General features: G+C 46.2%; 2 protein-coding genes across 3 annotated transcripts; both read left to right on the top strand.

Annotated features, from left to right (window-relative positions):
- Positions 1–13,335: 13,335 nt before the first annotated feature.
- Positions 13,336–21,554, top strand: PRRT4 (proline rich transmembrane protein 4). Of its 2 annotated transcripts, none has more exons than XM_088832493.1 (4): positions 13,336–14,017; positions 14,104–14,208; positions 14,969–15,088; positions 20,327–21,554. In XM_088832493.1, exons 1-4 carry the CDS (start codon positions 13,366–13,368, stop codon positions 20,860–20,862), a joined length of 1,413 nt encoding a protein of 470 aa, XP_088688619.1. In that variant the 5' UTR covers positions 13,336–13,365; the 3' UTR covers positions 20,863–21,554. The 2 variants fall into 2 exon arrangements, with proteins under 2 accessions (XP_088688619.1, XP_055276247.1); XM_055420272.2 differs by having other exon boundaries at positions 19,066–21,554.
- A 4,563-nt stretch (positions 21,555–26,117) lies between these two features.
- On the top strand, positions 26,118–60,720 carry RBM28 (RNA binding motif protein 28). The gene is made up of 19 exons (XM_055421221.2): positions 26,118–26,337; positions 30,047–30,205; positions 30,498–30,592; positions 30,997–31,072; positions 31,486–31,578; positions 32,511–32,582; positions 33,178–33,337; positions 33,505–33,647; positions 38,312–38,384; positions 40,800–40,909; positions 43,587–43,660; positions 44,672–44,807; positions 45,822–45,886; positions 47,902–48,060; positions 51,083–51,232; positions 51,548–51,622; positions 54,046–54,302; positions 54,867–54,966; positions 58,874–60,720. Exons 1-19 carry the CDS (start codon positions 26,220–26,222, stop codon positions 59,006–59,008), a joined length of 2,250 nt encoding a protein of 749 aa, XP_055277196.2. The 5' UTR covers positions 26,118–26,219; the 3' UTR covers positions 59,009–60,720.
- The last annotated feature ends 4,207 nt before the right edge of the window (positions 60,721–64,927 follow it).

Below are 64,927 nucleotides of genomic sequence, written 5' to 3'. Positions count from 1 at the left end.
AGCTAAAGCCACAAAGAGATGAAATGCAGGGACTCGCTGGGGAGGCTCTCTGTCAACCTGCCCCAGCTCCTTCACCCTGGGGCCAGCTTGGTTCCTGGAGCCTCCTTCCTCTTACCACGCTGCTTCTCATTTGCCCCTATTTGTCTTCATCTCCCTTGGAGAAAGCAGACAATCAGCTGCAGGCACTGGCCTTCTGGGTGCTGGGGAGGTGTTCTGACCTTCTGAACTGAGGAGCCCCCGCCCCAGGCCTGAAACCTGACTTTTCTCGATGGTTCCTGCTGTGGCCCCTCCACCCTTCTGCCTCTGAGGGTCAAAGCAAACTCCACTCCCAGGTGGTTGGCTCATGGCTGCCAGGGGCATCCCTGGAATGTGACCTCGTCCTCTCTGTCTGCAGAGAAGGGATAGAAAGTCTCAGAGCAAGGTTCAGAGAGAGCGTTAGAGAACAGCCGGTTCAGGAAGGCTGGACAGGGCAGTGTCTGGGGGAAGATGTTAGCCAGGCCACTGGGAGGAGCTGAGAGGGGTCCTAGTATGGGACTCAGGGAGAGTGTAGATTCTTGGGTGATGGGGGTGTTGAAGCACTCGCCTGGGTGATGCGTGTTGTACTGAATGTGAAAAGCTCTATTTTTCTGGTTAAAAAGTAATGTTTGGACAAATCACTGAGTTTTCACTGAGGGAAAGTATTTGCAAAAGATGTATCTGATAATGCAGGGCAAAGGCTAATAGAGTTTTGCCAAGAGAACGCACTGGTCATAGCAAACACCCTCTTCCAACAACACAAGAGAAGACTCTACACATGGACATCACCAGATGGTCAACACCGAAATCAGATTGATTATATTCTTTGCAGCCAAAGATGGAGTATACAGTTAGCAAAAACAAGACCAGGAGTTGACTGTGGCTCAGATCATGAACTCCTTATTGCCAAATTCAGACTTAAACTAAAGAAAGTAGGGAAAACCACTAGACCATTCAGATATGACCTAAATCAAATCCCTATGATTATACAGTGGAAGTGAGAAATACATTTAAGGGACTAGATCTGATAGATAGATTGCCTGATGAACTATGGACGGAGGTTTGTGACATTGTACAGGAGACAGGGACCAAGACCATCCCCATGGAAAAGAAATGCAAAAAAGCAAAATGGCTGTCTGAGGAGGCCTTACAAATAGCTGTGAAAAGAAGAGAAGCGAAAAGCAAAGGAGAAAAGGAAAGATATAAGCAACTGAATGCAGAGTTCCAAAGAATAGCTAGGAGAGACAAGAAAGCCTTCCTCAGCAATCAATGCAAAGAAATAGAGGAAAACAACAGAATAGGAAAAACAAGTGATCTCTTCAAGAAAATTAGAGATACCAAGGGAACATTTCAGGACAGAAATGGTATGGACCTAACAGAACAGAAGATATTAAGAAGAGGTGGCAAGAATACACAGAAGAACTGTACAAAAAAGATCTTCATGACCAAGATAATCATGATGGCGTGATCACTCACCTAGAGCCAGACATCTTGGAATGTGAAGTCAAGTGGGCCTTAGAGAGCATCACTACGAACAAAGCTAGTGGAGGTGATGGAATTCTGGTTGAGCTATTTCAAATCCTGAAAGGTGATGCTGTGAAAGTGCTGCACTCAATATGCCAGCAAATTTGGAAAACTCAGCAGTGGCCACAGGACTGGAAAAGATCAGTCTTCATTCCAATCCCAAAGAAAAGCAATGCCAAAGAATGCTCAAACTAGCGCACAATTGCACTCATCTCACATGCTAGTAAAGTCATGCTCAAAATTCTCCAAGCCAGGCTTCAGCAATATGTGAACTGTGAACTTCCAGATGTTCAAGCAGGTTTTAGAAAAGGCAGAGGCACCAGAGATCAAATTGCCAACATCCGCTGGATCATGGAGAAAGCAAGATAGTTCCAGAAAAACATCTATTTCTGCTTCATTGACTATGCCAAAGCCTTTGACTGTGTGGATCACAATAAACTGTGGAAAATTCTGAAAGAGATGGGAATACCAGACCACCTGACCTGCCTCTTGAGAAATCTACATGCAGGTCAGGAAGCAACAGTTAGAACTGGACATGGAACAACAGACTGGTTCCAAATAGGAAAAGGAGTATGTCAAGTTTGTATATTGTCACCCTGCTTATTTAACTTATATGCAGAGTACATCACGAGAAACGCTGGGCTGGAAGAAGCACAAGCTGGAGTCAAGATTGCCGGGAGAAATAACAATAACCTCAGATATGCAGATGACACCACCCTTATGGCAGAAAGTGAAGAGGAACTAAGAAGTCTCTTGATGAAAGTGAAAGAGGAGAGTGAAAAGGTTGGCTTGAAGCTCAACATTCAGAAAACGAAGATCATGGCATCTGGTCCCATCACTTCATGGGAAATAGATGGGGAAACAGTGGAAACAGTCTCAGACTTTATTTTTGGGGGCTCCAAAATCACTGCAGATGCTGATTGCAGCCATGAAATTAAAAGACGCTTACTCCTTGGAAGGAAAGTTATGACCAACCTAGATAATATATTAAAAAGCAGAGACATTACTTTGCCAACCAAGGTCCGTCTAGTCAAGGCTATGGTTTTTCCCGTGGTCATGTATGTATGTGAGAGTTGGACTGTGAAGAAAGCTGATCGCCAAAGAATTGATGCTTTTGAACTGTGGTGTTGAAGAAGACTCTTGAGAGTCCCTTGGACTGCAAGGAGATCCAACCAGTCCATTCTAAAGGAGATCAATCCTGGGTGTTCATTGGGAAGACTGATGCTAAAGCTGAAACTGCAATACTTTGGCCACCTCATGCGACGAGTTGACTCACTGGAAAAGAGTCTGATGCTGGGAGGGATTGGGGTCAGGTGGAGAAGGGGACGACAGAGAATGAGATGGCTGGATGGCATCTCCGACTCGATGGACATGAGTTTGAGTGAACTCCGGGAGTTGGTGATGGACAGGGAGGCCTGGCATGCTGTGATTCATGGGGTTGCAGAGAGTCGGACACGACTGAGCGACTGAAGTGGACTGAACTGTATCTGATAAAGGACTATCATCCAAAATATACAAAGAATTCTTAAAACTCAACAAGAAAAGGAAACAGCTCAGTTTTAAAATGAGCAAAAGAGTTGAAAGACTTCTTACCGAAGAAGGTGGAAAATAAGCAAAGGAAAAGGTGCTCAACATCCTATGTTATCAGGGAATTCCAAACTAAAAAAGCAATGAGATTCTGTTACACATTTGTTAGAAGGGCTAAAATCTGAAACACTGACTTCACCAAATGTTATTGAGCATGTGGAGAAATAGGAACTCTCATTCACTGCTGGTGGGAAGGCAAAGTGGGGAGACTGGTTGCTTCAAAACACTTTCTTACCATATGATCTAACCATTGTGTTCCTCGGTATTTACCCAAATTAATTGAAAACATATGCCTATACCAAAACCTGCCCATGAATGTTTGTGGCAGCTCTATCATAACTGCCAAAACTTGGGAGGTAACTGAGATGTTCTTTAGTACGTGCTGCTGCTGCTGCTGCTAAGTCACTTCAGTTGTGTCCGACTCTGTGTGACATGGGTAAGTAAATGTGGTAATGTGAGAGTGGATAACTAAACTGTGGTTCATCCAGACAACGGGATATCCTTCAGCACTAGAAAGAAAAGCTATTGAGCCATGAGACAAGGAGGAAACTTAGACACATAATTCTCAATGAAGGAAACTAGTTTGAAAAGGCTACATACTATATGATTTCAACCAAATGACATTTTTGAAAAGGCAAAACATATTTTGGCCACCTGATGCGAAGAACTGACTCATTTGAAAAGATCCTGTTGCTGGGAAAGATTAAAGGTGGGAGGAGAAGGGGATGACAAATGATGAGATGGTTGGATGGCATCACAGACTCAATGCACATGAGTTTGGATAAACTCAGGAGTTGGTGATAGACAGGGAGGCCTGGCGTGCTGCAGTCCACGGGGTCACAAAGAGTCAGACACGAATGAGGGAGTGAACTAAACTGAACGGAGACAGTGAAAGGATTAGTCGTTGCCGGGGGCTGGGGAACAGAAAGCAGTAATTTAGGTGAGACAGTGATGGTGACAGAGGGTGGTAAGGGGTGACTGAGAAGGCTTTTGGAGATAAAGCTGCCTGGGTTTGCTGATGAATTAGATGCAAGGGTGAGAGCAAGAGGGGAGTCAGGAAAAACAGTTAGATTTTTGGTTAGTCAACTGAGGAGGGAAAAGTAGCAGCATTAGATAAAATAGGAAAGAATGAGGGAGACTGAAGGGAAAGTTCTTTCGGTGGAGAGGTTGGCTGGTGTTTTGTGGGAAATGACTGGGGAAAGAGCTGTGTTTTGGACATGACAAGAAGCATCTCTTAGTTGAGCAGAGATGTCAGGTAGGTGGTTAGACAATAGGAGTCTGGAGCCCAGAAGTCGGAGTTGGTATTTAAAGCCAAGTTACCGGATGAGATTGCCTAAGCAAGACTGTATACCATATGTGGAGGAGGCTGAGCAGCAGAGGAGGGTAGCCGGGCAGGCACAGTGTCTCCAGAGCCAAGAGGAGTGAGTGACAGAGGAAAAAGTGATGGAGGGTGTCTACTGTTTCAGGGAAGTCAAGAAAGAAGATTCAGGTCCACTGCACTTGGTCTTGGCAGGAGCTGTTTCAGGAGTGCAGTGGGATGGAGGCTGTGCTGGAGCAGGAGGTAAGAAAGTAGAGATGATGGGGCAGACAGCTGGAGAAGTCCTGCCGTGAGGAGCAAAGCAGTAGACCAGTTGCTTGGCTAGTGCTTCTTACCACTGCTTTCCCCTACCTGTTGATTCTTGTGCTCTGTTGAGTTACATTAAAAAAAAAAAAATCATTGTGTATCGCTTATATGTGGAATCTTAAAAAGTTCAACAGGGATTTCCCTAGTGGTCCAGTGATTAAGTGGGTTTGATCCCTAGTGAGGGAGTGAAGATCCCAGCTACTGCTAGGCCAAAAAACCAAAACATAAGACAGAAATACTTGAGGTCTATTGTAACAAATTCAATAAAGACTTTAAAAATGGTCCATATAAAATGTTCTTTAAAAAAATAAGTAAAAATTAAACTTGGATGTGTGGAGCAGTCTTTTGGACTCTGTGGGAGAGGGCGAGGGTGGGATAATTTGGGAGAATGGATTGAAACATGTATATTATCATACGTGAAACGAATCTGACGTGGTTGGGGGCTCCCCACCTCAACACTCTGTGGATTTAAGAGGCCATTCCTTCCGGAAGTGTATAAATTAGCCTGGGATAGAACCTGCACGCTGAATTTACTAATTAAGCAATGAGAAACCAGAATTATAAAGCTGGCATAGAAATACAAGACACTATTCTTAAGTAATCTTTTAAAACTTTGAATAGAGTTACAGATTTTGCCATTTGTTATAAATTGGTATCTGTAATTTAACCAGAACCATGAGAAAGTTGGTATTGTGTGAATTCTGAGGCACTTTCGACATGTTGTAGGAGTGATGTGGACTTTCTTGAGTTTTACACATTCATAAGTGAATGGTCTGTATCTCGTGCCTTTGTTGGTTTTCTGTGAGCTGTAGTTTCTGGGATGTGAGCAGCTCTCATTCCTGTAACTCTTGTAACTCAGTCAGTCATTCGTGTGCGTCCTTCATGAGGATCCAGTGCGGCTGTGGTGCTGTTATCCCTCTGATAGGAACTCTAACTCAGTGTAAAGCCCCAAAGATCTGTTACAATAAATAAATAAATAAATAAAAGTTACTGATTGAAGAAAAAAAAAGTAAAAATTAAAAGTACAACAGACCAGTGAATATAGCGTGTGGAATTTACGAAGTACAACAAACTGGTGAATATAACATAGAAGACGCAGACTTTCAGATATAGAGAACAAACTAGTGGTTATCAGTTGGGGTGCAATATAGCGGTGGGGAGTGGGAGGTTCAAAGTACTGGGTGTGAGGTAGGCTCAAGGATGTAGTGTACAGCATGGGAAATACAGCCATTATTTTGTAATAACTGTAAATGGAAAGTAACCTTTAAAATTAGATAAAAATAAATCATCATAGCTTTGTAATATAGTTTAATATTTATATAAATGGATATATACCACCCGAGGAGCAAGTTTTTGCCATACATCCCATTTGCCTCTCTTCTGTCCCCAAAAGTTAAGTATTTTTGCCTGTTATTCTCACAGCTGAGCTATAGAATAACTATTTCAAAATTTTAAAAAATCTCATTGATATTTTAATTGGAATAGTACTCAATATATGAGTCAAGTTGGAAAGAATTAATGATCTTATAAAATAGTGCGAAGTTCTACTCAGAAATGAGATTTGTTTCTCCACTGATCGAGTCCTTTTTCAATTTTTTCAGTTTTACTGAGGTACAAATTGACACATAAAATTGTAAGGAAAGCATTCATGTGACGATCTGGTGCGTGCACACATTGCTGAAGGATTCTTTACAGTCTCTTATAGTCCTCGTACAGTTCTGTAGTTTTCTTCACCTAGGTTTCTTTCATTTCCTGTTAAGTTTATTTCTTTCCTTAATGCATTTTGCTTATATCAAATGGGATATTTCTCCCAAATCTTGTATAGAAAAACTATTGATGGGGATATTTAGCTTTAACCTAATCATAGTTTTTTCTAATGGTTTTCAAGGTGTTTCACAGTGTAGTGCTATTTTGGCTTCTCATTTACTCTTTTCCAATATTTCATACTTATGTTTCTTCTTCTTCCTTCTATTCCTCTTCACCTGCCTCCTCCTTTTCCTTCTCACCTTTTTATATCTCAATTTGGCTACAAACTGCAGAACAAAGTTCGTGTTGGAGAAAGCATTGATAGAAGAATCTCTACTTCTAATTTTAATGAGAATTCCTCCTATGTTTGACTGTTAAATATGGGGTTAGCTGTTCTTTTGAAATATAATTTTTATCAATAAAGGTGATATCCTCCCATTATTCTTTTTTTGAATATCTTTTGAACATCTAGTAAAATGAGAAAAAATATTTTTCTTAGTGGGCTTGTTGATATATTATTGAGTGCATTTAAATTTTTATTGAAAAAGGTATTGGTATCACGCATTCAAAAGAGTTATAAACTTATATGTAAAACAGAAAAAAAAGTATATATGATATTACAAAAATAATACTAAAATGGACACTCATATATCCGCCACATAAGGTAAGAAATAGAATATGGCCAACATCTCATCTTTTATTTTATTTTTTGGCCACACAGTGAGGCATGTGGGATCTTAGTTCCCTGACCAGGGATCAAACCCATGCTCCCTGCAATGGAAGTGTGGAATCTTAACCATTGGACCACCAAGGAAGTCCCTCCCTTCCTTTGGGAGGAAGGGAGCATCTTAGAAGCCCCCTGAGTTCCCTTCATCCAGTCTTAACCACTCCCTGGTTATGGCCTCCCCTCCCCTAGGAAATGAGTCTCTTGATGTTTAGGCTAATCCCTTCCTTGCTTTCGTTTATGGTTTCACCGCATCTGTGTATTTTCCTAAATAGGGCTGAGAAGGAAACATAATCCTAACTGTGAAAGTAAAGGCCAATTTTGCACTCTTCCAGGATGAGAGATGCTGAACAGAGCTTCTGGGTTTTGGTGTGACTTTGGCTTCCCTGAGAGTTTACAAGACCCTTTGCTGGCAATAACTGTGGACCACATCTCGAGGGAGTCCTGAAAAACTCAGAGCTCACTGCGGTGAGAGCTGTAGCTGTGAACTAGACCTCAGACATCTGGATGGAATATGATCAGGGCAGGAGGCTGCTCTGTGCTCTCTGCTGCTGCTGCTTCTTCTTTTTAAAAACTTTTTATTTTATGTTGGAGTATATCTGATTCACAGTGTCATGATAGATTCAGGTGCACAGCACAGCGACTCAGCCATACATATATGTGTATCCATTCTCCCCCCAACTCCCCTCCCATCCAGGCTGCCACACAACAGCGGTGCCCTCTGCTCTGAGCTCACTCCCATCTTCTCTCAGGAGCAGGTCACGGTGGGACACTTCCTCAGCAGGTGTGGAAGGGTGAACAGCAGCTTCACTGTACTTAGTCAAGACAAGGCAAGTACAAATACCTACTGGGGCAGGCTCCCAGACATTCTGAGCTGAGAGTCTAAAGATGGAGCAAGGGCCTGGTGTCGAGGATCTTGGTGACAACTGTCAACGTGTCCATCTCTTGAGTCAGTCACGCTGCTCTGATCTGAACCCATGTCCCTTTACATGAGGCACACAGCCGATGCCCTGGAATCCCCCTTCACCATCTTCCCAGGAGATCCCTTTGCCTCTCGCCTGTGATGGATTTCCTATGCTTTCCAGAAAACCTGCATGAAAGATAAACTTTTTGAAATCTCGTGTTTCTGAAAAATCTATATATTCTTTTTACTTGATTGATAACTTGAATGAATCCAAATCCAAAGCCTTTCTTGTATGTAATCCTTTGTATATTACTTTTTTTCCCCCTTTTTAAAGTTTCTTGACTCTTCTCTTTAATTTGCCTGGGTATGAGTTTATTTTCATCCAACCAACCCTTATAATCCAGTAACTCATATCCTTCTGTTCTGGAAAATTTCCTCAAATTAGTTCATTGATGATTTCCTCCCTTTCATTTTTCTCTTTTTAGAATTTATTTTATTTCTATTATCCTGAAAGTGTCCTTTAAAGGGCTTAGCAATAAGAACGTACTGTGTAGCGCAGGGAACTCTACTCAACCCTCTCTAATGGCATATTTGGGAAAATAATCTTAGAAAGAATAGACATATGTATATGTATAACTGATTCACTTTGCTGTACACCTGAAGCTATAATAACACATTGTAAATCAGCTATATTCCAATTTTTAAAATGCTCTCATCTTTCCTCTCCTACGTTCCTACATTTTCTATCTCTTTGTATGTTTGTTTTACTTTCCAGGGAGATTCAATCAGCTTTACCTGCCTGTCTTTCTTTGATGTTTTTGCTTCTGCTGTCATGATTTTATTTCTCAAGACATAATTGTTGCTTTTGCTATTCTCTGGATGTTTCTTTGTATAGCACCTTGTTCTTGTTTCATGGATGCAGATCTTATCTCTTGAAGGATACTGTGGTCTTTTTGACCCTCTCTTCTCTCTGGGTAATCTGTTTCCTCGAAGTTACTTTCTCTGATTGTTTTGTTACTCTCTTCTGCATTTGAAAATTCCCTAGCTGTCTGGCAATCTTTGGCTATGATTAAGATTGTGGGGATGGGAGGGAGGCTAGTCAGAAACTCTGAGCTCAGAGAGAGGCTGGGTTTGTCACTGCAGCGTGGGCTAGCTGGGCTGTTTCTTATGTCAGTAACTTTAGGTCTTTTCTCTTTGGTGAAATACCCCAGAGTAGTGTCATCCAGTTTCCTGTCTGGGTCCTACTCCCAGCACTTGGGGAGCCTGATGGTGGCAGAAAGCTCAGCATCTCTGCATTCCACCATTCCATGTGGCAATGTCAACTGATCCTTTGGATTTCAGTATTTTTCAGTGTGGTATCTCCATTCACAACTGTGCTCCAACCCAGACACCCTCTCTCTTATCTTTGGAAGAAAACTCCCCAGACTCTGGCTGGGATATGAGAGGGGCTGTTGCCCAGGAGTTTGGAGCTGGGGGAGAGATGGAGGGATCTAACTGCCCATTTTGGTCCTTATCTTAGCAACCTCGTCCACCTTTCACTTCTGGGAATCCATAGGTACCACGGAGAGGTTCTCCATGCCTCTGAGAATCTTGCAATGCAGATCCAGTTAGTTCTCAGTTCCCACTGACATGACTTTCCTAGGTGCCGATAAGTCAGTGTTGGTCTGCCATGCTGCTTCAGAAATTTTATGGCTATTGTCTTTTTCCATGTTTTTGCTATCCTTGTAGGTTTATCTCCTGATTTAAAAAACCTCTTTATTGAAGTTTTAGTGGGGTTTTGGGAAGGAGTGAAAGTAGATGTACACATTCAATTACCATCTTAACCCAGAACCCTAACTTCCCTTTTCAATATGTTTTTAAAAAGATAATTCCTGGGAACCACCTTCCTTGGTCATGGAAGGCTGTTATTTTAATGTACTGGGGTATGTTTATTTCTGTCTTTCCATTTAGAAGTCTTTCCGTGAACACGATTAGCAGGAAATGAGCCTTTCTATAAGGAGGATTAAAGCAAAATGTCTCTAGTGGGATAACTTTTATTAAGTATATGAGAGAAGCCCAGAGGCTGGATCTCAGTATGCAGTCTCCAGGTGCCCCTAAATGACAAGGGGCGGGGGGGTTTCCCTACTAGAGGAAGGACCCTATAGCGATCCCTGAGGGTGCAGCCAGAGAATGCCCTTGGCAATGTTTTGTTTAGAGACTCAGAATAAATCCCAGATTTCATCAGTGATGTGCCCTGGAAGGGTGGGGGGTGTTCAGTCAGTGGCCTGATTTTATCTTACATCAACTGGGGGGATTCTGTGATAAGAATGTGAGCCCTGGATGACTTTCTGAAATGCTACCCATTGCCCATTTGGGCCTATTTGTTATTCACTTTGATAATACAAGGTGAGCATGCCCCTAGGCTAAGTGCTATGCTGGCCATAGCTGAGACAGACCTGCCCTAGGTAACTCTTTAAGCACCCACTCCCCAACCTTACAGAGCAGCAAGTTAGGGGGATCAGGGTAACATCCAAGGCTGTAATCTGGTGACACATTTTCTCTCAATGTGGCTTGTGATGAGGGCTGTGTGGAGATGCCTAAGCACCCAGCATGGTAGGATGTCTGGGTTTTTCCAGGACAGCTTAATATGGTGCAGAGAACCCACTGTGTTTTATGTTCTCCTGATACTTTCAAACAGGAACATTTTGGGGATTTAGAGATTCAAGTCTGCATAAACCAGCCAGTACTACTTTAATCAGTCACTGCGACAGAACCACAGGGTCCCTGAAGTGTCCACAGTTAACTGTCCTGCTCTTGAATAATCTTCCACACTGGCCTGGGTGCTCTTTTATTACTGGGCTAACACTCTTTGACTTCACTGTTCTCCTCTTGCCTGTTATTAGAAACAAGTTGTGAACCACTTCTCACAAGGTAAGAGACGCTTCTGAAACTCTTTGAGTATTTTTTCTTTTTTTTTTTTGAGAACTCAGTCTTAGCAAAAAGAAATGTTACACACGGATTGAGCCTTGGCTGTTCACCTATGAAATGTTGGAGGCACTTCCAACTATTGAAAGCCACCACATGATGGAGAAGACAGCAGAGAGACTGAGTTTAGGTTGCCAGGCTGTGCCATCTTGGACAAATTCCTGAGTTATCCCCGCCCCAAGCCTTAATTTACCTATCTGTGAAATGGGTACACCCACAGAGTTGTTGTCAGGGACTAATGAAACAAGGGGTGTGGACGTGCTTATTACACTTTCCACTCACGGCTTAATAAACATAGTGGTTCTTCTTGCCCGGGTGCCACCCTGGGCAGGCTGCCGTGTGTGTACACACGCGCGTGTGTGCACACGAGTGTGCATGCGGTGCTCTGGCCCTCGGTGTTTCCCGGGGAGGGCATGCGAGTGGACGTGTGTGATGGGCCGCCCTGGGAGCGTGCGGCTGCCGGCACCAGGCTGGGAGCGCGGCACCGGCGCCCGCCCGGGCCGGCGGGCAGCGCTGAGTGAGTGAGCGCGCGTGGGACGCAGGCACAGAGGCGGCGGCTCGGGGCTGCGGTGCGCGCCCGCCTGCCGGCCGGGTGGGGGGCGGGCCGCGGGCCGGGGGGGAGGGGAGAGGGCGGGCGCGCGGGGCGGGAGCGCAGGAGGCGGGGAGGGCGGGCGGAGCGCGGCTGCCGCGGAGCCCGGCGCGGGCGGCTCTGCCGGGGAGCGAGGCTCGCAGCCAGGAGGCGGCGCGGCGGGTGGGAGCGCGGAGCCCGAGCCGGGCCGGGCCGCCCGCCTGGGGCCAGCGCTGCGGGCCGGGGCCGGGCCGCGCCAGACTGGGGGCCGCGCGTCGGCGAAGCCGCCGAGACCCGGACGAGCCGAGGGGGCGTCGGGCGCTGGGAGCACCGGCCAGACTCGGTGGAGCGTCGCCCAGCCGGGCGCCTGGGTCGCCAGGACCGCCCCTTTTGGGGGGACTTGACCGAGGAGACCCGCCCGCGGGAGAGGAGCAGGTCTGCTGTCTGGGCAGGGGGAGAGGGAGGTGTGTGTGTGTGTGTGTGTGCGCGCGCGCGTGTGCCTGTAGGGGTGGGTGTGTAGGAATGTGCATGTGGAGGGGGGATGATGGTGTGTGATGTGTATCTGTATTCTGACTGTGCGAATGTGTGTGTAGGGGTGTGTGTGCCTCTGTGTCTGTATACTGTGTGTCTGTGAGGTAGGGGTGTGTGTGTGTGTGAGCCAGAGCAGGCTGGAAGCTCACAGAGCTTGGATCTGAACCCATGTAGGAGGGAGGGGGCTTGGCAGGACTGAACGTGTGTGTGTTTGTGTGTGTGTTCACTTAGGCGCAGGGATGTGTGAAGGGTGAGTAGGTGAGTGTGGGTCAGGGTGCTAGGTGTGGCCGTGTGTGTACAGTGGTGGGTACACATGTGTGCCCCCTGGCTTCCCCTCCCCTTCCCCTTCCAGCTGTGTGTGCCTGGGGTGGGTCAGGCGTGTACTGCAGCCAGCCCTTGGTCCAGCTTGCCTGCCTGGCCATCTTCCCCCCAGGAAGCCAGAGATGGCCAGGCCATCCCTCCCCCCAGTACTTCTAGGGTTAAGGGATGGAGAGCAAGCCAAATCCCAGGCAAGAGGGAAAAGGCTGAAGGGGCAGGGCTTCTGCCAGCCCAGGGCACCCTGCTTCCCTGGCCAGAGCCACCTTCTCCACCTCTGCCATCATTCACCCTGTGCTTTATCCCTCCAGGGCTCCCTGGGTCTGGGTGAGAGTGAGGCTGGAGCAGGGGTGGGAATAGCGGGACACTCATCTGTGAGGGGAGTTTGTTCACAGTTCTGTTACCAGAAGGGTGCTCGGCATGCAGCAGGCCTCAACAGATACTGTCGGGCAAAAGGAGGAAAGAGGGAAGAAAGGAAGGGAGGGGATCAGAGTCTGGGAGTCAAGTCCACACGCTCTGTTATCAGTCAAGGGTGAGGGCAGCTGGATGCAGTCAGACCCCGGTCCTCAGACTGAGCAGGTGGGGGTGGGGGGTGGGCACTTAGGGAGAAGGAGCCTTGGCTGGAAGGGAAGGGGAACTGCAGGGAGAGACTGGTGCTGGGGCCTGAATGTTCAGCAAGAAGCTGGCCACTCTCCTTGGGCAGAAACCTTTGTGTCTTGCCCCCACCTCCTGCTTCTCCTGGATCCGCAGCCTCTCTTGGAGGCATTAGATTCCAACCCGCCAGGGCTCATAGCGCCTCTCCTCTCTCCAGGACCTTCGTGCGCAAAGGTGTGGAAGACCCAAGCTCACGGCCCCACCAGGCCATGGCAGGGTACGGCTATCTGGGGCTGGGGCTGTTCTGCTGGGTCCTGCTTGCTGTTCCTGCGGGCCCCCAGCCTGCCTCCTCTGTCCCAGGGGCCCCTCTCACCACTTTGACCCCCCCGCCCCAGAGTGAGGCCTCTATGCTGTCTCTCAACCTGGGACTTAACTTCAAATTCCACCTTCGGGGACCAGCTGCTGTCTGGGGGAACCCTGTCACGGAGACCCAGGCACTGTCTCCCAGGCCGAGCCGGGAGCCCAAGGAAGAGGCGGCCAATGGGCTGAGGACTGACCCACTTTGGGAACTGCTGGTGAGCTCTCTTGGAAACTCCCCCCCAGAGTGGGGCTCTGCAGAAGGCAGTTCTACTCCGTGGGCCTCTTCCCCAGCTCTGGAGTCCGCATCCCTCCTCTCGGGGCCTGCTGATGGGCCCACTGCGCCCTATCGGCCCGGGATGGGCACTGTGACCTGGGACACTGCTCTGACAGCCACAGCGCCTCCATCCAGTGCGCCCAGGCTCCGCCAGAGCGAGCTGGAGCTGAAGTTTGATGTGGCGCTGAGAGCAGGCGCAGCCCCCACGCTTGGGCATCGATCGCTGCCCCTGTTGCCCAGTCTGCGGGCCAGCCTGGCAGAGATTGCTGGGCGCCTGGGACCCTTTGGTGAGTACCCACCCCCTCCCAAGGAGAGCCGCTGCTGGGCCATCTGGCAGGTAGGAGGAAGCTTCAGCATGGGGCTCCTTTTGCAGGGTTCTTTGGCACTACAGTGTCCCCACTCCGGAACTTATCAGGCCCAAGCCCCCCAGGCCCAATTACATCCCCAGGCTCTGCCTCTGGAGTTTCAGATTCTCCAGGTGAGTGTCTATTTTACTGCAACAAACGTTTATAGAACACCTCTAAATGACAGTGCCTCCTTTTTTTCTCTGACTTAAGGGGAGCCTGCATCCCTTCTCCCAGGCCCTGGGATACAGCCACTGCTCCCATGGGGAAATGCCCTTTTTATCATACAAAGTCTGGTTTGGCCCTTGTAGTTTAGCTTCTGGTATACACGTGGCTGGGCTTTCCTGGTAGCTCAGCTGGTAAAGAATCTACCTATGATGCAGGAGATGCTGGTTTGATTCCTGGGTTGGGAAGATCCCCCTGGAGGAGGGCATGGCAACCCATTCCAGTATTCTTGCCTGGAGAGTCCCCGTGAACAGAGGAGCCTGGTGGGCTACAATCCATGGGGTTGCAAAGAGTCGGACATGACTGAGCGGTGAAGCACAGCATAGCACATACGTGTGGCTGGGCTTTCTAGGTGGCGCTGGTGGTAAAGAACCCTGCTGCCAATGCAGGAGGCATAAGAGACAGGGTAAGCCTGGGTGGAGAAGACCCCCTGGGGAAAGAAATGACAACCCACTCCGGTATTCTTGCCTGGAGGAGCCTGGCGGGCTACGGTCCCTAGGGTTGCGAAGAGTGAGACATGACTGAAGCCACTTAGCACACACATATGCATACATGTGGCTCCAATTCCTGGGACAGTGTCCCCTTTTGGTCAAGTTCTGAGAAAGGACTTGATTTTTTCCAAAGTTCCAGAGGCCAATGCCTGGCTGGCACTGTGTGCTCCCTTTGCAGGATTCTTTGGCACCACTCTGTCCCCGCCACCATCCCCCCAGGAAAGAAAGCTCCCAAGTCCAAGGCCACTGGACCCAGCTGCTTCTCTAAGCTCTGCATTAATTGCAACAGCATCACTAGGTAAGTGTCCAATTCATTTGAACTTGACCATTATTTATGGACACATACTATGTGCGAGCCATGCACTGACATTCTGCGATCCTTTTATTTGATGGTCATCATGATCATGCTCACTATTCTCTTCATCATCACCATGGAGATGTATATTAATGGTCTGGGAGCAAGTGTTGCTGAGGATGGTCCCACAGAGTTAAATAGCAGTCCTCTGGGAGTTTTGTAATCATAGGCAGAGCAGGATGTAGACAAATGTATCAGGGCAAACAGACTCAGGAACTCCTTCATGATTTCCACAGCCTCAGTACTAACCCTGCCCTCCACTTCAGTCTGCCTGGCCTGCCTCCCACCCTCCCACTCTGAGCTTGGGGCTCTCTCCTCTGCCGTCTGATCTGACATGACATGCTGTCACATATGGGCAGAGCAGGGCCCCTCATTGGGAAGACAATGAAGAGAAGACCCTGAGCAGACAGATGCCATCCTTGTCAAGGGAGCCTTTCAGAACATGCGTAGAGACAAGCTGGTGGTGCAGAGGAAAGACCAGGGGCTGTGGGATTTTGAGACCTGACTTTGAATCCCAATCTGCTTCCTAACTGGCCAGTGGCCCCATCCTTCCCCCTCCTCAGTGATGGCTGGACAGGCTATTTAAGTTCTCTTTGAGTCTTAATTTTCTCATATATCTAGGGTTTAGTAATGCCTATTTTGCTGTTATAAAGCTTCCTTGTAATGTAAATTTCGGGCATGAGGCTGGTCTTGAAGTATTAGCTCATTAAATAGTGTCTGTTAACGTGGTCCCCCCCCCCCCATCATGTTCCAAATACACTTCCGGGTGTACCTCTCAGACACTGCAACTGTGGCCCCAAAATGTGATGGGACAACACATACTGTAAAAGGCAGAGGACACGCGGCTTGGGGAGGGGTTCTGGTAGGTGAAGCCAAGGGAACCATGCAAAGGGCTAACTGTGACTGGGAATGCTGTGAGCCACCCCACACCAGGAACTGGTGCAGCAAAGGAAACCACTGGTCCCCAAACTTCTTCCAGCTCTAGACTTAACACAGCACCTGACTGTCGCTCACTCCCTAGCGGTCCCAGCACTCCCGGGCATGTGGGTGGGAAGCCTGCCGTCTCTTCCCCATCCAGCCCAGTGAGCAGCAGTGGCAGGCTCTGCTGTGGAGCTGGGGGGAGGCTCTGTGGCCTCAAGGGAAGGAGGCTGGCTGGCGGTCTGTCAGCCTTGGTGACAGCGCTGGCCAGGCAGGTTTAATGAGTCTGGACAGTATCAGAGGCAGCCTGGCTGGCTGGTGGCCCACCCTCCTTCCCCCTCCTCAATGATGGTTGCAGGAAGTCAGTCTCTTCCTGCTGTTCCTCCTGGATAAACCCCAGAGGGCTCCAGGCCTCCTGGAGAAAAGGCCAAAGGGTTTTTGTTCACTCCAGTACCTTCTGAGGGGAGTAGTGCCAAGTAGTTAGGGGATAAGGGAATCTCTCTGTATCTTCTCTAGGAACTTTCTAACCTAGGTACAGTTAACCTTTGGCCCTAGGGCTTCTCTTCTCTAGTTCCTCTTTGGACCTGAAAGAGGAATGTGAAAAAGCTGGCTTAAAACTCAACATTCAGAAAATTAAGATCATGGCATCCAGTCCCATCACTTCATGGCAAATAAATGGGGAAAAAGTGGAAGCAGTGACAGACTTTATTTTCTTGGGCTCCAAAATCACTGTGGATGGTGACTGCAGCCATGAAATGAAAAGATGCTTGCTCCTTGGAAGAAAAGCTATGACAAACCTAGGCAGCGTATTAAAAAGCAGAGACATTACTTTGCCAACAAAGGCCTGTATAGTCAAAGCTGTGGTTTTTCCAGTAGTCATGTAAGGGCATCTGAGGAGACCAAAACATGAGGGGTGAGGGAGAGTGTGTGTGTATTTATTTGATCCCACTGCTGTCAGACTGGCTCTGCCCCACCCCACCCCACCAGCAAACCGTCAGTTCCAGCTGAATGATTCTTCATTTAATTCACTGCTGTGTCTTCAGTAGGTGTTTGGGGATGGTCAGTCTATCCAAACGTTCTTCAAACAGGGTTCACAGAGTGGCACAATGTGTTGATGTTCACTGATCTGGCTAATTGTTGACTTTATAAGGGACAACGGCCTTTTGTTAGTTAAATCAAGAATGAGTTTGAGGCCCCAGAAATGGTTACATGCACACGGACACACACCAATGACTGATGGGTGATGAACATTAGCCCATAACGATGAGACCAACAGTGGTTGTATATCGAATGCTGATTATGCACCAGGCTCTCCAAAGAGCTTTGCACACATTGGCCATTTATCCTCATCACAGCCCTGCGCTCTTCCCCATTTCGGGCTCGAGGCATGTGATGGGACAGGAACCAGGGAACATGCTGCCACTGAGCAGGCAGCCTGCTGTAAATATATAATGTTTTGGCAGTTCCCTCTCTTCCCTTTCCGGTTGCCCAGTTCTACCTCTCCCTCCCTTCTCTCCGGGACTGCTTTCGGGCTCTCTCACTCCTTTCCCTTGTTCTCAGGACTGCTCAGTTTTCCATGTCCTCAGCTCAAGCTGGCAGTGCCTGGGGTGGGGTGGGAGGTGTTCCTGGGGCCTTCCTGTTCTGTCCCACCGAGGCAGGGCTGAGTATGGCCAAGCGGCTGGGGCGGGTCTGCTTGTCAAGAGATCCTCCTTGCCTCATTCTACACCTGTCTCCTGTGCACCTCCCCATCCCCAGCTGGCTCCCCCATCCTTCGCCACGATCTTTCTGCCTCCATTCCTGCCTGCAGCTGTGCCTCTGCCCAGCCTGCTAGGTGGGGGAGGGAGGTTTAGCCGGAAGCGTCTTCCCTTGCTGACTGGCCAGGAGGAAAACCCTGAGTCTAGCTCTCTCTCACTCCTCTCTTGTTCCAGGAGAGTGGCATGGGGAATTTTAGTCCTCACACTCTCTTACCTGACTTTCCTTTCCCCAAGGGCTGTGTGGGGCTGGAAGCCCAAGTTAGCCCGAGCCCCCCAGAGCACCTGAGGGGCTCACTCGCTAAGATGGCATTTTAACCCACTATGATCCCCACAACTGTTCCTTCCTGGGAGTTCAAGGGTAGTCTGGAGACCTAGGGAAGTGTTCTCAATGTCATCTGCTGTAAAAGGGGTGAAAACCAAAGGAGTATTAAGGGCCTCAGACTGATGGCTTGTAGTTGAATCAGGATGGGGACCATGGCCATTGGTAGGCTGAGGGTTGGAGGCAGGAAGGCCAGTGACTAGGAAAGATTGCTGGCGACAGGAGGGTTGTATCACTTCCTCTGCTCTGTGTGTGCACGTGCACACATGCACGCATGGTGGCCTTGCCTGAATAGACTGGGAGAAGGGGGACGCTATTGAAAAAAGGCTGGAGAAGCTCCTTCTAGCACCTTCTAGGTATGAGATGGGAGTCAGGGGTGCAGAACAAGAGATAAGCAAAGTAGTATTATGAGGTTGCTGTGCTATCAAGAAGAAGGGCTCAAACTGGTGCTCAGATCTGGATTTTAGATGCAGCTCTGCTAATGTGTAACCTTGGACAAGTCACTTAGCCTCTCGGCGCAGCCTCAATATCTTCACTTGGCATGTATTCAATGAGTATCTGCTGAACACCGACTCTGTGCCAGGACATTTTAGGGAGGAGCATTCAGATGTGAGCAAAGCAAACAAAAATCCTGTTCTCATGACTCCTCCTTCCTAGCAGGAGGGTTCAGTTAGAGGGGTCTTCTATAGCTCCCTCCACCTGGATAGGATGACGGGGTGGGGTTGGGGTGGGGGGGATGAGAGCTGAAACTCTGGAGGAGTTTGGTATGGGAGGGGCCGGCGAGGGGCGGCCAGGTCCGTGAGTCTCCTATTTATGACAAGCCCTTCCTGGATGTCAGGAGGACTCCCATTGGCATACAGGCTACTGGCTGTACGGTGGGTAAGGGGAGGGTTGCACGAATGCCTCAGACGACCATTCTTTGCCCACAGAGTCCACCACCCCCACCTCTGGCCTGGACGACCCCTCTCCTGCCAGCCTTGGGAATCTTTCGGTGCAGCCAGAGTGTGGGCCAGGGTCCTGCAGTATCAGAGAGCTGCCTGAACGTGAGGGGCAGCCGCCTGCGGCCCCCCTGCCCCTCTTCTTCCTGACGCTGGAGGCCGACTGGGCAGAGGCCAAGGCTCGCTGGGGTCTGGCCTGGGAGGCCCACGTGTACGGGGTAGGCGCGCTCTTCGGCCTGGTGGCCCTGCTGGCGCTGCTGGCGCTGGCCCTCCTGCCCTGGCGCTGCCCGCCCGGCGCCCCCTGCCTGGCGCTGCTGGACATGCTCCTGCTCTCGGCTGGGACCACGCGGGCCTTCCCGCTCTTCTACGACGCCTACGGGCACCGCGACCGGCTGCCGGCGCTGGCCTGGCTGCTGCTGCAGGACCTCCCGCTGCCCTGCCTGGCCGCCGGCCTGGGCCTGGCCTGCCTGCTGCTGGCCCGGCCGCGCCGGCCGCGCTGCCCCGCCGGCCTGGCCGCGCTGCTGCTCCTGGGGTTGGGGCTGGCGGCCGCCGCCGCCCTCGGGAGCGCGGCGCACCGCCCTCTGCGGGCTCTGCGGCTTGCCTCCCGCGGGCTGCACGCCTTCCTCGCCGCCCTCCTTTCCGGGCTCCTGCTGGCTCTCTCCTGCTGGGGGGGCCGGCGGCGGCGGGCCGGAGCGCCCCTGGGAGGGGCCGGCTTGAAGGGCGCCACGCCTCTCCCGCAGGCACGCAGCCCCTTCGGCCCGCGCGAGTCCTGGCGGCGCGCGGCGCGCACGGCCCCGGTGGCGGGCACCTTCGGGCTGCTGAGCGGAGCTCTGCAGGGCTACGAGGTGCTGCACGCCCTGGGCTACGGCGGCCAACCCGGCCTGGCGGGGCCCTGGCCCTGGTGGGCCTTCCAGCTCGGCCTGCGCCTCGGCGAGGTGGGCGTCGCGCTCCCGTTGGCGCTGCTGGGCCTCTACCCGGCGCTCTGCAGTCCCCGCGTGCCGCCGCGCTGCTGGGCCAAGCTCTTCCGCCTGTCCCCCGGCCACGCCGCCCCGCTGCTGCCCGGAGGCTGGGTCACCGGGGCCCCGGACAAGAAGCCGCTGGGGAGCGCCATCGCGCGTGGCGACGCGGAACTGCTGCAGCTGTGCGCCCTGGCCGGCCCGGGCCCCGACCTCCTCCTCCAGGGAGGAGGCTGCCGGAGCTTCGACGGCGCTGCCGCCCACCCGGCGCCTTCGCCTGCCTCGTCTCCCTGCAGCGATGACACCGTGGACTTCCGCCCACCCTCCCCCATCAACCTGCGGCGCAGCATCGAGGAGGCCCTCTGCAGCGAAGCCCTGCTGGCGCCCGGCCTCTTCCAGGTCCCGGCCTTCGGGGAAGCTCTGCCTAGCCTCGGCGTCTACCGCACCGCCTCGCTGGGGGCTCAGACCGGGGCCGGGCCCATTGGGAGGTCTGGGGAGGCCCCTGGCTCCCCGGCGCCCGGAGAGCTCCCCTCTCCCGGGACCTGGCCCGCGGGCAGCAGCGCCTCCTCCGGCTCGCTGTGCGGACTCTCGCGGGACAGCTCGTCGGTGCTCCTGTGCTCCAGCCCGGACAGGGCCCCGCGCTGTCCGCTGGTCTGCGTCCTCAGCCCCCCGCGGCCCTCAGGAAGCAGCCCCAGCCTCCCGGCCTCAGGATCCTACCAGGCCCTGTCCCCACCCTCCCGCGACTCCCCAGAACCTGCTCCTGAGCTGCAGGTCGAAGAGGCCTTGCTGCAGGAGCAATTCCTGGACGCCTGCCGACAGATTGACGAGCTGAGCATGGGCAGCGACACCATAGACCTATGAAGAGGTGGCCCCCCAGCCACCCCCGATCGCACACCCACTTCTGGCGCCTGTTCTGCCCCCCCATCTCCCCATCTGAGACCTGCACACTGTAACCCTTCCCCAATCCTGCCTGGCTCAGATACCTCTCCCGGCTTCCTTTCCCATCCAGAGATCCCTGGATGGGTGGGTCAGCAGCCAGGCTCTGTTGATGGGGAACTAGTGCCACCTTCTCTGGAGCCCCAGGGCGTTGATGCCCTCAGCTGCAATTCTAGGCTGGCAGGGGTCGCACTGTCCTTGGCATTCACCAGCAATAAAGCTCCAAGGTGCTCCACTCCAGACCACCACTTCCCACTCGTGCTGAGTGAGAGGGGCTGTCCTTAGAAGACCTCAGGACCCACCTCTGTCCCCAGACCCACCTCTGCTATGCCCAGGAATCCCATCCCTGCTGAGTGAGACTCCCATGTCCTCCACATGATCCTTCCCCGTAGAAGGGTCCATGGCCCATCTAGGAGACTCTGCAGCAGTTGGGTGGGAGGTGAGTGCTTTCAGAGTTAATTTATCAATAAAATATTTTCAGAGGAGAAAGGTCTGACCTTCTTGGAAAAGCCTAGATGAGGCAACAGCAGCAGTGGTTCTGCGAGAACAGGAAGGGAAGCAGTGTTTGGGTGGGGTGGGTGCATCTCAGACCCTAGTGACTCCTGACCAAAACGAGTCTTGTCCTCCACATGACCTTTCCCCATAGATGGCTCCGTGGCCCATTGGGATGAACGAAGGTCCTGGGGGTGGCCCCTTGAAGATCCTTCTGACTCCCCAGGAAGTGGCTTTTCAGAGATGGAACACAACCCTGAGAGGTGTGCAGTAGTTGGTGGAAACGTCTGTATTCCTAGGGACCTGGCTTCATATCCTGGGGGACAACTGGTTAGGGACTGCTGCTGCTGCTAAGTCGCTTCAGTCATGTCCGACTCTCTGCGACCCCATAGACGGCAGCTTACCAGGCTCCCCCGTCCCTGGGATTCTCCAGGCAAGAACGCTGGAGTGGGTTGCCATTTCCTTCTCCAATGCATGAAAATGAAAAGTGAAAGTGAAGTTGCTCAGTCGTGTCTGACTCTTAGCGACCCAATGGGCGGCAGCCCACCAGGCTCCTCCATCCATGGGATTTTCTAGGCAAGAGTACTGGAGTAGGGTTGCCATTGCCTTCTCCAGGTTAGGGAATAGTTAGTGGCAAAGTCCTTCATGGAAACGTTGATACGCATCTCAAGAACATGATCACTTTGAGCTGGGATTCCCAGCAATCTCCCTGCCACATATCCAGAGGAATTCACAGAGGTCTTTTGGATTCACAGAAGAAATTGCTTGCTCCATCTACCAACAGGACCTCTTCAAGTCTGCACTCACAACCCTCTTCCCTTGAGAACATTCATCTCCCACAGGTGCAGAGCCTCCCTGGGGAAAGCCTGTCTTCCCCAAGCCCCAGCACCATCCTACCCACCAAAGCAGAACTCACAGTGGAGAGACCCATGAATACATCCAGCCACCAGGCACTCTGTAATCCCTCCCTTGTCCAGGGCATTTGGCTCTGAGCTCTGTAGTGTGCATTTGTCATTTGGCTCAAATGCAGTAAGTTCAGAGTGGCACTAAAACAGAGTTGTAGATTTTAGAATTTTCTGGCAGTGTTTTGGCAGATGTCCTGCACATCACAGGGAGGCCCACAGGGGCACACATGCTAGGCTTGAAGTGGAAAAACAGGAATAGGAATGGTTTTTCTTCCAACTCTGCCCATCCACTCATGAGGATTTGAGAAGGGAAGCAAGGGAGCCAAGAGGGAAGCAGGCTGGGAGGGGGTGGGGCGCTCACCAGACCAGGTCTAGTGCTCTAGTGGAAGAATTACAGCACTGCTCAGCTCGCCCCTGAAGCTCTGTCTTTGCTGAAAGGAGCATCCAGGGCTTGGAACCTCAGAAGGATAAGGGGAGTAAGTGAGGTTCATAGCAGGGAAGAAAATGAGAGGAGGATAGGGCAGGCACCACTGAGGGATGGGACCCGAGTGGTTCTGACTGTGTCTTCTCCATCACCTGGCTCAGCTTGGCTCAGAAATTCCTGCTGCATCGTCACTCTGGGCTGAGGCCCAGAGAACTGCCAACCTCCTAATTACAGGCATTTCTCACTGGTGTCGTAGTGGCTGTAGCGGCCCCAGCCTCAGAGCTGCTTTGTGTCGTGGAAGGAGTGCTTGCTGTTCTGAGAAATTGTTTCTTTTCTTCCCCACGTACACCTCCATCTACCTCTGCTCACACTCAACTCCTCTCTGCTGTCTCTTCCTCACTGTAATGCTTGCCAACTGCTCTCACTCACTCTTTGCACCATGGGTCCTTGAGTTCAGGTACACACCTCCCAGCAAAGCAGTCCAAGACCCACGTACCTCCAGTCACTCTGTCTCTCTCTCACACACACACAAACATACACACAGGCTCCTTTTCTGTCTGGACATTCTGAATGGGTCTGGTGAGTTGGGGGTGGTGTGGGGGAATAGAGCTTGGTGTCCGTCAACTCCATCACTTTTTTGATTTTCCTCAGTGAGAATCCCCTAAGCCCTTTGACTTGATCAAGAGGCTGAGGCTTTGGTGAGACAACCCTTCCCTTTTATCTCATGCCTCAGCCCTTCCTAACCCAAAGCAGTTTCCTAGAAGAGCCTGGGTAGACCAGGATGTAATATATACACCCTCAGTTCAAGTTCTTAGTGCTATAGGAGACTGAGAGACAAACTCATCTTCATTCGTTCAATCTCTTTAAAACATTTTATGGGTTCTTACAATGTGCTAGATGCTGCGAGTAAAAAGGTGACCTAGGTGGACAACAGTCCTGAACTCGTGAAGCTGAAGCTCTTTGGGGGAAAGCAGACATTAAAGAGCACATCATATAAGTAATTCCAATAACACATATAATTAAATACAGGGATGAAAAGTGCTAAGAATGAGAAGTACACAGTATTATAAGAATGTTTAGCTTGCAAGCGTGAATGGAGCCAAAAGGATGCGGCTTGGGCAAGGCTGGCTGAGTACAGCCCTCTCCTACTTCCTTTCCAGGCTCCTGCAAGTGATGGATGAGAGAGAGTCCAGCGGTTTATTTCCCCTGGAAGCCACACTGCTGATGTGGTGCAGGGTACCACGACTCCTGCTATTTAATAAAGAACCCTGCATGTGTCCTGGACAGATGAATGAGAAAATATTCCTGATTGAAGAACCGCATGGCTTTCCTGATATGAGTGGAAAGGAGGGGATGGGGCTGAGGCTAAGGCTGGGAGACTGAGATGGGGAGCCAGGTCTGAAAGTTGGGAAGAGCACAAAGGGTCGGCTGCACTGTTTTCCTTCTCTAGAGGCATGGAGCTCCTCTGCACTGTGGGTGGCTGCTGCCCTCTGATGGGCACACGACCACAGTTTCTTTTTGTTCTGTAGGGAAGGTTCCAACTTAACACTGTAGGGCCTGTCCCAAAGGGATGCTGGAGCAGCCTTCTCAGGATTCTTTCCCCAGTTCACACTGCAGCCAGGACTGGGAAGGTGTCCCCACAGCTAGCGCCCTGACGCTTGTAATTTAGACTTTGGGTATGAAATTTTGATTTCTAAGGTGGTGAGGGGGCAGGAGAGGAGGAGAAAATAAAGGAGAAATGTGGAATTCCAAATCAACTTTATTCAAAGGGTCCATTTTCCTTTGTCTATTTGTCTCTCTTTATCCTGGATGGAATTAACCCATGCCCTTATAAATCTGTTTCATATTTCAATACTTCCTCCGCTGAGTTATGTGTTTAAATATAACTGTGGCATTTTCTTTTAAGCAAAAAATACTTGGAGTTAGGGTTTCATAAATCTAATGTTAAACATTTTCCCTTTCCCCCCATTGCTATCAACCGGCTATCCACCAATCCAAAATGTGTGGAAAATAGATGGGGTTTGAGGAGAAAGGGAAACCCTTTTCACTGTACCTTTTGTACTTTTTGAATGTTCTGCCTGCCCTGTGTTCAGGTTATACCATTTAAAAGTAATTACTAAAAAATCACATTGGGTACTTTTGTTCTGTACAGGCGTTCTTCAGGGTGCTGCAGTCTTGCACACAGGTCAGTTTCTGAGCCCAATGGGATAGCAAACACTGTCTGTGTTCCAGGATCCAGGAGCACCCAGATCTCCTGGCCAGTGAGATGACACAGCCTTGGGTCCATCTAATAAGCTGACCTGAGGACAGCTGTCTCTGGGAAAACCTGGGTTCTAGGTCTGTGTAAGCTGGATGTATTGCTTGTTCTGGGTGTGTTCTCTTGTGATCTTGCATGGTGCAGGCTTTGATTTACTTGTAAGTTTTTTTTGTACTATCTCCACAAAACTATTCTCCATGAAGGCAGGAGCCCTGTCTTTTTTTAGCTTATCAATTTTATCTTTAGTGCCTGGCACATAGTAGGAGCTCAGTAAATATTTTTTGAAAGAATGATATGTATGACCTGTGCCTATTTGACGGAGAAGGCACTGGAGACCCACTCCAGTACTCTTGCCTGGAAAATCCAATGGACGGAGGAGTCTAGTAGGCTGCAGTCCATGGGGTCGCTAAGAGTCGGACACGACTGAACAACTTCATTTTCCCTTTTCCCTTTCATGCATTGGAGAAGGAAATGGCAACCCACTCCAGTGTTCTTGCCTGGAGAATCCCAGGGACGGCGGAGCCTGGTGGGCTGCCATCTATGGAATCGCACAGAGTCGAACACGACTGAAGCGACTTAGCAGCAGCAGCAGCAGCTATAATTTGTCAGCGAAGTGTTAAAGGCACAGATACAATTATCTGTTAAAGTGTGACAGATGTCTTATTCTCTGAGAACTGGAGATTTGTTCGAATGATATATGTGATTACTTGTGTTGACTTGCATTATGGCTGTTTTATGCACGTAATCTGGGTGCTCCTGGATCTTGGAACATAGGCACTTTAGAAAATATTTATTAAATATCCACCATATGTCAGATCCTGGGTTAGACCCAGAGCAAAAACAGCTTCTCCGGCCTGCCCTGCTGAATCTGGTATCGATCCCCAGCAGGTTAGATTGTAATAAGCCTAGAAACAGCGAAGCCAAATTTCCCTACAGAGGCGGGGGCGGTACTTGGGTTAGGGGGTGGAGCCGCGCTCAAGAAGCTCCGCCCTCAGGCGGCACGATTTTTCTTCCCTTCCGGAATGATTTTTCCCTTTCTACTACGTCTTCCTCCGGACTCTTTTGAGTGACGCGCACTTCCGGAGTCTCCCGGCAACTTTAGTAAGCGTGGTCCGCTTACTAAAGCCAGTTGCTTGACTCGCGTGTGCGACCTTGCGCGCCTGTTTCTCGGCATCATGGCCGGACTGACCCTGTTTGTGGGCCGCCTCCCGCCCTCGGCTCGCAGCGAGCAACTGGAGGAGCTATTCAGTCAGGTGGGGCCGGTCAAGCAGTGCTTCGTGGTGACTGAAAAAGGTAGGGGGCGGGGCGATCGAGAACAGAGTTGGGGTTCCTGGGAGCCGGATGGAGGCAGAGGACGTTCTCCCAGCCTTAAGTGAGCCCTTAAATGAAAGGCCTTGGAAGTTGAATTTCTTTTCCAAACGGACTCTACTCTAGATCAATCCATAGGAGCCGTTTCTGAAAGTCAAGTCAGCCCCTTAAGTTTATGTAGGCTTCCTGTTTATTATGCGCGCTCACATACAAGATCTCAGTTATTAGTGAATAACTTAATAAATGTGATGGACTGCGTGATGGACAGGGAGGCCTGGCGTGCTGCAGTCCATGGGGTTACAAAGAGTCAGACACAACTGGGCGACTGAACTGATCTTAATAAAACACCACTAAGACTTACTGAGAAGCAGCTGATTGCCAGGTGTGGTGCTTGAGTTTCATCTGTTACCTCCTTTAATTTCCCTGTCAGTCTTTTTGGGTGGAGAGTAAACTCCATTTTACAGATGAGAAATCTAGGGCTTAAGGAAATTTAGTAACTTCAGGTTAAGTTCGTACTGCTAGTAAGCAGTGGATTCAGAATTTGATCACCAGACCCCGAGCTCTTAACCAGTATGTTATTCATTCACCCGTTTATGTATTCCGTAAATATTAATTGAATGTTTACTAGGTTCCAGGCAACTGTTGTAGGTCCTTGGGATACAGTAGTGCACAGACCAAAAGCCTTGCTCTGTGTTCTGGATGTGGAAGACAGCCAATGAGCAAAATATATAGTGATGATGGTGATAAATATTGAGGAGAAAAATAAGCCAGGGAGAAAAGATAGGGAGTCTCTCGTAGGTGTGTGTGGTGGTGGTGGGGAAGCTATAGAGGAGTGAAGAATAGATAGTGGGAACCTTACTGATGTGAGAGAGTGAACTTGGGTTTCTCAGTGCGAGGAACAGCTTAGGCAGAGGGAGCTCAAGGATACTGAAGAGGAGTGCGTGTAGTATATTGGAGGAATATAGACGAGACCAGGGTTACTGGAATGCACGGAGTGAAGGAAAGAGAGTTAGCAGATGCCAGCTGGTCCTTCCAGATCATGTAGGACCTTACAGTCAAAAGGACTTTGACTTTTACTGTGAGATAGGAAACCACTGATTTTGAGCCGGGAGCAGTGCATATGATCTGCCTTGCATTTTGAAAGATTCTCTGAGGCTGCCATGCTGAGAATAGGCTGTTAAGAATAGGACAGGAGCCAGGAGACCAGTTATTAGGCTCTTGTGGTAATCCAGGTGAAAGGTCATGGGGTTGGACCAGGTGCTCTAGGAGCGAGGAGGGTAAAACATGATTGGAATATGGATCAGATTTGGGGTCTGAGAAAAAAAGTGTCAAGTCTGACTCCAAGGGTTTTGACTTGAGTCACGGGAGGTATTTACTGACTTGTGGAATACTGCCATATGCCTCTCATTCTATTTGATATTCATGGCATCGCTATGAAGGAGGGTTAGCATGTGTTAGAATGAGTAAGAATTGTAAGGGTTTTAATTGTAGAGGCATTTCTTCTTACCTAGACTGTATTACATGACACCTGATGTTGCCCAGAACACAGATTTAGCTTCCTTCCCAGACATCAGTCTGTTGCTGCAGGTGGCTGCCTTCTTGCCTTTCAGGCTAGCAGCTGGATTGAAGTAATATCTTGGGTACCCCTCTTGTCCCCCATGGTACCAGAGTGTGTGAGTAGGCAGGCTAACAGTGCGGTAATAATCACTCCATCGTTGTCTTCTCTTTTGTTAGCAACAGAAATTAGATTTAAGATCATTGACATGGCTCTGATTGCTGTACACACAGCTGGGGCCTTTGTCATTGTAAGTATAGATATGGGTGAATGAGAGTGCTGTACAGCAGAGTTTCTTTAACGGCAGATCATTGTCCATTTGTGGGTCTTGAGTGGTTCATGACTGGAGTTTTTTTTTTTTTTAATGAAATAGGAGTATATCTATGTATGGTAAAGGAGAAGTTTTCATAAGACTTTTCTTTTCCAGTATATAAACAGCTGGGTCCACTGTAAATTACATTTGGTACTGTGGGTCATCAAACCAGTCTGAGAAACACTGCTCTACAATGGTTCGTTGCGTTCCAGGGAAGAGCAGGCCTTTGAATAGGAATTCTTCTTTGGGTCCTCAGAATATAGGCTACGTGTAACCTTACCTGTAACTATCTATGTACATAGTCAGCATCTTTAACAAAAGCTCCTATTCCCTTTAAACAGCAACAACAACAAAAAACTGCTTTCCTGTCTAGACAGCCAAATGTATTGAGTACTCTACTCAATCAAAGAATGGGAGGGAGGGGGTAGTGGATGAGGTCTTACCAGTAGTGGTGACTTGAACTTGCCACTTACCCTCTTTAAGATGGGAATAATTTCACAGGATTATTGTAATTGTTTATAACGGACGGTGTTTTTATGAGCACATAAGCTTTTATTTTGTCAGCAAACTCCTTCACGTTTCAGCTGCTTTTTATTTTTGGTTGTACTGATCAGGAAGGGCCCTGATTTTTCTTGTTCTTGTTTTTTGAAAGGTGAGTGGACAGGCTTTTGTGAGAAGGGGTTTCAAGGATAAAGAAATATAGTATGCTTTCCTAGTGCCAGGTGTCAACTTTTACCAGTTTATGTGGCTCAGTGTCCTGTGTTAGAAGGCTTGCACCCTAAAGCAGGTTAGGGTGTAGTTGTAAAGGAGAGCGTGTGGAGTTTTGTTTCTTTTTTGGGTAGTAGGCAGACTGCTTGGTCTGTCTTTTTCTTTTTTGATGCAGTAAATTACTTAAAATTTTACTGCACAAAAATATTAAACTAAAAAAAAAAGCATACCAGAAAGGGCAAAGGTGGGTTACAGTTGATATTTGCAACTGTTCGTCTTCAACAATTCCTTTGGAAAAAAGCGATGGTAATATTGGCTTTTCCCTTCTTGGTATGTTTGACAAAATGAGATAAAAGATTTACAGCTGCTTTGAAAGTGAAAGTGAAGTCACTCAGTGGTGTCCAACTCTTTGCGACCCCGTGGACTGTAGCCTACCAGGCTCCTCCGTCCATGGGATTCTCCAGGCAAGAATACTGGAGTGGGTTGCCATTTCCTTCTCCAGGGGATCTCCCCAACCCAGGGATCGAACCCAGGTCTCCTGCATTGCAGGCAGACGCTTTAACCTCTGAGCCACAGCTGCTTTGGAAAGGTTTAATTTGATATTGATTTCTAAGGCTTGGTAATAACAGTAATAGTATCTGCAGGCTCCTGAAGCAGTGTTTATTGTTTGAGGTTCTTTTCTCAGGGCCCCTAGCATTCATTTCTGATCTGTCCTTTTTTCTGAGGAGGGGTAACTGAATTATTTCATTGTAGTTTTTGAAGCTACCATCCTTATCTTTCCTACCTTCTCTGGTGATGTTTTGTTCTGTGTGATGTTGAGTTCTTCTTTGGAGGTGTAATACATATTATGGGTCCTCCATATTCTTGAGATTGCCAGGAAAGATGGAAGAAAGGGAACTAACAGCCAAGACACCATATTAGAAGAGGAAGCCTAACTCTTTTTGAGGAAAAAGGAGATGGGGGAGCTCTCGTGTTAATCTTGTCTCTTTCCCTCTTGAGAACTTTGGCCAACTGATAACTGGCTGGCCTGGTTGTATATCTGTCAGTTTAGGGCTGTGAGAATTTACTGGTTTAGAGATCTTGGCTTACTGTTAATCCCTCCCCCCATATTGTTCCAGGGAGTAAGGCATGTCGAGGCTTCGGCTATGTCACTTTTTCTATGCTGGAGGATGTTCAGAGGGCCCTCAAGGAGATTACCACCTTTGAAGGCTGCAAGATCAACGTGACCATTGCCAAGAAAAAACTGAGAAATAAGTCCAAGGAAAAGGGGAAAACTGGTGAGTTTCTAGTAACTGAAAGGAGTTTTCCCCCAGGATTGAGGGGACAGTGGATTGGCTGGGGGTAGCATCTAGACCTAAAAGCTTCCTGAATTTTCTTTTGATGTCCAGAATCATCCAGTGTGTTTTGTTACTCATTTTAGTCTTTTGTTTACTTATGAGTTTGGAAAACCTGGTTGCTGGGCATTGCCATACTTAACCCTGTGATAAATGCCTTCTGTTGCTAGTACTTTGCTGTGATATTCTGGGCTGAGAGGATCACAGACTTACTTCATTGCCTTTTATTTTTCAGAAAATTCAGAGTCCTCAAAGAAGGAGCTGAAGCCTAAAAAAGCCAAAGTGGCAGATAAGAAAGCCAGATTAATTATTCGAAACCTGAGCTTTAAGGTAAGAGAGAGAAAACTAACAGTGAGTGTTCTGAAAGCTCTTGGAGCCAAGGCCTGCTAGTTGCTTGAACTCCTCATTCCTCCTGGGAATGAACTTTAGCAGCATTGAATTCAGAAAATGGGCCTGTATAAACAATAACTTATTGAGGACAGAGCATGAAGATGTCTTCCTTTTGCAGCAACTACTGCTGAGATTGGGAGAGGACAAGCTCTCTCATGTCTGTCCTTTTTGCCTTTTACATACAAAGCAAGATGTCCTCTATTTGGGAATGTCTGATGTCCTAGTCTTAAAATTTTAAAAGGAGTAAAAATACTCAAGCCCTTCCCAGTGAACTGATTTAATAGTTGATGTTTTATATTTATTTGCCGTGATAACATCTCTTTTTTTCTCACTTTCTGCTTCAGTGCTCAGAAGATGACTTAAAGACAGTATTTTCTCAGTTTGGAACTATCCTGGAAGTAAATATCCCCAGGAAACCAGGTACCTGCCAACCTTTATTTTGTGTGGATTAGATTATTTTACATAATGGTGTTTTTCCATGTCACCTTTCAACTAGGCACTATTTGAAATAGAAATATAAGGTTCGGGTTGTACTTTCCAAGCCCCAGATGATATGATACACATAAAGTATAGTGCTTGACACAGAACAATGTTTATTCCCCAGATGGTGTTTTTAGTTAGATCAGAACTCCTTTTAGAAGACGAGTTAAATGCATTGCTCTCGTGAGCCTGTCACGCTAACGTCAGCAGGATAAAGGCTCTTGCTTTGGGCAGGGGGCTGACTGGCTGGCAGGATTCGAGCCTTCTCACCAGTCCAGGTTGCTGTATAGTCCTTCTTAGTGTCTGTTGGTTCCTCCTGCTACCTCTAATTTCTTTGTTATGTTTGCACACAGATGGAAAGATGCGTGGTTTTGCTTTTGTTCAGTTTAAAAACCTCCTAGAAGCAGGAAAGGCTCTCAGAGGCATGAACATGAAAGAGATAAAAGGTAAGTTTTCTGTGCCCATACCATTGACTCATTTCTGGTGTTCATGCAGATTAACACAGTAACCCGCTTTCTACATTTCCGAAAGGTGTTTGCCTTGTTGAGAGTCTCACTGCTAATATAGAAGCTGCTTTGGTGAACTGTTCCTAGGACTTGATCTTAGGGTTAAACTCGACAGGACCTTCTCAGTCTTCTCTTTTCTTTTTTTGGTGATGAGTGTGCTTTAAATCTCTTAATGAAAAACCATCGCTGAAATAATCATTGATGTACAGGCAGATTGCTGTCTAGGGGATGTGGGATTAGCACATTCTTCGCTCTTGATTATGATCCATATTCAGCATATGTGGGCTCCTAAACTGACCTTGAGGTTACTCTGGGTATTAATTTACCAGGTACTATGCTGGGAAAGGTTGGGGGCGGGAGGAGAAGGGGACGACGGAGAATGAGATGGCTGGATGGCATCACCGACTCTGTGGACATGAGTTTGAGTGAACTCCGGGAGTTGGTGATGGACAGGGAGGCCTGGCGTGCTGTGATTCATGGGGTCGCGGAGAGTCGGACACGACTGAGCGACTGAACTGAACTGATGCCTAAAGAAGGGATTGGAGACTTCCTAACTTCTGAATAACGTGCAGATAACTGGAAACTTGATCTAACTGGAAGCACCGTACTAACGCTTTATTTTTTTTTAGTCTATCTTATCCCAGGTGTAGTGACTGTGTAGAGAGGCAAAACTTCTGTTCATAAAAAAGGTTAAAGGTTAAAAGAATAGACACCTACCAGGAGTTTTGTTTTAGGACCAACAGCCTCTGAATCTGCAGTTTATCTGCCTCCTTTGGTTCCATTACTGTCTTTGATGACCAGGAAGTTGTTTATAGGAAATAGAAATGTTAAAGAGAAGAACGCCTTTCTGATGCTACTTTTGTGTCTGACAGGGCGGACGGTGGCTGTGGATTGGGCTGTGGCAAAGGATAAATATAAAAATACACAGTCTACTTCTGTCCCAGGTAAGATGCAGTGGTGTTGAGTAGGAGGGGTTGGTGATCTGGTCCCAAAACAGGACCTTTTGAGTCTCAGCTCACTCCTCGATGTGGATGTGAGTAGCGGAGCCCAAGTTCATTGTCCCTACTACTTGCTGTCCTTTCCCAGCTTTCATAATACGGAGTGATGGAACATTATAAATAGGGAAGCTTAAGACTTGAGTTTTATTTAGAAAACAGTTGGCTTTTAAGCCACCAGGAGCTCAGAGAACAGAACTATCAGAGGTTAAAGCTCATGGCTGGGCTCCAGAGTGTTTCCTGTGCTGGCCGTGGCACACAGCAGTGGACTGTTTGCAGAGACTCAGTTGCTGAGCCAGGTTAACCTTAGGGCTTCTGGTGAATGGAACAGCCTCCAAGGAAACCTCAGGGATGAGGGGTTCTTGTTGTTTGTTTTTTGCTTTTTTTTTTTCCTCATACTTTCTCCTGTTGGGTAGAGTAAGAAAAATATATGAGCATCTGTAAGACCACAGGAACCAGTAATTTGGGGTGTTAGGTACTCTTGTTTAAATGACCTTGTTTTGGATACTCGATGAATTCCTAACTTTCTTTATCGTCTATGAAGGTGAGGAGAAGAGGCCTGAACCTGAACATCAGGAACTGGGTCAAGAGAATAGCAGGGAAGAAGAGGATATGGAGGAGGAGAATGAGAGTGATTATGATGATGACGAGGAGGAGGAGGATAAAGAATCAAAGCTGCCCAAGCCTGTACAGATTCAGAAGAGGTAAGTGGCTCAGTGTGTTCTGAGACAACAGAGGAAGATTTAGGACTGTCCCTAAGAGGAAGAAGGTATCTTTCCCTGGCCCCAACATTGGATAATTGGCATGAGTGGTGAAGTTGGATAGGGCCCCCTCTCAGCCCAGACCTCAGTTCTGATCTGTGCCGTTGCAGGGCAGTCAGGAGGCCAGCACCTGCAGAAAGCAGTGATGAGGAGCATTCTGATGACGACAGAGACCTGGAGGAAAGAGATAGTATTGATGGTGGAGAGGGCCTGGCTCAGAGTGATACCAGCAGTGAAGAACAAGAGGAGGAAGGTTTGCCTGGACTTTTTGTAGACACCTTTAAATTTAAAATAGTTTACTGAGAAATGGGCATCAGTGCCACTCAGGCCTCTTTTTAAATAGGACCTTAGGATGTCCTGTCAAACTTGTGTTTAAATGCTGAAAGTGAAACCTTTATATTCCTTTCTTCTAAAGATATTTTTGTTTTTTAAATGAGTTTGGAGTGGTTTTGAGGATTAAGATTCTTAGGGAATTTAAAACCTAGCCTACTGCTGAGGTATTGCCTCTCTCTCTCTCTGAATTATCCATGTTGAATGAATAACTGGATAAACAGGATATTGCATTCTGCCACCAAAGTAGGTCCTCTTTCATTAATTTAATTATTTTATTTTTGTACTAAAATTACATTCTATTAAATGTGACAAATTCATTTTTCCTTCCCTGCTGTATTTTTCCATTCTGGCTGTTGTCTGTAAACAATAAATTATATGAAGTAGATTTGAAAACCCACAGCGGGTGTTTTTTCCCCTCAGTGATTAAGAGGTATTATTGGAAGTGTCTACAGTGTTAGCAGTGGAGAAGGAAATGGCACCCCATTCCAGTATTCTTGCCTGGGAAATCCCATGGACAGAGGAGCCTGGCAGGCTACAGCTCTTGCGGTCGCAAAAGAGTCAGACACAACATAGTTACTAAAACAACAACAACAGTGTTAGCAGACCCCAGAAACTCAGCTTAGTATCTGCTACTCAAAATCAGAGGTACTTGAATCACTGACACCTTCCAAGATGGAGACTAACAGCAGCAATAAAGTAATCTGTTATTATAGCAACAAACTACTGAATTCAGAAATTTTTATCTGGAAAAGCTCAGTTCTTTTTAGCAGTCATCTCTGCCTTTTATCACATGGGCTTAGGAGTCAAATCACGTGGGTTCAAGTCCTGACTTTTTTATTTCCAGCTGTATGGGTCTGGTCAAGTCCTTGCCTCTGGTGTCCTCGTTACTTCATCTGCGATTGGATATTAGAGGTCCTCATCTCCTGACATTTAGACGAGTACCTTCCCTACAGTAGACTCTCAATGGTATTAGTTGCCTTTGTTGCTGCTGTCTTCTTTTTATGGCCCCCTCCTCCAACAGTCTTCTAAAAGATATGTGAGTCTCATCAAGTTAGACGTGAGATGGCTGCTGATAGAATCTTTTGGCTTTAGCGGTAACTAGGCAATGGCACCCCACTCCAGTACTCTTGCCTGGAAAATCCCATGGATGAAGGAGCCTGGTAGGCTGCAGTCCGTGGGGTCACTAAGGGTCGGACACGACTGAGTGACTTCACTTTCACTTTTCACTTTCACACATTGGGGAAGGAAATGGCAACCCACTCCAGTGTTCCTGCCTGGAGAATCCCAGGGACGGGGGAGCCTGGTTGGCTGCCATCTATGGGATCACACAGAGTCGGACACGACTGAAGTGACGTAGCAGCAGCAGCAGGATAGATGTAGAGGCAGTTTTTGAGTTCTGCTCACTAGAATGTAATCTTGGCATTCCACTACTCCATTTAGTTCAGCAAAACAAGTCCCCTCTCCTCTTCATTCACTTAAAAGAAACACTTATGGAATACCTACTAATGTTAAATTTTGAACTAAAAAAAAAAAAATCCTTGTTCTCCTGGAAGTTTTGATCTGGCTCCATGACTTTCAGTCCCAAAGAATTGGCAAGAAAACAAGCAAAGACCAACAAACACTTCTGCATTTGCAGAATTTTTTTTTTTTAAATGTAGATAAACAAATTTGGAACTGATGAATGAATGTTATTCTGTGCATACTCTTCCACAGTGTGTGTAAATAAATGCCCATGTGTTTGCTGTTTGAACTGTTGCAATAGATGCTGCATGTGACAGTGATTTTTGAACCTGTCAGGATAGAAAATGTACCTTTTCTTTTTTTTTTTAACTGTTGTTCAGTCGCTCAGTTGTGTTTGCCTCTTTGCGACCCCATGGACTGCAGCACGCCAGGCTTCCCTGTCCTTCACCATCTCCGGAGCTTGCTCAAACTCATGTCCATTGGTGATGCCATCCAACCTTCTCATCCTCTGTCGTCCCTTTCTCCTCCTGCCTTTAATCTTTCCCAAGTCAGGTTCTTTTCCAGAGTCATTTCTTCACATCAGGTGGCCAAAGTATTGGAGCTTCAGCATCAGTCCTTCCAATGAATATTCAGGACTGATTTCCTTTAGGATTGACTGGTTTGATCTCTTTGCAGTCCAAGGGACTCTCAAGAGTCTTCTCCAATACCACAGTTCAAAAGCATCAATTCTTCGGTGCTCAACTTTCTTTATGGTCCAACTGATTTCTCTGTAGCTCAGATGGTAAAGAATCTGCCTGCAATGCAGGAGACTTGGGTTTCATCCCTGGGTCGGGAAGACCCTCTGGAGAAGGGAATGGCAACCCACTCCAGTATTCTTGCCTGGAGAATCCCATGGACAGGGAGCCTGGCGAGTGACAGTCTGTGGGGTCACAGAGAGTCAGACACGACTGAGTGACCAGCACTACTACTACTCACACCCGTACGTCTGACTACTGGAAAAACCATAGCTTTGACTCTCCAGACCTTTGTCAGGAAAGTGATGTCTCTGCTTTTTAATACGCTGTCCAGGCTTGTCATAGCTTTTTTCCTAGGGAGCAAGCATCTTGATGGCTGCTTTCACCATCTGCAGTGATTTTGGAACCCAAGAAAATAAAATATGTCACTGATTCAACTTTTCCCCATCTATTTGGCATGAAGTGATGGGACCAGATGCCATGATCTTAGTTTTTTGAATGTTGAGTTTTAGGCCTGCTTTTTCACGCTCCTCTTTCACCCTCTTCAAGGGCTCTTTAGTTCCTCTTCTGTTTCTGCCATTAGAGTGGTATCATGTGCATATCTGAGGTTGTTGATATTTTTTCTGATAAACACACCTTGATTTATTCAGACAGCAGGTATTCAGGATGCCTGCAGTGCTGGTTACTGGGTGAACAGGAGTGAATTAATAAAAACCCCATGTTTCCTAGAGATCACAGGTGTAGCTTGTTTAGCAAAGAGGTTCAAATCCTGTGTCTGCTCGTTTCTTGAGGTATGACTTTGGGGCAAGTTACTTAACCTCTTTGTACCTCAGTTTCTTCACCTATAAAATGGCTTTAATAACCACATAGGGTTGTGAAGATTAAATTATTTGTACTACTAATGACTGCCAATATTATCATAGTTACTGTTCTGTGCCATTAGTGGAGTAAAACAACAATTTTGAATTGAAATGGGGATAAAGGACCTCCTGGGGCATTTTGTAAAACTGTAACCAAACCATATTACTACTTTCATCAAGAATGTTGGGTTTAAACTTCACTTATTTATTGAGTGAGGCAGGTCATTACAGAATAAAAAGTGGTCAGTAAGTGGTCCTTTAGTTTCTTTGGAGGTTTTTTATTCACTAATCAGGTCTCCCTTCTCCATTTTTTGTAAGTCTGGCATGTTGATTTGATCATATGAGAAATCTGAGGAAATAAACTTTTTTCTATGAGGAGAGAATGGTAGACACCTTAGAAGCAAAGAAGCTTTTACACTGAAAGACCTTTCATTCTACAACCAGATTCAGCTGTCTCTTCTTTCACTTGAAAAAATGACTGATAGACAATAATGAGAGAAAATTAATTTAAAATATATGTATGGTGCTGCTGCTGCTGCTGCTGCTAAGTCACTTCAGTCGTGTCCGACTCTGTGTGACCCCATAGACGGAAGCCCACCAGGCTCCCCCGTCCCTGGGACTCTCCAGGCAAGAACACTGGAGTGGGTTGCCATTTCCTTCTCCAATGTGTGAAAGTGAAAAGTGAAAGTGAAGTCGCTCAGTCGTGTCCGACCCTTAGCGACCCCACGGACTGCAGCCCACCAGGCTCCTCCATCCATGGGATTTTCTAGGCAAGAGTACTGCAAAAGGGTGTAATACAGAAAGTAAAAGTTCCTCACCAACCCTCCCAGTAGTCCCCCAAAGTAACCTCTGTTACTTCTTTTGTATCCTTCCAGAAATTTTCTTTGTATATATAAGCATATATGTCAATTCTTAAAATCAGTGAATCTCCCTTAAACCCAAATCCACAGCCACTTAAGGCCCTTCCTCAGAGGCAACCTGCTGACGGGCTACAATCCATGGAGTCTCAAGAGTTGGACACAACTTGGCGACTAAACCACCAGACAACCAGTGTTTCTTGTGTATCTGAGGATAGTTAATATAATACTTCTGTAACTAAAACATGAATGTATATGCACTGGTGTAAAGTGTAATATATATTTGTCTGTGTGAATGTATTTTATTTTTCCTCTTCGGATGTTCTACGTTTTACATTTCTAGAAGGTTTACCATCAGACAGTGTAGGGGGATCTCTCTCTCTCTCTTATTTTCCCCCACACCCTTACCACAATGGATTTCATCTGTCCTTTTTGATTTTTGCCAATCTTCGGTGAAAAATAATGTCTCATTTTTGGTGCTGTGTCTTTCTTTAATTATGAGTGAGTTTGAGCATTTTCATATATTTAGTTGTGTATCCTTTGTTCATTTTTAATTGGATTTCTTCTTAATTTATGTAAGATCTTTATATATTTAACAGCTTAGCTCTTTGTTGTAAGGCTTGCTCTAGTCTTAAGTTCAGCTTGTTGCTTTTCTTTTTACTTTGGATATAGAAGTCTCAAAGAAGAAGAGGAAGAGGAGGAAATTACCCTCTGATGTGAATGAAGGGAAGACTGTCTTTATCAGGTATGACTTTCTATCTGGAGAACCGCTGTTTCTGTTGCTTTCATAAGTTTTTCTTCTCTTCCTCCCTCCCTTCCTTCCTCCCTTCCTTTCTTTTTCTTCTTTTTTTTTTTTTTCACTAATTCTGTTAGCTAGGCCAAAAAGTCAGATGCATGTAAGACCATCAGCGCATCTGCCTAGGAACATAGCACACAGTGCGAAACGTGTAGGAGAACCAACTATACACAGGAGATAAACAGCAGGGTTCTTTGTATCTTCTCATTTAGATTTCATTCTTTGTAATTGGGGTGGCGTCATTGGAACAAATGAATTCTTCAACTATTATTAATAGAAGCATCTTGCTTCTGGCCTTTGTTTTAGGGTGAGTGCTGGGGAGGAATTGTACCTCTTGTCCCAAGTTAATTCTTTCCTCATGCCTGACTGATCTAAAGTCACGTCCATAAAGTGAAACATCCCATCTGTTTCCTGGAAAACCGAGAGAGGGGGATACCGTATCATGTTGCCTTTGCGGTTTCAGTCGTAGGTTGGCATTTGCAGGAAGTCGGGATGTCCTTGGCACACCTCGACGGCCTTTTTGTCCTTTCTTAAGTACCATTTTGCTAGGGCTATTTGGGTCTTATTTTAGAGATTTCTGTTTTATTCTCTTGTACAGTCTTTTAAAGATGGTTTTCATTATGCAAGTAATTTATGTTTATTGTGGGAAATTTAGGAAATGAATAGGCAAAAAGACATACACACAAAATTAACTTTCATCACTACCCAAGGAATACCCACGCATATGTTCATATCATAAATACTTAACAAGGATGATTTCAGCTTATACTTGCTGTGCTGTAGCCCATTTTCTTCCTTTATAGCATGTCTCTCCTTTTTTTCTTTTACTGTGTTATTTGGAATTTCCATATAAATAATTTCATGTTTGTCGAGGATTCTGTGTAATAGGAATGAGGAATGTCACACTTAGAAGCCTGTGACCTCAATACAAAGGATTCCCTTCCTTACACATCTTTTTAATTTAAAGAGAACTTAGGAAAGTAAAGGGATGGAAGAGAGAAGGCTGTGAACACGATGAGGCAAATTAGAAGCAATAATGTAGCTGCTGCTGCTGCTGCTAAGTCACTTCAGTCGTGTCCGACTCTGTGTGACCCCATAGACGGAAGCCCACCAGGCTCCCCCGTCCCTGGGATTCTCCAGGCAAGAACACTGGAGTGGGTTGCCATTTCCTTCTGCAATCTGTGAAAGTGAAAAGTGAAAGTGAAGTCGCTCAGTCGTGTCCGACCCTTAGCGACCCCATGGACTGCAGCCTACCAGGCTCCTCCATCCATGGGATTTTCTAGGCAATAGTACTGGAGTGGCTTGCCATTGCCTTCTCCGAATAATGTAGCTAGGATGTGTCTTATTGCAGATAATCTTTTTTATCTTGGTTGCTCAATAAGATAAAACTGTTTATGGAGCTGTTAATTGAGCAAAAGAGAAGTAAAATTGTAGATATTTATTTGGGACTCTTTTTCTTGCCCCTGGAAGGCTGTGCATAACTGGGTTAAGAACCTTACACTGCGTAGAAATTTAGTAGAACAAAATCTTCTTCCAGCATTTTTTAATCCCATCAAGGGAAATAGTAGTTTTCTCTCTCTTTGTTTTTTGGTACTTAGCTAATAAACTTTTACCATGTTTGGTTTTGAGTTACTATTTTGAAGGATTTTCTGACTTTTGTAAAATTTTAACTGAAACCTAGATTTCATAGGAGTTCAGAGGAGACATTGAGAGATGTTTGACTTCTCATTTGCTGTCAGTCTTTTGGTTCTAAGGGAAACTAATTTTGGCCAATTTAAGTGAAAAACCTGGTTTGTTGGATGAACGTTAGGGTAGCTCACAGAATCAAAGTTGTCAAAGAGCAAACCTCAAGAAGGGACCTTTACTGGGTCCTTTGCTGTGGAAGATTGTGTGATCCTTTCTCTGAACACACTCATTCTTGTTTTATCCCTTGTTAAGGTGTAACATGTATTCTGTAAATTATGTGTACAACCCAGTGACATTTTTCATATATATAGCCACAGATAAACATATACCTTTATATGTGGAGATACATATATATGTTACAGAACATTTTCAGCTCCCCACACTGCTGCTTTGAGGTGAATCTGTATCTGCAACTTCTGGTCTTTGTATATGTGTGTTCGAGTTTTATATTCCTGGGAGAAAGAATCTGATTAACAGAGGAAGGTCAGTCAGTTATGGCCAATGGGCAGAGTTATACATCAGTGGCCTGGCTAGTGGGGGTCACCCCTTGGTGCTGTCCTTGGGGAGGGTGGTTTCAAGGAACCACTCCAGATCATGTCTGACTCACTCACCTTGTATTGGAACACAGGGTCTCACTTTTGTAATTGACCGCTCTTGTGACCTGTTTGTCCTCCATAGAAACCTGTCCTTCGACTCAGAGGAAGAAGACCTTGGAGAGCTCCTGCAGCAATTTGGAGATCTTAAATATGTCCGCATCGTCTTGCATCCAGACACAGAGCATTCTAAAGGTATTTGCTGTCATCTGGTCAGGCCCAAAAGGATTGAGACCACTGTCATGGGCACTGACTAGGTTACATGAGAGCATAATGTGTGCCACTCCGAGGGGTCCACCATCATCCAGGTTTCTGTGATCCATAGAAGCACCAAGGACATTCTGAGGTTGTCTTCCAGTGATGTCAAACTCAGCATCTGTCATGGTGTTGCCAGCCATAATTTTGTCTAAGCTTTTTAAGCTCTTGCTTATTTACTTTAGGGTAATGAATTCCATTTGTTGTTCTTTGAATTTCAAATGTGATGGCATCTCATGGGTATTAATCATTCCACAGTGCTTGAAATTACTAAGATATTTTTCAGTTGCTTTTGTTAGTGAGGGAAGCTGATGGAAACTTTGCTGCAATGCCAGTGGTCAAAGGAAAAGCAGAAGTGCTGCCTTAGTGTGGTGCCGTTTTTTTTTTCCCCTAAGCTATTTCTTTTGAGCTTGAGGTTGACCACTCCTCATTCTAACATACTGTTAGATAAGCATCTTTTCAACCCATTCATAATCTTTGAGTTTATCGAGTGCAGTTGTTCTGCTAAAGCAGTGACTTTTTAATTTATTCTGGTTCTTGATCCCTTTGAGATCTAGCAAGAACTCTGAACCCTATCCTCATAAAAATGCCATTTCTGAGTGTTTTGGAGCTCTCTGGAGCCTATCTATGGATAAATTACCTCCATTCTAAATCTTATTTTCCAGTTTGATGAAACCTGATCATTTTTAGTTTTTACTTAGCTATAGAAGATGTAAAATGAGGTAGTGTAATGGAAAAAAGACTAAATTGCTTTCGGGAGGTTAGGGGTCTAATCCCAGCTAAATCACCAGCTGGGTGATTTTTTTGGCACCCATTTAACCACTGTGGGCTTCTGTTCCTTATCTGCAAAATGAGTGGGTTCAACTAATCACTTAAGGTGCCTTTAGCTCTGATACTCAATTATACTTCTTGGACCTCCATTTTTATTTTTCTGAAAATGGGCAACTAGAATTGCATAGAATGTTGCAAGTGCTGTCCGATACTGCTTGATTCTGATCATCTCTTTTGTCTCTTTTTGAGTGCCCTAATGTATTGGGTTGACATTTTTAGAATGGAGTCTGTGGTTGAATTGGTCAATCTCTTTCTTGGTCTCTTAATGTTAGCTGAGAGTTAATGGTTTTAACAAGCATAGTTGTTTTTTTTTTTTTCCCCATGATATGTTGTCTTTCCCTAGCTCATATTAGATTTTCCTGGCACTTTTTCTGCCTACTTACAGCCTTGGCTGCCTCCTACCCCTCATCCCTGTCAGCTGCTATTTTGCTGCCTGGAAGGGCTAAGTATTATCTGAAGACTTTTGGGGAAGTGTTAAAACTGACCCAGTAGATACCCTGGAAATTCCCACGATAACATTCTTACCCATTCGGAGAGAAGAACCCACCTCATTTTCTTCATATTGGACTTCTTTCTGTATTACTTGTTGCTTCCTATTGAGTATCTACTAATGGGGGACGTTATGGTAGGTGCTTTAGATGTAGAAACAGCCAAGAAACATGAGCTTTCTTCCTGAGACGTTCAAGTGTTTTGGGGCAGATGCTCCCTGACATCCATAATAGAAATGGGAGTGGAGGATGGCTGGGGTGGAGTGTGGGGGCAGGGGAGGGATGTGGGGGTACTTAGCTCTACCTGCAGGAGGCAGGGAAGACCTCACTAGATGTGGCCTTTGGGTTGGCCTGCCACATGCGTCCTTGCAGTTAGTTCATTGCCATTCATTCTTAGAGGGGCAAAGGGTCAGTGCCCCAGTAGCTCTAGGAAATATGGCATTGCCTTCCTCTCCGAGGGAAGAATTAAGGTTTATAGGAATGCTGACAATATATTATGGAACTTAATTTTTTTTTTTTTTAGTTTACTGTAAAGTGAACTTTTTTTTTTCCTTATAAAAGCTGCTTTTTATCAAAAGCAAAAGATTAGGATAGTTGATAGGCCCTGCCTCTAACCAGTGAAAGGTGTGCCTGTGGGAATTCTATGCTGCTGCTGCTAAGTCACTTCAGTTGTGTCTGACTCCTTGTGATCCCATAGATGGAAGCCCACCAGGCTCCCCTGTCCCTGGGATTCTCCAGGCAAGAACACTGGAGTGGGTTGCCATATAGCAGGAGTCAAAAGTTGAGCTCATGACTTCCAGTTCACCACTATATTCACAGGATAGAGGCCAGGGACTTTTACTCCAGGAACTGGACCTGCCCTCATCTGATGCCTCCTTAGTGACTCTGATGACAGTAAGATCTGTAGTTTCAGGCTTAAGTGGTTGCTGCTGCTTTTTTTTAAGTCCTCTAACAAGCACGTAGAAAGTGATACTGAAACATTAGGCTGGAATTTCTCTAGTATTTCTTGTGGATATTTCTCATTGCATGAGATGGTGTGACTAAAGTTTCTAAGAAGCATTAGAAAAGATGAAGGAAGTAATAATAAAATTCCATTATGAGCAGTTGTGTTCTCTTGCCTGTCTTGAACCCGTGGTGCTGGACACAGTGCTTTTTAGTTAAGTTTCATTGTACTTAACAAAAGGATGCCACTACCCCTTCCACTTCGTGTCAGGCTGCCACCACGCATAGTGTTGTCTTTGGCTTCCAGGTGGGCCGTGCGAGTTTGGAATCTCACTTAGTTTTGTCTCTCTGTGCAGGCTGTGCGTTTGCCCAGTTCGTGACTCAGGAGGCAGCCCAAAAATGCCTTGAAGCTGCTTCTGCAGAGGCCGAGGTAAGGAATACATTTCTTTTACTCTGTAATTTAGGTGATTGCCTCCCAGGGGCAACAGATGATATTTCCACACAACTTTATTATTATTATTGTCAATGATATGAAAATAATAAAGCTAAGACTTATTGAACACATAGTGTGTGTTAGGACTTCCCTAGTGTCTCAGATGGTAAAGGATCTGCCTACAATACATGAGACCTGGGTTTGATTGCTGGGTGGGGACGATCCCCTGGAAGAGGGCATGGCAGCCGTCTCCAGTATTCTTGCCTGGAGAATCCCATGGACAGAGGAGCGTGGTGGCCTACAGTCCACGGGGTCACAAAGAGTCGGAAACAGCTGAGGGACTAAGCACAGCAGAGTGTGTTTGTTAGGCCCTGAGCTTTACAGGCATGACCTTGTTTAATCCTCACGTCAGCCCTGTAGGTGTTTATAAGATGAGTGATCCTTAATAGGTAAGGAAGCAGGCATAATAATCTATATTATGGGTCAGTTTCTTATATCAGCCTCTATCCTAGGCTGATGGTGTGAAAGACTGGGACAAGAAGGGATTAAGGCCATCTGTGAAGTGGAGTAAGTCTTTGAGAGAGAAAGTGTGTAGGTGATAGAGAGTTTTTCTGTGTATTCTATAACCAAGTAGAAATTGTTTTGAGCTAAGTTATCGTGTATTGCCATTGTCTCTTAAATTCTCATGAGTAGAGTTATCACTACCATTTCATTAGCTTTCTTTAGCATACTAAAAATTTGCCTATTTACAGATAATTTTTCTTAATTTGGTCCTACTTTGGGACTAATCAACTCCCTGAAAACAAATGAACATGTGGCCTTTGCACAGCTGTGCTAAATACCGTTATGCTCAGTGATCCACTTGCATCCGGCTGGCCTAAAACATCCTAGCGGCGGGGGCCCATGCAACAATGGGGGTTTGCTGTTTTCCCTTCCTTGGTGCTCCTTGTCAGGTGCATAGTTTCTGCTCATCATGAATTTTAAGAGAGAGGTCTCAATCTGTTTCAGGCTGGTGGACTTAAACTGGATGGCCGGCAGCTTAAGGTTGATTTGGCAGTGACCCGTGATGAGGCTGCAAAACTCCAGACAAAGAAGGTGAAGAAGCCGACTGGGACCCGTAACCTCTATCTGGCCCGAGAAGGCTGTGAGTAGTGGCAGGGAGAGGGGAACCTGGCTTCGGAGTAGCTGGCCACTTGCCATGATAGCAGCCCGACAGTAGTATGTTTGGAGCATGTTTCAAATTAAAAACCCTGCATCCTCTTTAAGGGTGGTATATTCTTATTATTCTACTTTAGCAGATGTAGCAGATATTCCACTTTAACAGCTTTCTGTTAGGAAGCCTTCACCCAATTCATGGATTAGCCAGTCCCCATTCTCCTTTCTGACTGACTGATTGCCTTTAGACATTTTCATCAGAAGATTATCAGGGCAAAGAGGGAGGAAAAATCCAAATTACCTTTGTCCCTTGTCATCATTTCTGATAGGTTTTCTGAAGGAGTTGAAAATTATGACTGAAATTACTCTTTTGGATTACTCATGGATTTTAAATATGCACTGAGTACCTTTCCCTTAGTGTCAGAAAGATAGTCAGAAATTAGCTTTAATTAAGACAAAAGAGAGAATTCCTTCCTTTATTTCACACAGTATTGCCACCTGCTGCACAACCTTACTGCCCGGACTAGCAAATGCGAGGCCGTTAACCTTTGAGACCAGGCCCTGTGTTATACAGTGTGGCTGTTCTCTTGATTGGCTTATCTCACTGCTTAGAAATGGCTCCCAAATACATGAGCAGGGAGATTTCCAAGGACAGGTCATAGGTAGAGCATATTGGCATTCCAAATGCCTAAAATGTACTTATTTCCAGAACTTCCTTTAGGCCTTCCCATCTGACTTTGGGCACGACATGAAATTTTTTGAAGGGAAGGAAGAAGAGGAACAAAATCACAAAATGTTCAGAGTTTTAGTCCTTGAGAGCAGCTCATAGACGAGAACTTAGCCCTGTAGCCTATTTCTGGACCTACCCAGATACCACTGTGTCCCGGCCAGCGTAGTCCTCTGGGCCCTCTACAGAGAGCTTGCATCATTCACATCACATTCCTCTTATTGCTCAGTGAAAATTCCCTTGCTGATGTCTTGGCCTTTTTCCCTCTTTCTGCAGTGATTCGTGCTGGGACGAAGGCTGCAGAGGGTGTGAGCGCTGCTGATATGGCCAAGAGAGAACGAGTGAGTAGATTAGGCACCAGCTTCAGGTTCTGCAGGACTTAATATCAATTGATAAATAATAATACTAAAGGTACTTATCAAAGAGCCAAGCAAGTATTGGTCACAGATGCTACTTACACTATTGTTAGAAAACAGGTGTACAGGTGGAACAGCCACTAACCTGACGTTATACATAATATCATGTCAACATTATGTACTGAGTCTTATTGTTTTTGTAATGCTCAACAGTGTGTGTTTGCCAGATAGTATGCTTCTAGATCATGAAGTAGACCCTTAAAGGCACAGGCTATGTATAATTAGGTGTCAGTATAAATGCAGAATAACATGAGAAAGGAAGGTCAGTGTGGGCCAGAGTAAATCTGGAGGGAAGTGTGGATGTGGGTCTTGGAAGGGAGAGATAAGATGTATTTTGGTGGAGGGAGGGTGGTATCTCCAGATTATGAAATCATTTTAGGAAAACCCCGTATTATGGGATTTCTAGTGATAACTGACGGAGAAGGCAATGGCAAGCCACTCCAGTACTCAGAAAATCCCATGGATGGAGGAGCCTGGTGGGCTGCAGTCCGTGGGGTCGCTAAGGGTCGGACACGACTGAGCGACTTCACTTTCACTTTTCACTTTCACACATTGGAGAAGGAAATGGCAGCCCACTCCAGTGTTCTTGCCTGGAGAATCCCAGGGACGAGGGAGCCTGGTGGGCTTCCATCTATGGGGTCACACAGAGTCGGACACGATTGAAGTGACTTAGCAGCAGCAGCAGCAGCAGTGATACTGATACTGTTGAGTTCCTTTGCTGCTTAGCACTCTTTGTTCCAATAATTTTTACTTTTGCCCGGTAAACTATAGTTTACTTTCACAAAGCTAAACCAGCCTAGAATGGTAAAGATGTATGATCATTAATAGAATTAGCTCTGGAACCTGGAAGTGCAAAAGATGATGGACAGAGACGAGAATGTAGAGACAGCTGGAGGCAGCATGTCTTTTCTGTGTGCATGTTCTAAACTAGTGACCTCGACAGTTTTTGATCTGGAGATCATGGTATGTGGGGGGCATTGGATGCCCTTTTCTGATCACAGTGCGATAGTGACACCTTTAATTCTCCTTAAAGTGAATTTTCCTAGTTAAAGGCTCACTAGCTTATATGCGTTATAATCAAACAGCAGACGCAAGCTTGTCCTGGGAGAAAAATCATACTGCTGAATTTAAGCATGATAACCCTTCAAATAGCCCTTTTAATATTCGTTTCCAGGGTATTTATTTTGTGAGTTGCTGTAATAGTACCTTTACCAAATAAGTGGCAAAAATGAAACTTGATAAAAGTTTAACTTAAAACTTTTTTCTGCTGAGCTGCTTTTAAGAAACAAGTCAGGAGAAGACGGTCACCCTTTCACTTTAGAGATAGGCTGTCCTGGGGCCAGTGCTTTGTGCAACATAGGTCAGGCTCTGGAAACCATTTGTTTCAATTGACGTTTCTTTGCCTCAAGGTGGCAGAGTTGAGACAAGACAGTATTCTGTTGTGTATTCTTTAAGTAAATCCATTTCCTTTTGGAAGGACTAAATAATCAGTTTGAGTTGGTGGATAGGTAAGGACTTGGCATAGATGTTAACTACAGTATTATTTATTATTTGCTCTGGGCCAGATTTGAGCTTGGGATTTTATGCATATTACCTCATTTCAGCCTCACATCAGGACTGAAAAATCGGTATTATATTTTGATCTGCAGTTCTACCCTGTAGGTGAAATTATTGAGGCTTAAAAAGTGTTCTGTAACTCCTCGAATTCAGCCCGACTCCAGAGCCCATGATCTTATCACCCACCCACCCTCTTGCCTCCTCGAACCTTTCTTTCCCTGTATGCTGGGCATCATCAAAAGGCTGCAGCGTGGGTGATTTCCCTTATTTTTTCTAGATTTGTGGTCACTGGATTGGGGTCATGGTTCTTTCCTGTTGGAGAATTATGTGCCTGTTTCTTTAAAGCGTGGATTGTACTGTTAACAAATTTGTTGTTCTTTCAGTTCGAGCTGCTGAAGCATCAGAAACTCAAGGACCAAAATATCTTTGTCTCCCGGACCAGGCTGTGCCTGCACAATCTCCCAAAGGCCGTGGATGACAGACAGCTCAGAAAGCTGCTGCTGAATGCCACCAGAGGGGAGAAGGTGGTGCGCATAAAGGAGGTGAGAGTTGGCCCTGCCCACTCGGGACTTCGGTGCTCATCCTGGGTCAGAGTGCATGTTTAGTTCAGGCTATGGTGCTAGTGGGTTTCGCTGGTGGCTGAGCAGTAAAGAATCCATCTGCGTTGCAGGAGACATAGGAGACGCAGGTTTGATCCCTGGATCGGGAAGATCCCCTGGAGAAGGAAATGGCAACCCACTTCAGTATTCTTGCCTGGGAAATTCCATGGGCAGGGAGCTTGGTGGGCTACAGTCCGTGGTGTCACAAAGAGTCGGACACAGCTGACGTGACTGAGCATGCGTGCCCATGGTGTTAGTAGACTGACAGATTTTCTTTTGGGCTCATTGTCAGCAGACAAGACTGAGTTTGGTGATGTTCATGGTTTGGGGAGGTTTAAAAAGCTTTCCCCCCCTCTTCTAAGAACTGATTTTCACATCTGACCAGTTGCAGCTGAATGTGCAGAAGTATCTGCACTTAATCATGACTTAATTTAGCAAGCGTTTATTGGATACCTGCTGCCTTCTCAGCATTATACCAGGTGCTGTAATGTTAGTTTTCGTGCAGAGAAAATAATCTGTGTCCTCTGCTCTTTAGAGGAGCATTTCATTACCATTTAGGCTCTTGCACTATAGTAAGTTCTCAGTGCCCTGTGGTGAGCAAGGGAGTCACTCAGGTCTTCAGCAGTTGTGTTAGACAAACTCTGAAATCACACCAAGACTTAGTCAGGCTCCGTGTGACTGCAGGAACCGCTGTCCTGCCCCCATGGCACCCCCACATGCCTGTTTTGGCATTTATTACTACGCTGTCCCGTAATTGTTCGTCAGTCATTTCTCCCAACCACACTGAGCTCTTTGAGAGCAGGTGTCATCTCATTGTTCCCCGCTGTTGGCATCGTCGTCTCTCGATCAGTGTTTATTGAATAAGTAGCATAGCCGTATTACGAATCTGCTTTGCTCTGATTCATCACCATAAACTATTTTCCTACTCCTGGAAATCCTCTTCAAAATGTATGATATTGCTATTCAGGGAATTATATGAGAGAATGTGAACATAGCTGACACCACTCTTGGCAAAACCATTCAGAGTTACTGTCATAGGAGTCAGTTATGTAATTTCTCATCAGCATCTGCAGTACTTAGTAAGAGTCTGCATATCTAACACCTGTCATCGCTTAGAGACATGTATGTGTGTTTTACAGTATTTGCATTATATTGAATTTTCTCTTTAAATCTTTTGTACATGTAAGTATAGTGTTTCAGCTAAGATAGTAAACTTTTTGAAGATAAGAGCCTCATTTTATGCTTTTCTTTTTTTAAATGAATACCTGAATCATTTTACTATACACGGAAAGCTAACAACATTGTAAATCAACTATACTTCAATAAAAATTTTTTAAAAAGCAAAAAAATCAGTTATATTTTCTTTTGAAATACAATCCAAATTTCTTAATCACTAAGAAAACTAAGGAAAAAAAGAGTATCAAGACACAGTTTCTATGGCTCTGTTATAAAGCATGCCAGAAGAGCCACAGGTTAATACAATGTAAATGTTCATCTCAAAAATAAAAACAACCCACCAGTAGTGCCAAGGGATGGAATATTTGGTAACATCCCCACTGAGGATGAGAATATTTCCACATTGTTTTGAGAGTACAATTTTAATGTTTTGCTCAGGTGAGTCTTCATCACATACCACTTCATCGATGCTGTGCTCAACCAGTCTGCCATCCGCAGTGGGCCAGTATCTCTTGATGGCCCCTTCTCTAGCTGTGGGTGGTAATCACTTCACCTGCTCAATACTGTCCTGACTCAGTTCTTTCATTCTTCTACTGTGTTCAAAAGACTGTCAACTTCTTTGTCTTGGGCATCACAGTTGTAACCCTGAAGGTCCAGAATAAATCTGAATCCAGACAGGTAAATTCTCAAATTGGCAAAAGCTGCCTTTTTTATGTAGGTTGCTAAATTGCCTTGGTCCTGCCAGGTGTGCGCTGACTCCGTCATCACCTGCTCCCAGGAAATGGACTAGAGGCCTTTTGGAATGGTCTCACCATCCAATGGTCTCATTTGGGCTCTGAGCATGAAGTCGAGGGTGCTGTGCCATGCTACATCGAGGCAAGGCCCTGGGCCAGGCCTGGGGGAGGCAGCTGAGGAGAGTGGAGGGCTGTGCAGCGTGTCCGGCTGCCTATATGCTTTTCTTGATTTCCCTGCAGTACATGGCACCATTCTAGGCACAGAGTAGATTCTAGACATATACTAAATGCAGCATCCGCATGTCCCCGATACCTAGACTTCTCCATTACCTGACAAACAGAGCTTCCTGGGAGTGAAACAATGTAACTGATCAGTTTTCCCAAAATACCCCACCATTCCTTGGTGCCCCAAGATGCCTGGTACAGCTTAAAGTTTTAGAAAAAGTCATGTAAGAGAAGATCTGAGCTCTGAGCAAATACAGCTGAAGCTCCTTCCTGTATTTCTGAGGCTATTTGTTGGTCAGGATCTTCCTCATGACTGAACTTTCTTATCTAAAACCATCAGGTCTTCATCCTTCCCTTCTTCAGTGATATCTCTTCTGAGTGGTTTCTTCATTGAGGAGACCTGCAGACAGCACTTCTGGCCCGGTGCTGATTTATACAACCCCAAGTACCACGTACCTCTCAGCTTGTATGTGCTGTCATGTTAGCAGTTAGCCATTAAAATTCTTACTTGGAGGTCTGTGTGGATGTCTATAAACCTTTAGAAAGCAAGAAAATACCTGTTTAATGTGTTCTGTGCTCTCAGGTATATTCTAATAAACATTCATAAGTGTTACTCCAGTAAAACTCTTGTGATGGTGATATAGATGAAGACTGTTTCAATAACCTGATTTCTTGTTGAAGCTGTTAAGGATCTTTATCCTCTAACTATGGCTGATTCATGTCAATGTATGGCCAAAACCACTACAATCTTGTAAAGTAATTAGCCTCCAATTAAATAAAAAAGAAATAAATCCTCTCACTGCTGATTCTTTTCCTCACTCTACTGGTAGTGTCGAGTGATGCGAGACCTGAAAGGAGCTTATGGGAAAATCAAGGGTCAGTCCTTGGGCTACGCCTTTGCAGAGTTCCAGGAGCACGAGCATGCCCTGGCGGCCCTACGCCACATCAACAACAATCCGGAGATCTTTGGGTCTCAGAAGGTGAGCCTTGTCTTGTGGGGGGAACCTGTCCTCTGGGGGCCATTTATGGGAAACCCTCTGACACTTGTGTGATGGTCAGAATGGCAGGGCCTTCGAGAATTGAGCGGTGATTCAGGTGATGAGATTTGGGGGAACTCTAAATTGGGTAGTCTGCTTGCAGAACCGGCCCCTTGCCGGTAGAAGGAAGTGAGCAGCACCCTCTGACTTGCAAGCAGGAGGGTCGTGGGGGCGGGGAGGCGGGGGCGAGCATCTCAGCTCATTGCATGCAGAGATTAAGAAATCAAATGAATGACAATCTGTCTCCTTCTGCCGCAGAGACCAATAGTGGAGTTCTCTTTGGAAGATCGAAGGAAACTTAAAGTCAAGGAACTGAGGATCCAGCGCAGCCAGGTACAGAATTGAAATTTTTTTCTTTTCTCTTTGTTTTTTTAATTGTGGTAATATACGCATCACATAAACTCTACTATTTTTAAGCATACAGTTCAGTTTTTTTTCAGACCATATTTAAACTCCTGTTTTGTTCAGTTGTGGTTCTGTTCCCATAAATTAGGTCTCTGCCTTGCTAGGTTCTTAGTTACCCTTTCCTCTTAGTTTCCTAGAACTCTGCAGGCCGTCTGTCCTCTGCTGGCCTGGCTGGTGATAGCTCCACAGAAGGAAAGGGAGAGGAGAATCAGCCCGGTGCTGTTACCAGTCAGCAGTGCTTGTACTGCAGTGTTTGGTGATGGTACATGTCAAAATTAGTAGCCAAGGTTAAGTTGTACGTTTCCTGTAGATTTCAGCTATCTCTTCCATAATTTTTTTTTCATCTTGTATGCTCCAAAAGTGTGATGCCTGGTAGTTTTAGTACTGTTTCTAATCTAGTGTAGTGTAGAGGAACTCTGGGAACAGGAAGACTCAGGTTCAAACTCAGGCTCTGCCCCTTTCTGAGTTCCTTGGCAAGTTACTACCCCTCTCAGCTTCAGCTCCTAGTTGATAAAAATAGGTTTAATATCATCTGCATTTAACATGTGTAACTTGTCTCACAAGCTACACGGTCAGTACACAGTCAGTACTCATTCTCTTGTCCATCGTGCCACCGGACATAGAAGGCCAGGTTATTCTTGATACCACAGCTCTTACAGATCTCATCGACATTGTACCTTAACTTGCATACATACCAAACATTTGCTGTGTTCTGGGTCTTTATGGTGTATATCGTGAGCATGACCCATAGAAGAGGAGTTTCAGTGATTCATACCATGACCCTAGGTTGGGAAAATCTGGGTTCTGCTTATTATTTAAGGCAGCTTTGTTACTGTAGTTATAGAATTATTTACTGCCTCTATCAGAGGTGATTCTGTAGCTTCTGGCTTAAAAAAAAAATTCAGGTGGCCTTATTTGTTATCTACACATAACCATCTTTCTGTGTAAAAGTGCCCCTTTCCCCTGACTCAGGGATACTTCTCAATTTCCATACTCATATTCCCCAAGTAGCATTCACCCACCTCTGTCAAAAAAGATAAGACTTTATTACTTGTGCTTTCATGAACTTCCTTAGGCTCTTTTTTAGTTTTTTACTTGGTTTATATCTCTCTTTCTCCACTGGGCTGTGAGTTCTAAAAGGTAGACACTTCATTCTTTCATCTGTACCCTTACCACTTAGAGACTGGCACATAAGAGGCATAAAATAGATCTTTGTTCTCCCACTATGCCTGTTTAGATTTCTGAGGTGAAAAGGACAGAATAACATTATTATTACAGCAGTGATTTCACATGAATCTTCTTTGTCTTCCCCCACGTGTGCAAAATAAATATGTAACATACTTTATGTCCTCCTCCTCCTGTCTCTTCCTTATCTTCATTTCATTTATTTTTTTCTCTAAGGTTCTTCCTTTTTTTCTCTCTCTTTAATATGGATTTGAGTTTCTAACCTGTCATTTTACCTTTCTTAATAAATTCATTTAACATTTCTTCTAATGCAGGTCTGCCAGCGATAAATTTCCTTAATTGTTTTTTGGAGGTGCCTCACCCAGCGGCTTGCAGGATCCTAGTTCCCTGACCAGGGATCAAACCTAGGGCCCTGGCGGTGAGAGCACCAAGTTCTAACTCCTGGGCCCCAGGGAACCCCCAGATTTCTTTTTGTTTGCCTGGGAAAGTTTTGTTTTTCCTTCACTTTTGAAGGATCATTACATGGATGCAGAGCTCTGGGTTGGTGACTCCCCTGCCACACACACATACTCTAAACACCTTATTCTGTTTTCTTCTTGCTTACATGGTTTCTGAAGGGAAATCCAGTGTAATCTTAACTTTTTTGTTCCTCTGTGGGTAGCGAGTTTTCCCTATCTCTGGGGAATGATTTTTCTCCTTGATTTCTTGCAATTTGATATGATACTCCTAGATGTACTTTTTTTTTTTTTTGATCCTGTTTGGTGTTTGTCTGAGATTCCTGAATCTGTGGTTTAGTGTCTGTCCTTAAGTTTGAAAATCTTCAACTCTCGTTACTTCAGGTGTTTCTTCTCATTCCCATTACACCTTTGCCCCATGCTGCTGGCCCTTTCTTGTTTGTTTTCTGCTGGCTCTGAGTTTGGGGTGTACCTGCACTTTCCCTTCGTTTCTGCAAGGGAAAAGGAAAATGGTTGTTTTGTGTCCCCTACCCAGTAACCCTCTGTTACGATGTCAGGGCCTGTGAACTGCTTGTGTTCACTTTCTTAAAGTCTCTAACTATTTGGGGCAAGAATTCCCCTTCTCTCACCAAACTCAGTCCTCTTCTGCTGAGTGTTTCCAGTGAATAAATCTCACCTAGTACCCAAGTAGCATTCTCTCGTCTTCTGCAGCAAAAAGTGAAATCCAAGCCTGGAGCTGGTGAGCCCCAGCAGGTACCACCAGAGCCTGGGAAAAAGCAGCAACAGAAGGCAGCTCAGAACCACATGCAGGAACAAAGCCAGGCCTCCGTGCAGCAGAAGGGGACGACGGACTCTGTCTCGTGGGCAGGGTTCCAGACCAAGGCCGAAGTGGAGCACGTGGAGCTGCCTGATGGGAAGAAGAGAAGAAAGGTCCTGGCACTCCCTTCACACCGAGGCCCCAAAATTAGGTGAGATGTGGGATGGCTTCTCAGAGGGTTTGTCTTACTTCGCCATTTTTCCTCTTTGAGGCTTTTGTGTGGATGAAAGGGATGCTGGTTGTGCCAGTCCCACATGCAGTATCTCTGTGCCGACAGAGTCACCCTTGGACCAAATGGAGGCCAGAACAGGACTGGCCTCGGGTGCCTCAGAGGAGCCTTCCAGGGTGGGCTGTCATGCTGTTTTTCTCCTCCTCTGAAGCGCTTCCTCTTGTCTTGATGGCTGTCTCTGAGGCCCACCTACTTGAGGTTTCTGTCTGCAACAACAGATTAATGCTGTCAACAAAAATCAATCTTTATGAAATTTTTATTAAGTAAACAATGGTTTTTGAAAGTCCCTTGAGGTTTTTAAGCCAAAGCAAAAGACAAGTATACAAATGTTGAGCCCTAGGACATTCTGTTGCAGTATCCCTTGATTTCTCAGGGGCTTAGAAAGAGCCAGTGTAAGTAAAGGCCTTTTTTCTTTTGGGCTGAGAAAACCTCAGGAGTGCCAATTAGAGGAAGAACTCAGGGTGACACTTGACCATGTTGTTTCAGGTTGCGGGACAAAGGCAAAATGAAGCCTCTCCCTCCCAAGAAGCCAAAGCCCCAGACAAACCACCAGAAGCAAGAGAAGCAGAAATTATCTTCCAAGCAGGTAAGTTCTGCAGGCCCTGAGGCTTTGGTATGGCACAGCTCTGTCGGGGTCGACAGCCACTTGAGCCTTGTGATTAGTTAAGCAAAGGAAAAGCCTTCTTCTAGATCGTGGTTATGTACAGGGCTGCAGATGTGGAGGTACACAGTCCTCAAAGTAGGGAGAAGAATACAATGAACCCCATGTATTTGTTACTCTGCTTCAACAATTATCTTGTTTCACCTACCCACCCCCCACCCTATCCTGTGAGTATATTACAGTGAACTCTACCTCACCTGTAGATGTACCCCATGTAGAAAAATATCTCAGGGTTCATCTCCAGATGATCAGGCCTTAAACACACATATGGTGGCTCAGATGGTAAAGAATCTGCCTGCAGGGTGGGAGACCCGGGTTTGATCCCTGGGTAGGGAAGATCCCCCTGGAGAAAGGAATGGGTACCCAATCCAGTATTCTTGCCTGGAGAATTCCACGGACAGCAGAAGCCTGGCAGGCTGCAGTCTGTGGGGTCACAAAGACGGGGACACGACTAAGCGACTAACACTTGATTTCACTTTAAACACACATATACACAGACACATGTTATGCGATCATCACATCTAATGAAATTAATTAGAAACCCTAAAAAAAAAAATAAGAAACCCTTACTAGCTAATCTGTGGCCCATATCAAAACATTCCCAGTTACCTCAAAAATACATATTTTTAAGTTGGTTTGTTTAAATCGGGTTCCAAACAAAAAGCCGGGTTACTTCCTCGACCAGGGATTGAAGTGGTGCCGCAGCAGTGAAAGTGTTGAGTCCTAACCACTGGACCACCAGGGAATTCCCTATATTTAGTTTTTAAATCTTGTAAATCTTTTTCCCCTATAATATCCAGTCTTCCTTCAGTTCAGTTCAGTTCAGTCGCTCAGTCGTGTCCGACTCTTTGCGACCCTGTGAATCGCAACACACCAGTCCTCCCTGTCCATCACCAGCTCCCGGAGTTCACTCAAACTCATGTCCATCGAGTCGGTGATGCCATCCAGCCATCTCATTCTCTGTCGTCCCCTTCTCCTCCTGCCCCCAGTCCCTCCCAGCATCAGAGTCTTTTCCAGTGAGTCAACTCTTCGCACAAGGTAGTCAAAGTATTGGAGTTTCATCTTTAGCACCAGTCCTTCCAACGAACACCCAGGACTGATCTCCTTTAGAATGGACTGGTTGGATCTCCTTGCAGTCCAAGCAAGGGACTCTCAAGAGTCTTCTCCAACACCACAGTTCAAAAGCATCAATTCTTCGGCAATCAGCTTTCTTCACAGTCTAACTCTCACATCCATACATGACCACTGGAAAAACCATAGCCTTGACTAGACGGACCTTGGTTGGCAAAGTAATGTCTCTTCTTTTTAATATGCTATCTAGGTTGGTCATAACTTTCCTTCCAAGGAGTAAGCGTCTTTTAATTTCATGGCTGCAATCAGCATCCGCAGTGATTTTGGAGCCAAAAAACTAAAGTCTGACACTGTTTCCACTGTTTGCCCATCTATTTCCCATGAAGTGATGGGACCAGATGCCATGATCTTAGTTTTCTGAATGTTGAGCTTCAAGCCAACTTTTTCACTCTCCTCTTTCACTTTCATCAAGAGGTTTTTGAGTTCCTCTTCACTTTCTGTCATAAGGGTGGTGGTATCTGCATATCGGAGGTTATTGATATTTCTCCCGGCAGTCTTGATTCCAGCTTGTGCTTCTTCCAGCCCTGTGTTCCTCATGATGTACTCTGCATATAAGTTAAATAAGCAGGGTGACCATACACAGCCTTGACGTACTCCTTTTCCTATTTGGAACCAGTCTGTTGTTCCATGTCCAGTTCTAACTGTTGCTTGCTGACCTTTTTTCCATGCTATTAATTAGCTGGATCAGCCAGGTCCTTGGCCTTTCAGAATATATTACCTTTTGAATTTGGGCTTCCCTGGTGGCTCAGAGGTTAAAGCAATGCCCCAATGCGGGAGACCCGGGTTCGATCCCTGGGTCGGGAAGATCCCCTGGAGAAGGAAATGGCAACCCACTCCAGTATTCTTACCTGGAGAATCCCATGGACGGAGGAGCCTGGTAGGCTATAGTCTGTGGGGTCGCAAAGAGTCGGACACGACTGAGCGACTTCACTTCACTTTACCTTTTGAATTTAGCTGCCTGGAAAATCCCATGGATGGAGGAGCCTGGTAGGCTGCAGTTTGTGGGGTCGCTAAGGGTCGGACACGACTGAGCGACTTCACTTTCACTTTTCACTTTTACACATTGGAGAAGGAAATGGCAACCCACTCCAGTGTTCTTGCCTGGATCCCAGGGACGGGGGAGCCTGGTGGGCTTCCGTCTATGGGGTCATACAGAGTCGAACATGACTGAAGTGACTTAGCAGCAGCTTTCTTCCTTGTTACTGTCATTTAACTTGTTCCTCTAGTACCCCATGTTGCTTACAAACTGGATGTTAGATCCAGAGCCTTGATTAGATTTAGATTCAGTTTTCTTGGTGAGAGTATTTCATAGGTGGTGCTATGTGCTTTCTGTTGTATTGTACCATAAGGTGCATAGTGTCTGGTTGTCTCATTTTTTTTTTTTTTTACTTTTTATTTTATATTGGATTATAGCCAGTTAACATTGTTGTGATAGTTTTAGGCAGACAGCAAAGGGACTCGGCCATATATATGCATGTTTCCATTGTATACATGGATCCAGGCTGCCACATAACATTGAGCAGAGTTCTCTGTGCAATGAGGTAGTAGGACCTTGTTGGAGATCCATTTTAAACAACACTGCAATGGGTGCATGTCAATCCAGACTCCCTAACTGCCCCGTCGCCCTGTTCTTCCTCCCTTGGTTGCCCCATTTTTAGTGATGCTCTGATTCATCAATAGCCTAAGAGATTGTCTGCTTCATCCCTCCATTTGTAAAGTCTTAGCACCCATTGATGACTGCTGTTTATTTAGATCTGTATTTCAGTATGAGTTGCAGAATGGTAATTTCTTAATTTTATCAACCCTTATGTGTTTTTTAAGTAAAATTCTAGAAAAAAAAGCCTTCCCTTATCAACTGTTTGGTTACGATGGGATACCATTTGTGTGGGAAAAGCAAGGTAATTGCTTGAGTTTTTTTTTTCTTTTCTTTTCATCAGTTCCCAGAGTAATGTGTTGTTGCCCTATCAGCCTTCTCTGAGAAAGTAAGGTTTTTGTAGCATTGTGAATTCCCAAGTTTCTGTGTACTTGACATGTTTCAGCCAGATGCAGTCATTCTGTCCTGTCTGAGGCCAGCAGAAGCCCCTTCAGGTTGACTCCTGAGTCCTGACATAACCTTGCCTGTGGTAGTGTCCTTGCTTCTAACGCAGTGGGATGTCCCCACTTACCTATTACTTTGTCAGTCCTGGCATTAACTTCCAAGGGGCCCTGGCTCTTTTTAGTAGAAAGTGGTGGTCATGCGTTCTTGATCATTTGAGATCAAATTTTCTTTTTTCCTTGCCTAGTCACTTTATTTTAAGGGTACAAGATGCATTTGCCTTCTCATCCCGCTCAAGAAATCTGTCTCTGGGAAGCCTCTGACCCAGCAGACTATCTTATAGAGGTCTCTTTTAAGCCCTGTAATCCTTGGTGAAGGAAAGGGCAAGTGAGACCATCCGGACTCAAGGCTGACTCATCTTTGAGGAGATCTGTGTGAGCATTTGGGAGTTGGAGTGGGAGTGGTGTTTTAGTGGGGTCCTTCTCTTAGGCATTCCTGGTCTGTTTTCTCACCAATGGACAATCATTTTGGGGTCACCCCCTGGAAGTCCCTCATGTAGTGGACAAGATCTCTGAACCTCTCTTTCTCCCTTGGCTGGCCTGAGGGTGAGGTAATGCTTAATGGTTGTAACTGATTATCTTATGTTTCCTTTCCTTTCATTTGTAGGTACCTAGAAAAAAAGCTAAAGGAAATAAGACGGAAGTTCGCTTCAACCAACTGGTGGAACAATATAAGCAGAAATTATTGGGACTTTCTAAAGGAGCTCCTCTTGCAAAGCGGAGCAAATGGTTTGACAGTTGATGATGCTAGAAGACTGGGTAAGGAACTGGATTGTGTGCATCTTGGTAACGCTTCCTCCCCCCGCCACTTGTCACTTACTGAGGGAAGAAGCCCCCTGAGAGCACTGCCACTTCTGGATGTGAACGTTCGGACTTTGGTTCCTCCTGTGCGTGATTAGCTAGCCACAAAGAGGAATATCAGAAAAACATGTGGCGCTTTTTACATATTCTGAGTGAAGTTGTGTCTATTAATTCTTACCCATTTTAATTGTGTTTCTCAAATGGAAACAATTATAAAAAGCATTCTTGACTGCCGAAGTTTTAAGATGTATATTTTGTTAAGTGTCTTCTCTAAATGAGATAATTTGTGGCTTTTTGAATAACAGACTTTCATTTTTAATATATGTGATTCCTTTATTATAATTTATAAATGTCTTTAATATTCCCAGCTCTTGTTCGGTCATGTAGGCCTGCATACTGCAGGAATTAAGAAAGAGCAGAGAAAAATTATTTCCAACCTAATCTCTGAGGTTGGGAGAAACTTGGAAAGTAATCGAGGGCATGGGGCCTGGCCAGGAGCAGCGCTTGATAATTGTCTGCCAAGTGAGTGGGGAGTAGCTGGTAGTTAACTCGAAGTCAGTTTGCAGTGGCCCACAGATACCAGCCTGGCTGGTGCTAGCCTGCATTTCCTGTCTTCCAGCACCACCTCCTGAGGACTCAGAGACGTAGTAGGTAGTGGAGAGAGCAGTGAGCAGGAGGCCAGAGAAAGAGTTGGAAATACAGCACAGAGTTCTTAGTTTCCCAGTCCAGTCCGGTGCTGTCATGGGAGAGGCTTTCTTCAGAACCATTGCTGACCTAGGGATATCACTATTTCATTGCAGTATCTTGGGAAACCCATGAATGCTCAGAAATGCTCTTAACTGGTTTAATGATGGGTAAAAAAAGAGACCATGAAAATGCTGAAAGCTTTTGGAGAGAACTCTGTCTCCAGAGTTACCTTGAGACTGTGTGACCTGGGGAGTCCCGGCAGCAGCTTGGTAGCCCATCAACCCTAGGATGGCCTGTACTCTGTAGGCGGAGTCAAACATGTTATTAAGGGTGTATTAATGCATAGAATATCCACAGCCTGTCTGTCCTCTGCTGTGTTTTCCCTTGTCGAACTCTGCCCTCCAGAAAGTTTTTCCCCTGTTGTCCAAATATCTATAAATTAACCTTTAAAAATAACCTTAACATTTAGGAGAGAGAACAGTTGGTGTTCATTCAGATAGCTTTGCCAGATTTTTTCAGATCCAGATGTTTCTCCTGACAGGTTTAGCAACCCAGTATGTTTAAAACATCACTCAGTTGCCTGAAAAGTTCTTTAAAACGTTCTAGGGTGAATCATCCACTTTCTCAACACTCAGATTCCTTGTGTGATGTCCTCCTTGGGGGCATGTCACCACCGGTTATCTGGGCAGCCTCTTATGCTTGTCTTGGGAGTTTTAATGCAAGAATTGTGCCCACTTTTTCACTTCAGAGCCTGATGTTTCATGAGATGGAATTTTCTGAATTAAACATGAAAGTGGACTTACAGGCCCCTTGGTTCAAAAACAACATCAAGACAAACATTTCATTTAACATCCAAGACTGAAGGCTGTCGGTCAGAACTGTCAAGTGTCAGTAGATTTTCTGGCTCAGTTATACAGCAGCTTGACTCAGAGATACTTCTTTTAAATAAAGAGTCTTAATATTGTGTACTGGCTGTTTCTTTGCTTTTTTTTTTTTTAAGGGGGTGGTGTAGGTGGGAGACTCGGTCGTTGTGAACTCTGCTTTGATCCACGATGTACAAGTCCCTTCCTCTAGACTTCGCCTGCAGCAAGGATTCTGCCTTCACTGTTTAGAAGTGAGGTTTGCAACTCCCTCTGTTACAAAGTCAGGGCATGTGAAGTTGTGTTCTTGGAAATACTTCCAAATGTCCTCTGGTAGGTTTTTATCTTGAAAAGAGGTTTTTCAACTAAAAATTCAGAGTGCAGAACCTCAAGGCTCCAGAGAGCTCCTTCTCACCGTGTGTTTGACCTTCAGTCATCTGAGGAAGCAGGAGGTCACATATGCCTCTGTGAGTGCTGACCACTCAGAATCTTCAGTTCATAGGCCCTCTGGCTGACCCATATAGCTAGTTCATTGCTTAATATTCCGGTCACTCACTTTTTGAGAAGTAACTGACAGACTTCTGCCAATTTTGTCATGTAACTGGCGATGCTGCCCACCCAACTTGGAAAGTTCCTGAGGCTCCTCCATGGACTGCTCCATCATGGCAGTAGCCACGTCATCAACTGAGGATTCCCGAGGTAAGATTGCATTTCCGTTTATCTCAGATGATGCTCAACTGCGCTTTCTCTTGCTCAGTCCTCACTGGCGCTTAAAGGGCCAGGATAAGGTTGCTTTGTTACCTTCGGGTAGAGTAAAAATTTCCAGACCTCCCTTTGCCCACGGTTGACTAATTTAGAAGTTACACAGATGCACTGTGTTACTTTGGTTCTTTTGTTCTTGTCCCGACGCCTCTTCCTCTCCAGGATTAATTGTGGAGTCCGGGACTGCTCATTGATTGGTATGTTATTCAGCAGCCCGGCGGTGGATGAGTTATAGATACATCTACAGTGACTTTGGCTTTTGATTCTGAACTGGTGTTTGGCTGCAGACGGGCTTCTGTGTTTGTGGAGTAATATAGTGGGAAGAATGTGAAGGGCAGACTGACTCAAGCTCAGTAACCAATTCTGAGAAGGAAACTGCAGAGTCACCAGAATAACCTTTTGGACCACCCCCAAATGGAGCATCTTGATGGATGGTAAATCCAGTTTTCCTCGGGCTTGTCCATGCTGCCCGGAGCCTGCTGCGTTTTGTCAGATATAAGACTTCACTGCTGCAGAGTCATCCCGGGACCTCCTTCCCTGGCCTTTTGACAGAAGGGAAATCCTTTTTGTCCTTGAGGGCAGGGACTATATTTTACACTTTTCTATATACCCTGCAATACTTAACAATGATTTACCCATAGTAGGAATTCGTTTAATTCCATTGAACTCCCTGGAACAGAAGGCCATCTGTTCCAGGGTTTAGTGGGGTTTGTGAAGGACAACAGAGTCATTTCCTGGGGTGATGTATGTGAAAGGGATCCAAAATACAAAGCGATAGAAAAAGAATAATAAACTGTTGGTCACAGTCCCTTGAGCATGCCACCTGTGTTCTCTCTGCTGTCCCTTATTCATGCCAATTTGTCCCTCTCCACTCGTATCCACCGTTTCTCCCTGGGAACTTCATCCAACGCAGGGCATTGCAGTCCCTCCTCTGGTCCCTGACACTTTCTGGTTGGTGTCCTACCCTTTCTTCAGTATATGCAACTAGCTTACTAGTCATTTCGTTGGGTCTGACCTCCCCGAGTAGACGGAACCCATGATGGCAATGCCAGCCCCAGGGCTTGGCCGATGGTGCCCTTAGTGATTGCTAATAAGGATGATGAAGCCAGCGGTACAGCAGTCACTGCTGTAGTGACCTCTCCCCAGCCTATCATCTAAAGTATCTCCTGTTTTCTTTCTGGTTCACCCTTGTTCCTCATGCTGGGTTCTCAGTTAATGTCAGTTCCTGTCTCTCCTTTTCGTCTTCCCTGCACTTCTGTCTGAGCCTCAGGCCACCGGCCGCTGCCCTCGGATACTGCTTAATGTGCCTTCTGGCCGGCACCCATCCCATTCCTGTCCCACTCTGTGCGAGGGACTCCCAGCCCTGATGTACAAGGCTGTACATGAAAGGCTGTGTGCAGAAAACCCTATTAAGAAGCTGATTCTCAATGTCACCTTCTCATTCTCAACCTCACTATTTTCCCCTCTAATCTTCCTCTGTCCTGGGTCTGCCATTCCATTGTCTGCATGCATTTTTCAGCCGAAAGATACTCAGGTGCTGGTCTTTTGATGAAGTTTTCCCCTTGGAAGCTACTGCAGGACAGATGCTTTCTATTTTAACCTGTGTTGGGGAAGACCCTATCGTGGCAGTTGGCACCTCAGATGGAGGAAGAAGTCCAGAACATTGTTCCTATGAGAGGATTTAGGTGTACCCTTCTTATAAGATAGTGTAATATTGTGATTTATAATTTGAAATATATATTTGGTCTTCGTCCCTGTTCATGGAACAGAGGTCCTAAAACTCTTGGAACTTCCTGTGCAGTGAGCAATAGAGATGTCTTGTTATAAGGTGACTTTTGGAAAGTCCCTAAAGATGCCAGTGGAGCCAACCCAGTGATTGGAGGGTTGGAATTTTCAGGCCTCACCTCCCATCTCCCATGCAGGGAAATGGGCTGAAGATTCAGTCGTCAATGGCCAATCAATCACACCTCTTTGAGGAACCCTCTGTAAAAACCTGGAAGAACAAGGTTCTGAGGACTTCTGAGTTGATGAACATGTCAAAGGAGATCTGGGGAGGGTGGCTCACTTGGAGAGGGCGAGGAAGCTCCCGCCCCTTCTCAATGCTTTGTCCTGTGCATCTCTTCCATCTGGCTGTTCCTGAGTTACATCCTCTTATGATTAACTGGTAATCTAGTTTCTCTGGGTTCTGTGAGCTGCTCTAGCAAATTAGGAGGGGGTCACTGGAACCTCTGATTGGTTAGAAGCACAGGTAACATCCTGAATGTGTGATTGGTTTCTGGATTTGGGGGTGGGGAGCAGTCTTAGGGGACTGGACCTTTAACCTGCGGGATCTGAAGCTATCTCCAAGTAGACGGTGTCAGAATTCAGTTGGAATGTAGGACACCCAGCTGGTGTTGGAGAATTGCTTAGTGTGGGGAAAAAACACACCCTTTGGAGCTGGATGCAAAATTGTAGTTAGAATTATAGACAATATTCTTTTTAAAGTGCCCCAACAAACACCCCTCCTCCAGGAGTGCAGTGGCCATCAGTTGCTGGAGTATATGTACTTGTCCTGCCTTCACGATACCTCTGCTGCAGGGCCCTAGGGAGCAAAGTAGGCCTGTGTCTTGCATCTGGTCCCATCACTTCATGGGAAATAGATGGGGAAACAGTGGAAACAGTGTCAGACTTTATTTTTTTGGGCTCCAAAATCACTGCGGATGCTGATTGCAGCCATGAAATTAAAAGACGCTTACTCCTTGGAAGGAAAGTTATGACCAACCTAGATAGCATATTAAAAAGCAGAGACATTACTTTGCCAACTAAGGTCCCTCTAGTCAAGGCTATGGTTTTTCCTGTGGTCATGTATGGATGTGAGAGTTGGACTGTGAAGAAAGCTGATCGCCGAAGAATTGATGCTTTTGAACTGTGGTGCTGGAGAAGACTCTTGAGAGTCCCTTGGACTGCAAGGAGATCCAACCAGTCCATTCTGAAGGAGATCAATCCTGGGTGTTCATTGGAAGGACTGATGCTAAAGCTGAAACTCCAATACTTTGGCCACCTCATGCGACAGGTTGACTCACTGGAAAAGACTCTGATGCTGGGAAAGGTTGGGGGCGGGAGGAGAAGGGGACGACGGAGAATGAGATGGCTGGATGGCATCACCGACTCGATGGACGTGAGTTTGAGTGAACTCCGGGAGTTGGTGATGGACAGGGAGGCCTGGCGTGCTGTGGTTCATGGGGTCGCGGAGAGTCGGACACGACTGAGCGACTGAACTGAACTGAACTGAATGCCACGAAGCAAGCTCTCAGAGATGGTGAAGGACAGGAGGCCCGGCGTGCTGCAGTCCATGGGGTCGCAAAGAGTTGGGCACTACTGAGCGACTAAACAACAACAATGCCACAAAGGAAGAGAAGAACAACTCCGGGCAGAGTGCTCTGGAGCACCCTCCCAAGCCAGCAGGGCCAACTCTGGAGTAACTCCTTTGTTGCATCGGACCCCAGACCCACCTTACGTGTTAGGCAGGCCGGAGAGCACTGTGTCTGTCAGAGATGGCAAATTGAGGCCCA

This window comes from Moschus berezovskii, chromosome 3 (genome assembly GCF_049115385.1).
Source record: "Moschus berezovskii isolate FMDL1 chromosome 3, NW_MosBer_1.0, whole genome shotgun sequence".
NCBI classification, from domain to species: Eukaryota; Metazoa; Chordata; class Mammalia; order Artiodactyla; family Moschidae; genus Moschus; species Moschus berezovskii.
This window is presented reverse-complemented; position numbering and strand designations above follow the sequence as displayed.

Coding starts and splice junctions, on each gene's coding strand:
- PRRT4 (XM_055420272.2), top strand. CDS start 13,366: ATGGCAGGGTACGGCTATCTGGGGCTGGGGCTGTTCTGCTGGGTCCTG. Junction 14,018..14,103: donor TGGGCGCCTGGGACCCTTTG/GTGAGTACCCAC, acceptor CTCCTTTTGCAG/GGTTCTTTGGCACTACAGTG. Junction 14,209..14,968: donor TGGAGTTTCAGATTCTCCAG/GTGAGTGTCTAT, acceptor CTCCCTTTGCAG/GATTCTTTGGCACCACTCTG.
- RBM28 (XM_055421221.2), top strand. CDS start 26,220: ATGGCCGGACTGACCCTGTTTGTGGGCCGCCTCCCGCCCTCGGCTCGC. Junction 33,338..33,504: donor CCTGTACAGATTCAGAAGAG/GTAAGTGGCTCA, acceptor GTGCCGTTGCAG/GGCAGTCAGGAGGCCAGCAC. Junction 38,385..40,799: donor GGGAAGACTGTCTTTATCAG/GTATGACTTTCT, acceptor TGTCCTCCATAG/AAACCTGTCCTTCGACTCAG.